The following is a 72089-nucleotide window of genomic DNA, read 5'->3' as shown; positions in this document are numbered from 1 at the left end:
AGATCGACACTTAGCAAGTTCGACAACCCAATGTGCTAAGTGTCGGCAGTATCCGCTGCGTCCCTTGCCTCCATTTGAGCAGCCTCGGCATCAGCCCGATACACGGTAATGGACTTGTCCGCCATGACTTTCGATGACTCAATCTCCGCTTTGGCCTCAGCAAGCCTTGTTTCAAGCTCCTCGATCTTCTTGGCCTGAGCCGAACCTTTTTGCTTGATGCTTCAAAGTTGAATATCGGCCGATGATAATTTGGCCAAGATGGTTTCTTTTTCTGTAGCCAAGCGGTCGATAGTCTCCTTCCACCAGTCACATTCGGCCTTGATTTGATCAATTTCTTCCCGAAGTAACCCGATCTTTTCAACCTTTTGTTGTAGCTGAGATAACGAAGGGTTAGCTTCCACAGTTGGATCAAACCCATACTCTAACAGAACGAGGCTCGCTTGCTTATCTAGTTTGGCCTCTTCTTCATGAGCTTAACCAAATCTGCTTGGAGGTCCTTTATAACCTCGTCCTTTTGGCTACAAAGAAGCCGCATAGCATCTCTCTCCCCCGAGACCTTCTGAAGCTCGACCTCACACTGGCTGAGGTCGGCTCGAAACTTGCTAATGGCCTACAGAGTAGGGAGAAAACACAAGTCAGGTTTAGAAAAGAACGAAGAAACCAAGCACAGTAAAATCATTACCCGAGAAATGAAATGTTGGGCCTCTTCTTGGAGAAGAGAAGCGTCACTAATATCAGAGGCATCATCAACTCCAGTAAAGCAATCCCGAAAATGGTCCCCTACACTAGAGCCTCCGCCCATATCAGGGGTCTTCAATTCTCGAGCTTTCTTTAACGCCTCCTCAAAAAAGGTCGTAAGAGAAGGCAAATGACCCACTATCATGGTCCTGAGCGAATCGCTCGGGACACTCTGATCGAGACTCGAGGTATCGGAACCAGCCCCGACCAGCATAACCATCATCGGCTCAGAAGGTCTGGCGACCTCGATAGCTTTCACAAATCGGATCACCAAAGCCGAAGCATCTTCTTCTTCTTCTCTCAGTCGTTGGACCGAGTCCATCGAAAGAGAGATTGCCTTCCTCCTCACCCTTCGAGTTTTGGGCATGGGGTCCTCTGACCGAGAGACATCTTTTCTCTTTTTATCTTTCCTCGGTTTCGGGATCGGGGACTTGGTTCCTTTCTCACCACCCGAAGGCCTCAAAATGGAATCCTTGGTTACACCTGCATGAAAGGAAGTCAGTATCGAATGGAGCATAAAAAACATTTCGAAAAACATGAGAAGTGACCCTTACCGTGATTCTTCGCCTCCCATCTACCTTTTGCCAAATCACGCCAAGCGCGTTCGGCATAAGAGAAAGTCAAGGCTAACTTCCGAACCCAATCCTCGAGGTTGGGTACCGCTTGTGGCATCCAAGGGGAAGTTGTATATCATAGGGATATATCAGATAGAATCAGAGAAAGATACGTAAAGCAACGCCTTATGAAAATCACTTAGGGTTGAAATTTCATTCCTCGGGGAACGACATCTTCTCTTCCGGGATAAGGTCACGGGTCCTCACCCGAATATAATGGCCTATCCAACCCTGATCCTTGTCTTTATCGATGCTCTACATTAAAGCTTTCGATGCCCGATGATGGAGCCTGATTAGTCCTCGAAAGATTTGAGGCCGATACAATCGTATGAGGTGATTTAGGGTAAAATCCAGCCCCCGGGCCTTGTCGGAGAAGAAGCGAAGTAACATTACTATGCGCCATAAAGAAGAATGAATTTGACCGAGGGAGACCTGATATCTTTTGCAAAAGTCAATGATCGATGGATCGACGGGACCCAATGTGAAGGGGTAAGCATAAACACTTAAAAACCCCTCCACATGAGTGATGATGCTCTCTTCGGAAGAGGGAATTTGCAATACAACCTCGGGACCCCAGTTGCGGTCTTTGCTCACAGCCTCGAGATGGTCCTCTGTTATCGAGCACTTGTACATCGACACATGCTCACATCGACCCGGAACCGACGAAGGATTTTCAACCTTAAAATCGATCTTTAGAGTACACGGGCCAGGAACATACTCGTGGGGAGGCGACTCCACTGAGGGAGACCTAATATCTTTTGCAAATTATACCCCCTCCATCCTTCAGTTCCTCGGCAGCACCTCGAGGTGCATTTAGCGTAGCAAGGCCGTCTCATAGTCACCACTTGTTTTTCGTTTCAAGCTTCCAAAACAAGCAGAAAAACACATTGTCGGTTCAGCAGCTTGAAGTTCATCTCAATAAAATTTCAGGTCAATCACATGACTCATCATGTTAGTCGAGTAATCGAAGAATTTTATGCCCCCTGCGCCCTCTCTTTCAATTGAGCTGATCACCTCCCTTCGCTAGTTAGAGTTGTGCTCTTCCTGAGCAGCTTGCGTGTGCTGTTGGCGGAGCTACTTCTTCTTACTGGATGCCCGGTGACCACCAAAGCACCAAGACTGATGGGTACAGAATCCGGTGGTACTTTTTATTGATCACAAATCGCTTGTTATCGCACTATACGGGCTCGTCCCTCTTTCCTTTCGAGGAGGGACTTCGCTTCACTCTCCTTGAAGAAAGCAAGCTTGCGATTACGTAGATGGCCCAGGTGACTCACAACCTCCCTCTCGCCCAAATAAATGAAATGGGATGAATCAAATTAATAAGCTTTTTGATTGATTCAGGGCGCAACGAAGCCAAATTAAATCAAGGCAAGAGGGCTCTTCGGGGGTGCCCTCAGCGTCGAGGAACATGTACTCGGGTGTATGTGCGACTCATTTAGATACGCCGATCTTTATATGTTTTGGCCACGTCCCTTTCCGCTCCGAAGAAGAAGGTTTGGATCTTTCAATCTTATGTCTTGAGGTATGTGACCTATGTTCTCCATCTCAACATCAATTCGCATTTGATGGCTATTTTACTTGAACATTTTCATTAACGCCTTCCGCTTGTAGACAGACAGAAAACAGAAAGAGAGCCCGAGGTGCTGACCCGCAGCGAGGTAGGCTCAGGGCACCCAAAAGAGGTGAACCTGAGAAGAGCAGTAAGAGTAAGCGTTCAAGTACTGGTGCTATGACCAACAAGGTGGAAGGTTGCTTGTGCAGGAGTAACTTGAGAAATGAAAATCTTTTGAATCAAAGTAGCGACAAGCCGAGTATTACGACCTTAAAACCAATATCTTGGGGAAAGGCCTCTACTCTACAAACTAAGTCTTTCTGACGAGGCACTAGCTTTCTTTTTTGAATCAATGATCACTAGATTGACAGGACCCAACGTGAAGGGGTAAGCATAAACACTTTAAATCCCCTCCACATGAGTGATAATGCTCACTTCGGAAGAGGGAATTTGCAATACAACCTCGGGACACCAGTTGCAATCTTTCCTCACAGCTTCGAGATGGTCCTCTATTATCGAGCACTTGTACATCGACACATGCTCACATCGACCCGGAACCGACGAAGGATTTTCAACCTTAAAATCGATCTTTAGAGTACACGGGTCAGGAACATACTCGTGGGGAGGCGGCTCCACCGGCGCCTTATCGCCAGACGACCGTGAAGAGGAAGCCTTCTCCTTCTGAGGTACGGTTTTTGAAATTTTTGCCATTGACATAAGAAAAGGAAAAACAAAGGAAGATGAAAGGCTGATGGTACCAAACGCCGGTGAAGGTGGCTCTACGAGTGGAGAAATAGAGGCCGAAAGAGTAAGAAAATTTAGAAGATTGAAGATGTAAAAGTGGCAAACGATAAATGGAGGAGTTATTTATAGGTTTATACAGTGGCGGTTTAGTATCAGCGGTGACCGACCACCATCTGACACACATTAAATACCTTGAAAGACTAAATCGATGGGACAACTATCACGTACTTCATGATCGAGCCCGATAAAAACGTCAGCTTATAACCCGATCGAGCCGATGAAAATCATATCGCTTCTCACTATATTCTTCCTGAGAAACGAGGGGACTATCTGTATACGGTCGAAATAGATTTTGGCCCTCGTACGTTTGATCAAGTTCAAATGGTAAGCGACCGAAGTAAGACTTTGAGATGAGTTTCGAAGATAGTACAAACAAGCTTCGAGCTCCAAGACCGACTGAGGAGTCGGCTCGGTATCATTGTCGAGCCTATGACCAAATCAAACTGCAAGGCGACGTAAAGATAGTCGGTGACGCGCAGGCCGATTAACACTCACCCCGAATGTCGAACTCGAACCAAGGCCGAGGGCTCGACCCAATACCTAGCTCGAGTTAGTATCGAGTTCGCAGACAGAACCGTTGCAACCGCACTAGGGAAGAGAATCTTGGCAGGAATCGAGGAAGAGACAATTCATAAAGTAAGATCCCCCTAATATAAAAGGAGGAATCCTTGTAAGCACAGCAGGTTGGCACATTGTAAGAAAAGATTACTTCTTTTATTGACGAATAAATTTCTTGAGCTTGTTTTACTCAGCATACTCACTCTTCTTATTCAATAATTCATATTCCGTTTTTATAGCCAAGAATCTAAACATTTCCACTTTTACGTACGATTTATGTCAAGCTATATCACATATCCTTAGAACTACTAATAAATTCAACTATACCCGATTTTTCGAGTAAACAAACTACAAAATTAACCAAACTCAGTATTTTAACATAAGAAATACACACACACATATTCAAAGGTATTATCAGTTGACCCCGTAAAATTTAAATTATGAATTTGCCTCTAAGTTATGGTGTATGTAGATCTGAGCCTTGTATATTCCCAATTCACTATAGGATCTAAACCTGGAATAATGGTTGAATAAACGTTTTTATTAGGTTTAAAATTTTATGATCTTAATAAATAGGAATTTTTACATTCCTATACACTATTTGAAACTTTATTACCCTCCCTACTCAAGTTTCAATTTAATTACATCCTATATATAAATTTACCAATTATATTCACTTTAGGAATTAAATAAGTATCCATTTATATTAGGAATCAATTATTTTCCATCCTTATTCTCTCTCCCTCCCGCTCTCTCTCTCCGTCTCTCTCTCTCTCTCCTGCGCTCTCTCTCTCTCTCTCTACGTCTCTCTCTATCTCTCAATCCCTAAATACTTTAGGAATTAAATAAATATCCCTTTATATTAGGAATCAATTATTTTCCATCCTTATTCTCTCTCCCTTCTGCACTCTCTCTCTCTCTCCTGCGCGGTCGCTCTCTCTCTACGTCTCTCTCTATCTCTCAATCCCTAATTCCAGTAATATAGAGCAAAGGAAAAGAGAGCAACAATTTCACAATTGACAACCATTAAAAATCTTTGAAGCTTTGAATTCGAATTTGGGTTTTCAAAAACCATTATTTGTTTAGATTGAGTATTGTTGCAAACAATTGGGAATATTTCTTGAAGTTTATATCTCAATTTTGAGGGTGTTTTGGTAAAGATTAGACTTGATTTTGGCTGAATTTCAGAAGAAGAAGAAGAAGAAGACGACATGATATACATTATACTTACGAAATTGTAGTAAAGTTGTAGGTAAATTATATTCTGTTGTTTATATATATATTTTTTTATATTATATGAAAGTTGAACAATATTGTATAAAAATTATATTTAAGTTGTATGATATTGTAGTTGTATATAACTAGGTAGAAATAATGTATGAAAGTTGTAAATAAGTTGTAGATAAGTTGTATGATATATAATTAGTTGTATGAAATTTATTTTTACTATGTATAAATCAAATACAAAATATACAAAAGACATATTGTATAAAATTTGTATTTAAGTGGTATGATATTGTAGTTGTATATAACTAGGTAGAAATAATATGTGAAAGTTATAGATAAGTTGTATAATATATAATTAGTTGTATGAAAAAGGTTCACATTGATATTAGAAAAACAAATTTGAGTTAAACTAAAATAAATTTCCTAACTTTGAGTTGTTCGACTATTGACTTTACATTACCTACCCTAAGCTCAGTCATGGGATTTGATCGTTTGGTTTCCAGTTTCGTCCTTGTTTCAATGTGAACCTTTTTCTCTGCCTCAAAAGACCAAGGAGCAGGTCTATCAACATCAGAACTTTTGCTAAAATTCCAAACGGTTTTCACAGGTAAAGAATACTACTACAGTAAATGGAATAAGTTCAGAGCAATTGACCAAAGACCGAAACCTCCTGTGGTTATTCTTTGATTTTTTCCCCATGTTTGTGAGGTCATCTTCTTCTATAATAAACAAATATTTGTTCACTTTTTCTAATATTAATTTGTAACAAGAAAATAACTTTGAATAGTTTATTGAGTAGACACATCTGTTCATGGATCCCAAGGGTTCAAAGCAGCCGCAGGAGGGATTCCGTACCAATATTCCGGAGAGAAGAAAGAGAAGAGGAGAAAAAAAGAAAAATGATGTAATTAAATCTCTTGATTGAAGGCACTAATAATGGATTGGGAGCCTTTTAAGGTGGAATGTATATAATTTGTAGATACAACTTATTTAGGTCGGGTAATTAACTAAACATGGACATTTTTAGTAATAAAGTTTTAAATAGTGTATAGGAACGAAACCCCCCTAATAAATAGCTATACGAATTGATTAATCTCAAATATTTGAAAAGCCCATTTGAAAAGTTTGAGATTCAAAAAGCGTGAAGCCCAAAAGAATAAAAAGGTCCATTTCTGAAAAACTGAAGAATGAAGGCCTGGTTTGAAGAGTTTTCAAGAAGGCTAACATTTAAGACGCAACCACTTCATTAAAAACTCCCTTGGATTACACAAAAGATATAAGGATCTTTATACAAATAGTCAGATGGATTCACTGCTTACTTTTTCGATTCGGTATATAGAGGTAGCAAAATAGTTAGAAGAAAATAATTATCCACTCATATTATCCATTAAAAATGTGTTGGATAATAAATATTTTAAAAAACGGGTCGAATATGGGTAAGAACTATATTATCCACTTAGAAAATGGATAACCAATGGATAATTAATGAATTTAACTTTTATATTTGTAAAGCCTCAAAATAGAGGTTTCTCAAGTTTGGGAGACTAGGAATTCTCCCAAAAGTGATCATATTCAAGAAGTCATGGATAATATGAATATTCATATTATCCGCCGGATAACCCGTTTCTTATCCGTATTAAATATGGATCGGGTCGAATAATTTATCCGTTTTTTGAATTATCCGTTTTTAACCCGCTCATATCCAAGAATACTGATTTTTTTTATAAAATGCCACACATGAGATTGAGACCTACATCCTAAAGCAAATTTGAGTCAAATTTGTCATAACAATAGAACCTTCTCTTATATAAAAGAGATTCTATATGTATGAATATGTTACCTATACGTACAACATAATTTTTCGACAAAGGAGATTTAGTATTACTCTTTAAATCATGTGGTTCTGCCCTGCTTGTGAACAAGGACCGAGGTAGAGTATTACCTATGTGTTCGACGAATTCGATAGCTTTAGTTCTAATTATGCATATCCATTAAATATACATAAATATTTAATTATAAACTCAATAATTAAAATGAAATGTGAGTTTAATGCTTGTGGATGATTGACGGTTTGTTTCACATGCATAGAGAGCAAGAAATAATGCCATGTGAGACAGCTACAGTTGAAGAGGAAATTACATATGAAACAGAACAGAGAAAGAAAGAGATATGAAATTTGCAATTCCCCCATTTGCTATCTAGACAGCCTCATTCCTTTTCTGCTTTTGCTGGCAGCTAACATTGCTTTCTGCTGATTTGACCGCTAATTAAATAATTTTCCACTATCATTCATGTCATTTTCTTCATTAACTCCAAATAATAATGGGTTTCTATTAATTATAAACACATTATAAATTTCCCAATTTTAGCTGGGGTATGAAAAACAAATACTATAATATCCACAACACGGATTATTTAGTTAATGCTACATTGAGTTGCCTTTTTGGAAGAAGCTATGTCCACGGACTCATTAACGAGTATATGTATCCATAATCCTTGCAGTGTTAAATTATGTTGCGCAGACTTTTTAAAATATTGTCGCACTCGTATTGGATCCTTCAAAAATACATTATTTTTGAAAGATCTGGCACGCACCCGCCTACATTTTAGGAGAGTGCGAGCAACATATGTGTTAAGTACTCCTATTTGGTATGGTTATATCTTGTTTTTGGTCGCTTTTTATGTTCTATTTATGTTACATTCTTTTCATTTTAGTTTATTTAAAAAAACCTAACACATTTTTTATATTTTAAAATAGTATGTATTGTCATAGCAACAGAAATGTCACGGCTTATTAAAACACAAGTTTTAAAAGTCTTTCTTTTAAAAAAAAATTATGTATACACTCAAACATGGCCACATTAAATGAAACGGTTTCGTATAAATCAAATGAAAGTGGGAATTTGACGGTAGATTACTTGAGTCTTCCCCGTTTATATCACATTCGTCCCATTCCTGCATGTATATCTAGCATTTTCGGTCTTTACTAGCAGCCCGTCCATTTTTCAAAAGTATTTAACTAATATATATATACAGTACCATTGATCATTTTTACCTGTTATAGTAGCAAGTATTTATTATATTTTCAAAATTATACTCTCACATTTTAAGAAGACTTATATGTAGATATCTTTTTTGAGTGACAGATAGTATAAAAAATTAGTTAAACTGACGGTATATATTAGCAATAGTTTTCTTCTTTTCTTGTCGACCCTAGCTCCTTCAATCCTTTCTGCTCCAAGTAGGCCTGGCAAGTGGGCCGGTCCAGGCCCGGGACCGGCCCAGGATCGCGGGCCAGATGGGCCAAACGGCTAAACGGGCTAGGACCGTTTGGTCCGGTTTTAGTGGGCCTGGTCCGGTCTCGTGGGCCGGTCCTCTGATTTGGCCCGCCAGGCCCGGGACCGCTTGGCCCGCCAGGGCCCGGGACCGGTCCGGTCCCCTTCGCGGGCCTAGCGGGCCCAACGACTATTTTTTTTTTTTTGGAAAACGTTTGACTTTAAAAAATAGCCGTTGGGCTGTAAAAAATAGTCGTTGGGCTGTAAAAAATAGCCGTTGGCTATTTATGAAATAGCCATTTAACCCCTCAACTTTGTTTTAATCCCAAACTTTTTATAATTACACTTTTTCCCTATTTTCAACTATAAATACCCCATCATTATTTCATTTTTTCTTACAAAATCATCAATCTCTCTCTAATTTACTTCTACTATTGCTTACTTTATTGTTACAATTTGTGAAACAATTGTGAAGTTGGTGAATTGAAATCTTCAACGATAATCAATTTCCAACAAGTTGTTCGTCAATTCGGTAAACTCGTTCCAACTCTTAAGTTTTAATATTATAATTTTGGTTGTTTTATTTACTTTGCTTGATTAATTAAGATGGCTTATTCCTTAAAAAATATGTTTAGTAAAAATAAGGGAAAATCGAAGAGTGGTGAATCTAGTGGCCAATATGTTCCTCCTCCACTTCCCCCGGCTCCACGACCCAAACATGTTACCCGTCCTACACCTCCTATTCTTGATAGCGATAATAGTTTATTACAATTTACCGAGAGTCAATTTTTCCATAATATAGCACCCGGTGAACAATTAAACCATGAATATATGAATGCTCTTTATGGTAATCCAACTATTGATGAAAATGATGATGAAGAAATAGATTTTGATGAAACGCAACCGGATGATGATACACCCACTAGTCCTGCTCCTGAAGTTAACCCAACTAATAATAATCTAGATGATCCCCCATCTGACCCTCCTATTAGTGCCCCTACTTTTTCTAGACAACCTCCTAAACGGGCAGAAACATCTCTTGTTTGACAATGTTTTACTCAACTAAGAGAAAAAAATAAGGCTAAGTGTAAAACTTGTGGCAAAGAGTTAGTTTTTCAATATGTTGGAAGTCAGGGGGGTACGGGAAGTTTGGCTAGACACATATTGCTACACCCTCAAGATAAAGCTAGATATTTTTGTATGAAAACTTTGGCTGAGGGGACAAGTGCACCTAGTCAGGCTGACCTTAGTACCGGGTCAAATCAATTTCAACCGGAAATTAACACTGTTACCGGTGGTATTTTATATTATGATCCAAAAAAAGATCGGGAAGAATTGGCAAAAATGGTCACTGTTATGTGCTTACCCTATAGTTTTCCTTCTAACCCCCACTTTGTGCATTATATTAGAAATATTTTTAATCCTACTTATAAAGGTTTTCCTCGCACAACCGTAAAGAGTGATATTTATAAATATAAACATGAATATGAACAATATTTGCGCTATTTATTTACTCATATAAATTGTCGTCTTGCTATTACAACTGATATTGGTAGAAGTGGTAATGACTGTGATTACCTTACTGTTACCAGTCATTGGATTGATGAGCATTGGATAATGCAAAAGCGCATTATTGCTTATAGAATAATTAATTCACGTCACACAGGGCAGTTTATTTCTAGCACGATTGCGGATATTTGTAGATATTTTTGCATTAGTGATAAAATAATATCAGTTTCAATGGATAATGCTACTAGTAACACAAATGTTGTAGCCTTGCTTACCACGATACTAAGTCCTGTATTTAGTAATATTTTTCATGTTAGATGTATTTGTCATATTTACCATTTAATTGTGGGTGATGGCATGCGAATTTTAAATGTTGAAATTGAAAAAGTTAAAATGGCTCTTAATTGGCTTTTTTATTCAAATCGTAGAAGTAGACTTAGAGAATATTTTAAAAGATGCGATGAATTTGGCCTAAGAGAAAGAAAGGTTCCTAAACCTTGTCCAACTAGATGGAATTACATGTATGAAAGTTTAGTTATTGCATATGAATATAGAAACCCCATAAACTCAACGTTTAATGCTCATGTAAGTGATGATGATGAGCACCTTACAAATGCGGATTGGGCTAATGTTAAAATGCTTGTAGATTTTTTAGAAAAATTCCATATTGCTACAAATGAATTTTCTGGGCAATATTATCCTACTATTTCTAATTGTTTAGTTTATATTGCAGAACTTGCAAATTTATTTGATCATTTTTCAGATGGGGGAAATTTATCAACTTGCTATTGATTCCATGAGAAAAAAGTTTAAAAAATATTTTTTCCCTATTCCCCCTATTTATGGTATTGCTGCATTGTTAAATCCTACTATGAAATTAGGAGGTCCTCAATTTTGGTATGAAACTGTTTATAATGGTTTAGCACTTGAAGATGAGGAGTTGTCTAAACTTCCGAACGCAATAGCCTCAATTAAAATAAATGTTCAAACTATTTATAATGCTTATCAAGTTGCATTAGATCATGCTAGACCAAATGTTCCAACTCCTTCTTCTTCTAGTTCTCAATCATCTAAAAGAACTGCGGGAGTAAGAGCACTTAGTGCTTGGGCAGGGTTCAGGGGTTCTCAAGGTTCTAGTACTAGTGATTTTTCACAACTAAATGAGCTTGAAGTTTATTTGTCACAGGGAATTGAGGAAGTGAATCCCGACGGCTCCTTTAATATTTTGGAATGGTGGAAGGACAAAGAAAAACACTTTCCAATTCTTTCAAGGATGGCCCTAGATATTTTAACTATCCAAGCTTCAACAGTGGCATCAGAGAGCGCTTTCAGTCAAGCAAGACTTCAACTCGGTGATTATAGAGCGTCTATGAGGGAGAGCTTGGAAAAATCAGTACTTTTCAGAGATTGGATCCGTTCGGAAAGAAGAAATTTTGGACTTGCTGAATCACAACCAGAGGTAGACGAAGCTTATGAAGAAATGCTAGCTGAACTTGCGGAGGATGATGCTTCGCCTGGAAGCGGTGATGAGCAAGCTTCATTTCCGCCACCACCAACGGAAATTCCTCCGAACCTTGAAGGATTTATGAAATTTGTAAGAGATACCATGTAAATTAATATGTAACTTGTATTTTGGCACATCTTGATTAGTTTCTTTTTCTTCTCAATGGTGGTATTAGCACCTTGTTGTGCTCATTCCATAGGGGGAGGAAGACTAAGAAAGATATTGCCATGATTTTTAATGCTATAATAAAAATATAACGCATTGATTTGAATATCTCTTTACAATATTTTTGTTCTTTTATATCTTAAACTATACATATAGTATAATATAGTATATATACATAGTATACTAGATATATTTTCGATATACTATATATACATCTTAAGATATACTAAGTATACTAGATATATACAGTAGATATATATGTTTATATAGTATATCTTAAGATGTATATATAGTATATTAAGATCTACTATACTATATATACATATTAAGATATACTATATATACATCTTAAAATATACTATATATACATAGTATACTAGATATACTAGATATATATAATAGATATACATGTATATATAGTATATCTTAAGATGTACATATAGTATAATATAGTATAGTATACACACATATATATATAAGCTTATATTTATACTATACTATATATACATCTCATAAGATATATAAACTATATTCGATATACTATATATACATCTTAAGATATACTATATATACTATACTATATATACATCTTAAGATATACTATATATACTATACTACATATACATCTTAAGATATACTATATATACTATACTACATATACATCTTAAGATATACTATATATACATAGTATACTAGATATATATAGTAGATATATATATATATATAGCTTATATATCTTAAGATGTATATATATATATTAAGATCTACTATACTATACTATATATATATAGTATATCTTAAGATGTATATATAGTATATTTTAAGATATATACTATGTGTATATATATATATATATATATATATATATTAAGATGTATATATAGTATATAAATCGAATATAGCTTATATATCTTTATTACTATTTTTTCTCTAACTTCTATAAAAAAAAGTTTCTGTTGGGCCCGTTTAGGCCCGGAACCGGACCGGGACCGGCCCACTAAACCCAGGCCCGTTAGTTCATGGTCCCGGTCCCGGGCCGGTTACAGCAATAAACCCGCGAGGCCCAGGACCGTTTAGGACCGGCCCACCTAGAACCGGCCCACTTAGGACCGGGCCCGCGAAGCCCACTTAGGACCGGGCCCGACCCACTTACCACCCCTAACTCCAAGACATTCCAATAACTGAGCATTTACTAAGGATTAAGGGGTCCATTAACTATGAATGTGTTTTTTATAGGACATGCCGCAGTTATGTCTTAAAATTGCAAGTAAAACTATATTTTACATCTACTATTTATAAAAGTACTATGCTTTTCAGGAGTGTTTAGATATAATAGAAATTTTTACGGCAATAGAAGATATAGATAATTTTTCGTACCTTTTTATTATTATATTTATTTTGGTCTGAGATCGATAAATTTGAAAGAAAAAACATGATCAGCAAGAGTTTACATAGCCGACCCCAACTTGTATAGGATTGATGGATAGTTGTTATTGATAAAACTTAACATTATTTCATGTTTTATTATAAATATATATCGAGTTTTACCTTATTGAGAATTTAATCACGCCCAACTATGCCTTATAAAAAGAACTAAGCGGTCGTTGCAAATATAATTCGGTTTACAAGTCCGGAGTCGAATCCTACAAAGAACTAAGGCTAATTAGCTACAACTATTCAATATTGCTAAGAAACACAAGTCCAAACAATTTTCTAATTATAGAGATTATAATATTTATTTCTAACTAATTAACTAACAACTATTATAAAGCAGTAAAATTATCAACTAACAAGGATGAAATTTGAGACGAGACTAAGGAAGTCTAGAGTTATGATTTCCCCAATTGTCAGAATCTTTTCCGCTATGTGTTTTTTATAAATTTGCCTAAGTCTTCTCTATCGATCATGAGCACTCTAACTGTCGTAACTCTCTCCCGAGTAATTACCACAATTTACTAGACATATTCTCCCGAATTACGCTAGTTGGCATTACGTACGGCTCACTCGGATCGCACCAAGGTTTCGTTATCCCTAATCCCACCTTTAATCCCTTCGTATTGATCCCTCATATACGTTAGGAGTGATGTTGTTCAACAACTACCTAAATATGCACTCTTTCCGGAGTAATACACACTAAATAGGCACAGTAGATTGAGAGCTCTTCAACCAACCACAATAATAACATAGTTTAACAAATAGAGAAAATACTATGGCAAATATATATTAACATAACAGGAAAATCATCCTCCTATAGGTTCCATCAAAACTCTAAATAACAAATTAGCTATTCATAATAGTATGCAAAACTACAATACTAGAATTCATAACCAATAATAAAAATAGGAAGAAGGAAGTGAAAAACTCGTAGAAGAATTCTCCGCTTTGCTCCTAGTGTGTTCTTGTCTCCTTAGGTCAAAATTCGATCTAATATCGATCTCCTTTTCTAAAAATAGTGTTTAATGACTATTTATATGTGTAGAAAAAAAATTTAAATAAAATGACCAAGTCCGAAACTAAATAGAAGATAAAATAAACCTGAAATCCGTAACACACGCGAACACCTCGCTAAGGCCTCGCGGCGCCTGCTCTAACGCGAGCCTTTTTGGCTCGCTTGGCGTGATGCTTCGTACTTCAATTCATTTTGTTGCCTAACATTTGCTTCAGCTTTCATTCTTGTTTCTTGTCTTATTTTGTAATTTGACTTTTGTCTTCTTTTGTAATGTTACACTTTACTCATTATATATCCAACAATTAATTGATCATAACTCTATTCTTGTAGTGTATAAAATAAACATAAAATTTTTATTTTGTTCTCAATTTTATTTTCAACGTACCTACACATAAAATAAGCTCAATTAATCACAAATATAATATAGTTTAGCATTAAAACCTTAAAATATAAAGTAAATAATGCACTAAAAATATATAATTATAACCAAACATCAGAATTATTTAGCACCATTGTACTATGACCCAAATTAGGATGTATAATACATCCTAATTTATTAGCTGGTTATCTTGGTATGCTATGGCCCTCTCTTATACTTTGGACTTGTTCTTAGTTAATAACATTACCTACCTAGAAATCCAAAATTAAAACTAACGGCTGCTAGAAAAGTTGATATCAGAAAAAAAAACCTTTAATTATATGCATTTCGTACATGTCATTAACCATTATACATATACTATGGGCTCGTTTGGTATGAGGGATAAATGTTAATTAATTCTGAGATTAAATTTAAGATGAATTTATCCCACGTTTAGTTGGGATAAAATCGCGTCACAAGTAATCCCGGGATTAGTTATTTCGGGATTATAGTATTATTTTTATCCTTATGAGAGAGTGAAATATTAATTCCGGGATAATTAATCATGTGATAACTTATTTTCCAACCAAACGACCCTTAAGGGGGTTAGTTCCCGGTATGAGAATACTAAGGGGTCGTTTGGTACACGGACTAAATTATTTCCGAATTATAATTCCAAGACTAATTTATACTACATGAGAGATGTGATAAAATAATACCACATTTACTAGGATAAGGTGAGATAAGATATGATATTCTAGATTAAGGATTAAATTTATACCTTGTTTGGTTGGAGATATAAATTTATCCCACGATAAATTTATACCGCCAACCAAACAGAGTTTAAATTTAATCCTACATCTTATCTCGCCTTATATCTCATACCAAACGACCCCTAGAGGTATAAATTTTGGGACTACATTAATCCCATATTTGCTTGTTGATATTAGGTAAAATTGGTATGAACTTTATAGGAAATCTTGATATTATGGGATAAAATTCTGAAACTATATCCCAGAATATCTTTATTCCGATCCAAACGACCCGTACATATAATACAACTAGGCGTTACCTCAATAGGTATGAAGTTCTCTTTGGTTTGGAATATACCCGTTTAACGGGCCGGGTTGACCCGTTTTCGGACTGGCCCAGACCGATTGTAACCCGGACCGGTAGTTAGGGGGCCGGCTGGGCTGGGTTTGGGGGGTTGGTCCGTTTTAAAAAAAATTCGGTTAACCGGACCGGTCAAACCCGGTCAACCAAAAATACTGTTGAACCGATTCAACGACTATAAATCTGATTTTTTTTTAAAGTGATATGACCGTTGGCAACAGTCAGTTTCAATTTGGCCGTTGCCCAACGGGTTGATTGCAAAAATAGCCCTTTTTTGGGCAATTATTTTTTAAAAAATAATACTTTTAGTAATTACTAATTTAACCTTTTGAAAAACTATAAATACACCTCCCTTTTTTTCATTTCTTCACTTATCTCTCATTTCTCAAACTCATGTTCTCAATTATCATTCTCTTATTCTTCACCTAAAGTGCAATCAACTATTTGGCTCTTTTTTTTTTAAATTTAATTTATCGTATTATTTATTATTTGAAGTTTGAACAATTTAACTTCAAACTTTGAACAATTGACATTTATTCGTGGTAACATTGGAGTTGCGAAAGCAAAAAGAGCCTCGCATAAAGGAATTTTTACCGTTGGGATGGTTGCATGAGAATGAAAAGCAATTTCCTGTTCTTTCCGTTATGGCTCGGGACGTGCTGAATGTGCCAATTTCAACTGTTGTATCAGAGAGTGCATTTAGTCAAGCAAGATAACAACTTGGAGAGACCTGTCACTCATTGGGAAGCAATACTTTGGAAGTTTTAGTATGTTTCAGAGATTGGATTAGATCGGAACGAAGAAATCAGGGACGTGAAGATGTTGATAGACCAGAAGACGAGGAATTTGTAGATATATTAACACATGGTAACCCATCTGAATTTAACACTCCAGAAGATGGCCAAGAAATTCATATTGATTATGAAGAACTTACTACGGCAATGTAAAACCTTTGAATTTACTCTTTTTTCATTAATTTACTTGTTGTTAAATGTAAACTTCAATTTGTAAGTTTGAAATAAAAAAATCACTTGCAAATTATAAGTGTAATTTTTTTTCCATTTTCATTGTATTCTATTATCTTAAATTCTTAATGAAATATTCAAAATTTCAAATATAAAGATTTTAAAGCCTTTGCCTCCTTTTATTCAAACACTCTTTTTATAAGATTATTTTTTTGTTTTATTTTTTTACTTTATATTAATATAAATTACGATAGTTATACAAAATACAAAAAAAAATATATATTAACCCGGTCCAGCCCGACCCCTTGGACCCGTAACTGTTCCGATTCATTTTTTACCCGGATGGACTCGGACCCGTTAAGCCCGATATAAAAAACCCGATAACCGACCCGGATTGAAAATCGGCCTGTTACCTTTTTTCTCAACCTGGACCGATCCGGCCCACCCGTCAAACACCTTTAGTTTGGAACGAAACTAAAGCAAAGAACATTAACCATTTACGGTTTCGTTTGAGTCTTATTTTTATTTATATAAATAAGTATTTCTTTTAGGGGCCTCCAACATTGAAATTGACCAAAATTTGAGACCCCATTAGGTTGCAACTTGGAGACAAGAGGTGACCACACTTTAAGTTTTAGTCCTTTTGCTTTCTACCTGCCATCCCTATCTCTTGTACACAAGGGGTGTACTCAGAAAATTTTGTAAATGTTGTAAATATTTGAAAAAGTGAACACAAATAAATAAATTATTGTAACAACAATCAATGTCATTTTTTATATTTATACTTAATATTATAATTTTATTTATTATTTATTATTTATACATACAAATTACGAAAATGGTGTCACATGACACCGCTTCAAGCAAGGTGCATACGCACTTGCTTGTACAAGACCTAACTAATATGAATTTAATTTTTATAAATATTTGCACCATCAAATTAAGCTGATATACAATAACATACTTATTTTATAGCAAAAAAAAATATTTCCACAATAATACTATAAAAATAACCTGAAAGATTGGGTGAATGATGTGAAACATCTTGTCCCCATTCCATAAATGGTCTTTTCTTCATTTTAGTCACTTACTTCCAATTAGTTGCCACCAAATATATAATCTTGCCAATTAGTTGCCACCAAATAGCGTGGTGTGTCTATACAAAACAGTTGGCAACTTGGCATGACAGCTAACTGAGAGATTAAGTACATAATTTTTAGATCAATAATAGAAGAAAAAGAATACTTAATTCAGTTTAGAAAGTAGTGAAAATTATGCACAAAATTGATACAGATACTCGAAACGAAACAGGAAAGTATTCACAAGTAAACACAAAAGTACTGTCCAATACTTTTATTGTAATTTAATCCAAGTGGATACAATAATGACAAAAGTTGAGTCCAAATTCTCAACTGCTTTAAGGGTTAATAATTGTGATGAAATCAAAGCAGTCACAAGTCCATCTCCAACAGCCACACCCACCGCTAGTTCACCAACAGTCTTACATACATAGTAACTAACACACGTGAACCATAGGTGTACTATAGTATAAAAAAGCCAGTCCGATCGATGCGATGACCAATTACCCTAATACAATAGTTGATTCCACGACTCGAACTTCATCTATATTATTGATTCAAAACTCCCTTTCAAGGTGTACTATAATATGAGTAGTAATTCTGACTGTTCTTCGACTTGACTTATATATATATTTAAACTATTTTTGAGTGTATATATATACTCAAACATATACCGAGTTTAACTTCTACATATTGATGGTATAAGAGAATTTTTACACTATCATATCACCTAACAGATAATTATAGGTACGTAACTGGCTTTCTTTCTGGGCAAAATATAAAATTGACCGATCAGCTGAAACTAATTGCATTCGCTAGCCAAAATATATATAATTTTATGTATATAAAAAAAATTATCGATTATTATTTTTGGGAGCGATTAAAAGTATACAATTCTTTTTTTTTCTCATTCGATGTCCGGTATGTACTTTGGGGCTCCGGTTAATCTAGATTTGGTCGCGTAAGACCCATTAACAGGGCACTCTCAACCATGAGTTTGTCCATTCTTAGGGCTCGAGCCGAAGATCTCTGATTAAGGACGGAGATATCCTATGTTATACCACAATCCTTGTTGTTACAAATAACTGTATGTAAGAAGTAAAGTTAGTTATATGTGATATTAAGTCGACGTGTATATATATATATATTTCGTATAAGGATTTAAGTTATACACATTAAATACTATTATCGCAATTTAATCAGCTATAGCAGATTATTATTCCTTCTGCCTCAATTTATTTGGTATTTTTTGTTTATCGAGAGTTAATTTGACTAATTTTTGAAGCTAAATTAGATTACGTTAATCAATATTTTAAAGTTAAAATTTAAATATTCAAGAATTATACTAAAAGTATAATTCTTTTCATATCAATTTACAAGAAAATGTTAAATTAGTCTCTGATTCTTGAATCTAAGTTATCTTCACATGCACACTAAGCAACAAAAATTCCCATTCCCTCTGTTGCCCATTTCTCTTCCCTTTATAATAATATATATTACTAAAACACATACATTAATAACATTCTTTCTTCCTTTCCTCTTTTCTTTTCTTTTCTTCTATCTCTGTTGTTCTCTGTTACATAACTTCCCTTTTCTCCAATGAATCTTCTCTTCTCTTCTTCTTCTTCTTCTTCTTTAATATGCCTTCTTTTACTACATTTTTCTGTAGTTTCATTAGCAGGTTTAAAGAACCACCAAAATCAACATAAAAAGCCAAATCTTTTGGCTAATTTAACTTCATGTTCTCTGTTTATGGGTTCATGGGTTTATGATGAAACTTATCCATTATACCAATCTTCTTCTTGTCCAATTATTGACTCACAATTCAATTGCCAAAATTTTGGTCGACCTGATACTGATTATCTTAAGTATAGATGGAAACCTGCCAATTGTGATATTCCCAGGTACCTGCAATTCTGTTTTCTTAAATAAACTTTCATTCTTTGCTTGTTTTGTATGTTAGATTTTAGTTACACGGCGAAACTAGTAATTTAGAAAGGGCGTTTAATATATGTTATACCTTTAAAATTTAATATTTTACCTATATATATACAATGTAATTTTTCGATGAAAGATGATCAATGGATCACGTAGCTTCTTCCCTGTTATATACATTGTATAATCATTATTTATACTGTCGGTACAATTTGACATGTTTTATCTGTTTTTTATCATTATTTATACTGTCGGTACAATTTGAAGTTTTTTAAATAAAGTTTCTATCTTTGAACGCTTTTTATCTTAGATTTAAGCTATATAGAAAGACAGTATAACCATTTTTATAATGTCAGTGTAATTTGACATGTCTTATCTGTTTACTTAGCATTTTTTTTATGTTATTACTCCGTTCGTTCAAAATTTAAAACTTGATAAATTCAACTTTTAGTTCTTACCGCCTGTGTCGGAATATTTTCTATGTCAGAATATTCTCCAATCGCCTATGTACTTGACTTGTGTAAATACTTTCATCTTTATTTTTGGTTGTTGAACAGTAGGGTAAATTTTGCTATTTTGATAGGTTTAATGGGTTGGACTTTATGAGGAAAATGAGAGGAAAGACAGTGATGTATGTGGGGGATTCTTTAGGAAGGAACCAATGGCAGTCTTTGATTTGTATGATTTCAGCTGCGGTTCCACGTGCTCGAACACAGATGATCACGGGTGATCCTATCTCTACTTTCAAATTCCTGGTTAGCCTTTTTTCTTCTTTTTAATCTTTGTATAATTAATAACGTAGAGGTGACAAACTTGTCCAACTTGATCAAACCTCTCTTCATTTTTTATATTTAAAAAAAAAATGATAATTAATGTATTTTTGTTAAATTATGAGCTTAGGTTCTTTTAAATTTATATATTTTTCAATCTCCAAATTTTATTTTATATTTTTGGGTTTGAGTTGCATTTTGACCTATCCGGTTGTAATATTTTGACATGTTGATAATAAGTCATTTCGGGTTTAACTCGTTGGATCAATTCAACAAACGCACCCGTTCAAACGTGGGAAAATTTGACAGATTGCTAAAACATAGAGTTAATTTTGCCGCCTTTAATTAGTGGTGTTTGTTAACAAAGTAATTGTGTGTTTTACTTTTGTACACTAATTTGGAGTTAAAATTTGTGGTTTTGGGTAAATGACAGGATTATGGAGTGAGTGTATCATTTTACAGAACACCATATTTGGTAGATATAGACTCAGTACAAGGGAAGAATGTGCTGAGGTTAGATGATATAAGTAAGAATTCCAATGCTTGGAAAGGTGTAGATGTCTTGTCTTTCAACACTGGCCATTGGTGGACTCACAAAGGCTCTCTCCAAGGGTAATATACTGCCCCACATTCACTTTTGGCATTCATTTTTAGCCTTTTTCTTTTTCTTTTTCTTTAGAATCTTAATTGAGGTATAACCTTGACATGAAGTTAAGGGGGAAATGATCAAATGATCATCATATGTAGGCCGGACGGATCTAGTGCAATGATTACGGGCTCAAACTCAATTTTTGACTAGAATTGTATTAAAATTTTCATTAAGTGTATGAGAATATTTAGCTCAATACCGAATTTGTTGCTCCAATTATTTTTATATATTTGAGATTGGTGTAAAAACTCATAAACTCAGGGCCTGTTTGGCCATAAATGTTTTTTCACTCTTTTCAAAAACTTTTCTCTTTTTTTTCGGAATCAGTGTTCGGCTATGAAAATTTTAAATTTCACTACAAGTTAAATTTGGGAATTTTTCAGAAATAAAAAAAACTCTAAAAAGTTATTTTCAAAATTCAGTTCAAATCACCCACAAAATTTCAAAAACAGCTCCAAATTGTATTCATGTCTAAACATAACTTTAATTTTCAAATATCATTTTCACTTAATTTTTTTTTCATATTTTTTTGAAATTTCACAATTCTTATGTCCAAACGCTCGTTTAAAATCTTGAATTTGCGTCTGTATGCAGGTGGGATTACATGGATGCAGGAGGGACATTGTATCAAGATATGAACAGGCTAGTGGCATTAGAGAGAGGTCTAAGGACATGGGCAAGATGGATTGATGCCAACATTGACAAAACTAGAACCAGACTCTTCTTTCAGGGCATTTCACCTACACACTACAAGTATGTCATCCTCTCTCTCTACTTGTGGTGCAAAATTGTTATATGGATTTTCAATTATAAATTTTCACTAGTTTTGTCACTTTGCTTAAGCCCTTCTCGATCTAATATTAAATAATGTTGGACTCCTACAAGCTTAAATACTGGAGCAACATGAGTAATAAGAATTGGTATAACTGATCTTAACTTGCTCCGGATTGAAGTATAACATTAGTTGTTTAGAAATGTGTATTTTTAGTCGTCTAATATTTTGTATATATGTATATTATATACATATTATATACATATTATATCCCTAGCTTCATTGACCATCATAGCTTCTTAGGTAGCACTCCAAGTTGGACAAAGCCTAGCTTCTTAGGTAGCACTTCTTAGGTATGTAATAATTAATAATTTGGATAAGATTTTGAAGTAGGAAATACAATAAATTGTTTGAAGTTGAACAAAATATTGTGAAAGTTAGAATTTGCTTTAAAATTCTGAAAACTTGATTGGAAAACAAAATTTTCTTCAATTGTTTTTGGAAAAAACTAGTTTTTCAACAAAAGACCAACAAATTGCAAAAACTAATGATGTTAAACTGTCATAATAATTGAAAGTTCAATGATGATGCATGTATTTTATTAATAATTGTAAATTTCACATGATATTGTCTCCTGATGATTGATAGTTTAATAAATTTGTGTATTACATTGTTGATCTTTGTCCGCGAAAAGCACTTAATCCAACACATTGCAAAATTAACTTTCCAAAAACTATTTTCAGATGAAAATGTTTTTCCACTTAATAACTAATTATAATTAAATCCAAACCGTTTTCGTAGCTTGGGTTCTTATTTTGCATAAATATAAAAAAAAACCCTATTATAATATCAATATTTATTCCACATTAGTATGGGTAACTATATATAGTACTTGTACAATAGAGGACAAGATGAATAGATGTTGAGACAAGAGGAGCTATAAAGTCAGTTGTCAACACCGTTTTGTTTGTTGGACTATAATAATAATAATACTAAAGACAATAGAGTCCTTGGATCTTTTTATAAATAGTCAGTCAAATTTATTATTTATTTTTTTAATTAATATATATATAAATTATATTAATTATATATAATTATAAATATATTATATATAGATTATATATCATCCAAATGTTTTTGGTTTAATCGATTGTTTGAGCGACTATTTCGGTTAATTCTTCTGGAAAGCAAAAGACAGTTGATGGACTTGTTTTGTTTCTTGTCTCGTTGGTGGAATATTGGCATATGATTAAGTAGTTTTCGCTACATGTGAGATCTCCAAAAGTCAATGGCATGATAGACTTATGCACTATTAAAATAATACTCCTACTATTTACATGTGAAGTTGCGGATTTAGAACAAATAAATAGATATATGTCACTCTTTAATAAATTAAACTTGTCATCACAATCTTATATGGTATCAAAGTTAGCAAAAATGCTTGTAATTTAAATGATAATTCAGCGTCTTAAACAACTTTTTTCTTATATTAAATGTGTCTTTGATTTATGAGAAAGAACCAAACCAGCACGTGTTACAAATAAATAAACAATAGTGTCTATCTTCACAATTTGAAACTTTAGTTGAAGCATTTAATGCAATCTTATAACGAAACAACAGAGTGGTATAGTAAACGCGTGGTATAGTAAACGCATGCTAAGTTGGGTTCGACAAAGAGCCGGACCAAATAAGATTTATTATATATAGCATCATCTCGCATTTTGACAAAAAGATGTTTCTAGGACGACAACTTGAACATTGCACCAAAGCTTCCCTTTGGTTAACACAATAGTATACTATGATATAAGAATTCGTTCGTTGAGATAGTTTTACACAATACATTGAACGATATGATATGATATGATATATTAACACTTTATCAATTATGGTAGCCCAAATGAATGGACCACCGGTGCAACAGCGGCGACATCGAGAAGTTGTTACGGCGAGACCGTGCCGATGACCGGCACGGCGTATCCGGGTACGTACCCAGATCAAATGAAGGTGTTGCAGTCAGTAATGAGGGACATGAACAACCCTCCTTTTCTTTTGGACATAACTTTTCTATCAGCAATGAGAAAAGATGCACACCCTTCTATCTATAGTGGTGCTCTCACCTCTGAACAAAGAGCAAATCCTGATCATTCTGCTGATTGTAGTCATTGGTGTCTTGCTGGTTTGCCTGATACTTGGAACCAACTTTTTTACACTGCCCTTTTCTTTTAGCATTTGGTATATTTGTTCTTTTCTGGGTTATCTCATAAAATTGGAACGATACAGAAAAGATTAGCATGACTCCTGCACAAGAATGACACGCACAAATAATCAAGAATGGTGGTATATTTGCTCTTTTTTCTTTTTTCTCGTTGTTTGATATGTTTTGCTCACAATTGATGCAATTCATTTTAGGACACCTTTACAAAGATCAAACATGTACTTGAGTAAATTTTCATTTCCTGTTGGTGTAAATGCTTAACAAATATATCTTGTTCATTTTGTAATTATTTATTTATTGTGGTTCATTTTTTACTGAACTTGGGTCCTCTGTGTCAAAATAACAGATTTCATGTGATCCACTTCAAAGTCTAATTTGATTTATATCCATTCAATTGGTAAGCCAATCTATCCATTGTGATTTTGACCATTGCTTCCATTTGCATTCTTTTGTGGAATTGTTCCCTCCTTGACAAGTGGTCCAAGAAAAATACGCGGTCATTCTAGAAGTGCGTAATTGTCATGGGTCAAATAGAGCCGGATCCATAATTTAAACTTAATAGATTTAAGACTTTGAGTTCTTTGACCACAAATTCCAAAAATCTTATTTTTTCTTAAACTCCGTACTCAGTCAAACATATTCACATAAATTAAAACGGAGAGACCCGGAGATTTCACATATATATATATTTATGGTATAAGCGAAAAATATTGAATTTACATGAACTCAAATTCAAAAGCGTAAGCCCTGAGCAGCCAATGAGAAATGAATAATGAACTGCTAGTTTTGTTATCGGAGAAAAGTCGTGATCTCGTCTTGCTCATCTCACGTCATTTTAAAGTGTGTGAGAAGTTGCGGGTGTGAAGGGGTTTGGGGTGGGGTTGGGGAATCACAAACCAAAGGATATGGGAAATAGGAAGAGTGACTAAAACCAAACTTTATAAAGTATGATAAGTAAGGTGTAAGATTAAATTTTTACCATGTTTGTTTGACGGTATAAATTAGTCCAAGGATTATAATACCAAGGATTATAATATCAGGATTATAATCTTGGGATAATTTAATCCGTGTATCAAATAGGCTGCTTATCGGGCAGATTGAGCTGTTATTTGCTCTTAACGGTTTGACTTATCGGTTATCGATTTTTAAATGTATTAATCCGCTAGCCACCCGATAAGATATCGGGCGGATTGGTATCGGTTTAGCTCTTATCGGGCGGTTTATCAGATTGTTTGCTGACTGCTGTGACTCAAAATAAAATTTCTATGCTCAGCAGACTACATTCCAGTCTATAGAATAAGGCACCTAAGAAGAGAGCTAAATAGAAGAAATATAGAGCTACATTCCAGCTTATTTCCCAGTAGAATCATCTCTGGGGATGAGCCTATTAACAACTTATAACTATCAGAAGAAATAGAAGAGAACACTGGGTATAACACATGACATCAAAATTATCTAATAGTAACAAACTGGAATAGTAAATTATAACTAAATGTCTAATAGTAAATTAGTAATAGATAGAGTACTAGAAGTGGAAGAAGAATTTTTGATTATATATATATATATATATATATATATATATATATATATATATATATATTCTTAACGGGTTAACGGATTATCCGTTAAGAAAATTGAATAATCCGCCCCCAAACCGATAAGCCGTTAATAAAAAAATTTCAATCCGTTCCCCGTCAGTTAAACCGTTAAATCGATACCAATAAGCCATTAAGCTTCGATTTCGGTTCGGTTTTGAACGCATCTTGTACCAAACGACCCCAGAGTTCATAAAGACATAATCTGATCCTTATAAACATGCCATCCAATTATTGCACCATTATATATATATTGCAAATAGGTCTAGAAAAAAGAGAAAAGATTAAATTACACATAAGATAAAGTTACACATAGGCAGCAACAAGAAAGCACCTAGATCCCATAGGTTGCACATTAGTAGTGCTCAAGATCTTTAAAACCTCCATATGATCTTGATCCTTATTCTAGTCTTATATTTACCCCAATATAATTCTCTCTTTTATGCAGTAGGACATCTAAAAGACATGCTGCTCTTCTCCTATAATAATGATAATAACAATAATAATACTTCAAACATGTAGTAGTTATGAAGACAATAGACTAATTAGTGCTAGCTCCTTATTGTGAGCTCTGCAGAAGCACCCACTCCTACCATCCTTGGCACATTATCGATGATCGTTGTGTCCAAATTCCCATTACCAACATCGGGTAGATGATCGTCATAAGCCGAGTTATGTACACCGATAGCAGCCCTACCGGAAGGATCAAGGTTGTTCGACCAAGAAGCGTCCCACTCAATAGCTTTAGCCGTGCTGCAAGCTATACTCGGTCCTCCAGGAACAGTTAGCCTTGCTGAATTCTGCAAATCCAACAATAGCAGGGACATGGTTTTAGTTTTTGAGCTTAAGAAATCTATGATTTAAACCTCAGCCATAAACAAAATCTATAGATTTTAATCTCTCACTAATATTACCTGTGGAAAGAACCTCTCAAAAATCATCCTGTAATAGTATGCTTCCTTTGTAGTTGGAGTGTTGTGAGGGAAGATATGTGAAGCATTAAGCATCATCCTATCAGTCACCTGAGAGCAAAGAGTTGTTTCTGAGATCTAACAACTACGACGCCTCAATTCCAACCAAGTTGGAATTGGTTATATTAATCCTCAACCATGTTGTTCCATTTAACCTCATCTCAGTCCAATCATATGCATAATAAAAGTAGAAAATACTGGAAGTTCAATCTATTTTTTACCAGCGAATAAATTCTTGACACGACTAAAAACTCCTTAAAAACATAGTACCTAAGGTAAACATACTAACATGACTAAAATTAGTTGATAGTAAAACAAACAAAAATTGGACGATAACGCTGTATTAGTTCTGGATTTATTAAGGAAGCTCACATGTTGTTCAGCATGTGCTTTGAGCCCATCAATCCAACTATAGCCTACACCATCGCTGAATTGTTCTTTCTGCCGGTACAAAATATGCTGCAGAGAACATAACAGAACAAACATATTAGTTTTGATCCATAATTATTGGCAAATCAGTAGGAAAAATATGAGTTTGTGGACCTTTGGGAGATAGGGGTGCTCCTCATCATCAAAAGCCTTCCTAAGAACCCACTTCTCGATCCTACCTTGATCGTGTTTAATCTGAAACGGATGAAAAACAGGTTTTAGAGAACGCGCATATTCAGTTATGCTTCTTGTCTCATTGACAATTGGAGCTCAGTTTTCTTACCATCTTCCATTCAGGATCGATACTCATAGCAACATTGATGAACTCTTTATCCAGAAATGGTACTCTAGCTTCTAAGCCCCATGCTGATGTTGCCTTATTTGCTCTCAAACAGTCGTATTGGTGAAGCGCTTTTATCTGCATGCGAATGGAAAAAACATGATTAACATTTCTTAACTCATTCCATATCTCGAATTATAGCAATTTATTCCAACCCGAGACAAACAATGACAAGGAGAATCAGACTTGCCGATGTGTTTTATTACCTTGTGACATGTCTCCGTGTGGAATTCTTCCTTGTTGGGAGCCTTGTGGAAGTACAAGTAGCCACCAAACAGTTCATCTGAGCCTTCCCCTGATATGACCATCTTCACTCCAAGTGATTTAATCTTACGCGACATAAGGAACATAGGGGTGCTTGCTCTGATCGTTGTTACATCATACGTCTCGATATGGTAAATAACATCTTCAATAGCATCAATTCCGTCCTGCCAAAACATGCACACATGTTGCTTTCTAGTAGGAAAACAGAAGAGCCTCACATGAATAAATTGAAGTAGCATCGCGATTTACAAACCTGAACTGTGAAGGTGAACTCGTGGTGAACGGTTCCCAAATAGTCAGCAACTTCTCTTGCAGCCTTGAGATCTGGTGAGCCCTGTTAGTCACAAAGGAACAGAAATTGGTATTACAAAAGTCTCAAGACCAAAGGCACAGTCCAGTATCTAGCTTCAGTAGGCTCAGAATGAGTGTTATATTATATGTATACATCTTAAATCTTTTTGGATTTGCATATATGGTTCGAGCCAAAAGCAATGAGTTAAGTTAAACCCACAGAACCGGCCCTAAATTTTCTCTACTCAAGATTGATTGACTGACCTCGAGACCAACACAGAAGGAATGAAGCTGCGCTCCCCATTGCTTAGCAGCTTTTGTTCCAGCCAAGTAGCGAGCAGTGACAGAAGCAACTAAAGACGAATCAAGTCCCCCGGAGAGCAGAACACCAAAGGGTACATCGGTCATCAACCGTTTAATAACAGCCTGCGAAATTAACAACCACTCCTTATAGCCAAGATCGTTTGTACAGACAAATTTTTAGAGTGCTAAGTCCAAAGTCGAGAGGGAAACATCCTAGATTCATTTCTCACATTTTCGAAGGCACGCCTCAGAACTAAGGGGTCATAAGGATTTGATGGAACAGCCTCAGAGAACCATTGAGGATTGTACCATCTCCTAAACCCGCCATTCTTGCTCGAGTACAAGTGCCCGGGAGGGAAAACTTCAAAATGTTCACAATCATCATTTAAGCCCTTTAGCTCAGATGAAATCCACACAGAGCCTGAGATACCAAATAACATATATCAAGATTCTACAATAGCAAATTGGAATGGCTTCAGTTTTAATTTCTACTTGGAAAATTGTATAGAAAATCTTACCATCAAGTCCCCAACCAATATAGAGGGGAGTAATTCCAATCGCATCACGAGCAGCAAGAAAGCTGTTATCGCGCGTATCCAACAATACAAAAGAGAACACCCCATCCAACATGTCCACAAAATTTTCTCCATATTCTTCATACTGATCAATACATATCGATAGTGAGACATTGTATAAATTCTTCTAATATACAATACCATATTTTCTAGAGTTTGTCACTATGAGCCTGTTCGTTTAACTGATTAAAAGTAGTCGATAAGCATCAAGTGCTAAAATGACTTTACGAATAAATAGTTACGTGTTTGGATAGAAATGTTGAAATTGATAATAAGTGCTTATAAGCTAATTTGACCAGCTTATAAGTTTACCCAAACACCCAAAATTCCTTATATAATTCACTCAGTGGCGGAGCTACAAGTCTAGCCACGGGTTCGGCAGAACCCAATAGCTTCGGCTCGGGCCGTGTATTTATGTTAAGAAATCTACTTAATATGTGTAAATAATCTATCCGAACCCAGTAACTTATCTTATCCTACATTCCAGAACCCATATACTCAAATTTCTAGCTCCGCCCTTGAATTCAATAGCCTAAGTTGGTTGATGAGTAAAGTAAACTAACTCACAAGATGTGCAATAACATCACAATCACTTCCGGTTCTGAACTTGTGATTAGGCATAAGATTACGAAGTTTCTCATGATTGTAAATTTCTCCATTGACCTGCAACATTTGGCACACAATCAATAATCAAATATACAAATCTTCAGTCATAATTAAAGTAATCTAAACACGCATTCGTCCACAAAAAAAAAGGGTAAATTAGAGGCACTCACTGTAACAACAATCGTCTTATCTTGATTAAACAGAGGCTGATCACCAGAAGTAGGATCGATAATTGCTAAACGTTGATGTGCTAAGTAAAAATCACCATGTTGATATATCCCACTCCAATCTGGTCCACGATGCTTCAACCTATGTAATCAAATAGTTACCAAAATTAAAACTTGTTTAATAAATGTCATGTTTATATTTGTTTCAATTGCAAAAGGCTATTGTACTGTCGGTTTGACATTTAAAAGCGGATCCATAATTTAATCTTGATCGGTTTGACATTTAAAGATTTTAAAACTGCACTCATTGTAGTTTTAAAATTAAAGTTTCATATCCAGTAATTATTGAAATTTTAGTGATTTTTCACAAATATAACTATTCTAGGTTCGGATGACCTCCGTACCTAAGGTTTGCATCCGCCACTGGTCACCAGGTTCAATGAGTTCAACAAAACTGGCATTTTTGACACGGAAAAAATCACTAAAATATACTTCTTTATTTTATTTTATGCGTCATACTTTCCTTTTTAGTCTGTGCAAAAAAAAATATCATATTTCCTTATTTAGAAATAGTTTAATTTTAAAATTTTTACTTTACGCCTAACGAGGTTATTAACAGCCATACATATATCGATGACTTGTTTTCGACTATTTTCAAAAGCCTTTCTTTTTTTTTCTTGAACTTCATGCCGAGTCAAACATCATGACATAAATTGGGACGGAAAAAATAACAAATATTAAAATAATTTTAAAACTCTATAACATGTGTATAAAGTAGTTGTGATACAGAAATAAAGTGTATTATGGCTTTTGCCATCAACATCATGAACATATCATGGTGATGGTTGGTCCAAGAAATTTTAATAATGAATCCATAGAATTAGGTCCCACCCAGGTTAGGAATAGTGTATCCATCATAATGTCTTAATCTTGTTTTAAACGTGTTCAAGTATCCAAACAATCGCTGCAACTCACAAGTCTTAATCTTGTTTTAACTTTCAAGTAGCCAAACTCAGGTCAGTTACATCAACATAAACTCAATTAGTTTAGCTTATTATTCATAAAAAAAATTAGAGTAATGGAAGAACATTAAAACAAATGCAACATAATGATAAATTTGCTATAAATTCTGAATTTATATCTCTCGTGCCAGTTCCGTGTTTCAGGTATATGATCAACATAAGAATTAAGACGTACTCTATTACTTTAGCCTAAAGGGCGGCCTGGAACACAAGGCATTCCGTATTCACACAGGATTCGGAAAAAGGTCGCACCTCAAGGGATGTAATGTAGATAGCAGTGGCGAAGCCAGAGAATTCAATAAATGTGTTCAAAATTTTGAACACTCTTTGCCACTAGACTATGCAAGGGTGTTTAAAGTTTATTTATTGAATCACTAACAAGTAGTAATATTTTACACCATCCAGAGTATAATTTTTCGGCGAAGGGTGTTTAATTGATCACCCTTACCACCAGTGGCAGAGCCACCTTATAGGAAGGGGTGTCACTTCGCGGAAAAAATACACAATGTGTAACTAGGTAAAAAAAATAAATTATATGTATATATACTATGTATTGACTCCCCTTAATTTTCTGGTATGTTTACTTTTATATATTTTGACACCCCTTAACGAAAATTCTAGCTCCGCCACAGAACAACAGAGCACATAACTTCCCTTGATAGACAACTAATTACCTAAATGCAAGCATTAGTGGTTGCTTCCACTATAAGGTAAAATAGTACTTGTTATTGATTAAAAATAGACTTTGAACACACTTGCATAGCCTACTGGCAAAGGGAAGAACACCCTTATTGAATTTCTTAGCTTCGCCATTGGCTGCTTCTATGGTGAACCGTGAGCTATAGATCATGTAAAGACAACTTTACCGTTGCTCCGACTCTACCCCTTCACTCTATTACTTTAGCCTATTATTCATAAAGGAACTAGAGCAATGCAAGAACATTAAATGAAGAAAGCAAAAGCAGACAAATATTAATTGAAAAACAAAAAAGGTGAAATTAAAGTTGAATAATATGATGGAGTAATAAAATAAAAGAGAAAAGAAAGGGGAATTGCCTGCGAGAGAGCTCAAGAACTCGAACCCTTTTGGCTTGAGAATCATCTGGACAACCCAACAAAGCCAAGATCCCACACATGATTGATCACTACTTTTTTATTTTTCACCTTTTTATACTTAATATAGACACTCTATTTTTTTATTCTTTTCTTTCCCAAACAAGATATAGTAGTAGTAAAAACTATATCCAATATAGATGACTTTAATTGGATAAAGCTCTACTAATAGAAGTAGTAAAGTAGATAACAAAAAGAAAGAGAAAGAGGGAGAGAAATATGGGAAGATAGTTAAAGATTTGCAGGATTTTTGGAGAGAAGAACACGTAAAGAAGGCAAAATGATAATACACAAAAGATGATCGTGGGATTGTGTAAATGAACCAAAATGACCACCGAATTTATAGGCGTTTTTATGCCGTGGACGAACAAGCTAAACTACGTCATTTCTCACGGCGACGTTTTCTTTGCTTATTTTCTTTCCCTTTCATCCTGTTTTGGATTTATCTAAGTGATTTATTAAGTTATATATACTTATATTTAAAGGTTTATTATTATACTATCGGTGCATTTTAACCGGTTATAGGGTTAGCTAATATTAACATGTTGCCTTAGCAAGGCCTAGGTGTTGGACCGAGGATTGCCTCAATAATCAATTTAACTGGATAAATACTTTTTACATCATCATTATATAAAATTTAAACTCGAATATGCATCAATAGTATTAAGATTATTTTTAATTATCGGTAAATTTATCTGTAATAGCAGGATAAATATATTATTTTTAACAGAATACTAATTAATACTTATCAAGAGACTTTTTATAATTATTACCTAATAATAGGGTATTTTATTGTATAAATCTATTTCTTTTGTGTTCATTTAATAATACTAGTTCCTAATATATGCTATTTTTTGGGTTTTACAAGAATTTATTAATAGAACGGAATCGATCATAGCATCTTTGATTACTCCGATTATGGTATATTCTAGGATCACCTTTACAATGACATATGGTGTTATTCAAGTTTTTTCAATATTGATAAGCTACGGTGATTGAGATTTACATTATCTGTTTCAATTTACAAAGAAAAAGATTGAATTTAAGTTATATGCTTTATAATATAAAAATTCTTTCTACAAAAGATACGCTTAGGTTTATAACATATTAGTTGGAGTTTTTAACTTTTTTATCATAGCAATTTACCTACAAAAAACACGCTTAGGTTTATCCAGTTTTAGATTTATAGGAGCTGAGTCAGCAAGACTTTGTTTTTCTAGCGTTGTTATACTTGTTACTGAAGTCAAATTTCCTACGCTTGTTCTACGTGTTTACGACTATGACTTTTGGTACCTCCAAACAAGCCATAAATTGTATTGGTTCTTTTTTCGTAAAATTCGGAGGAGAAGAATTTAAAGTCTAACTTCCTCGTAATGTTTGAGAAGGATGGATGTATGTATAGTCTTTTAATCTTTTATTAAAGGTTGCCAAAATAATAAAATGATGATGAAATTATAAACAACAATCGTTCCGTTCCTTTTTATGTGACATATTTTGGAATATGAGAGTTAAACCGACTATTTTTTGGTGTGAATTCAAACATAAAAATTACTATATAATTAGTAATTCAAATTTTCCAAAAATATTTACAAAAAGTATTTTCAAAGAAAACCTTCTTTGACTCTACAAATATATGTTAAATACAACAACAACAATAACAACAAAAACAACAGCAATAACAACAAATACTCAGTATAATTCCACATAGTGGGGTCTGCTTAATGTATACGCAGACCTTACTCCTATCTTGTGGAGATAGAAAGATTGTTTCCAGTAGACCCTCAGCTTAGGAAAACATAAGCACCACATTAATAAAAAGATAACAAGAAGGGACAACACCGAGAAGCCATGTAAAAGCAACATAATAACAAGAAGATAGTAAGATAACCGAAAATGCAAGAAACAACAAGTAGTCATAGAAACCTAATACCAACAAAATGCGAGAGTGCGTATTAAAACTATCGGTATGAACAATCTAGACTATCTAACCTGCTACCCTAATCCTTGTCCTTCACACTTTTCTATCAAGGGTCATATTCTTGATCAACTATAGATGCATCATATCTTGCCTAATCACCTCTCCCCAATTCTTTTTCGGCCTAACTCTCTATCTCCTTTGGCCTTCCCTGTCAAACCTTTACACCTCATTACGGTCACATAAAGTGTGATAGAGGAAGTACATCCTATGAATTCTAAATTTTGTTTACTTATAAGAATAACAATGACGAATATATGGACAAAGTAAACTTATGGAAATAAGCTATAATGACATAACTTTGTGCGTGTATAATATTAGATTGATAGTGAAACTAATTAATTCGCTATATTTTAATTTGAAGACCTTTTAAATCAACTACTTGTTTGACCAAAAACGTAACTTTCGGTTAACCCAATAAATTTATATAATGATGACTTAAATCTAGTTAAAGATAATAACTCTAGATGTAAATCTTAAAGACGTGCGGAAGGTGGGGACAGATCCCGTAAATGATTGATGACAACAAGTGCAAAATATTCTTAAAGTATGAGCAATAATGGAAGTGTAACTAACAATAAATAGCAATAAATGACATTCAGGTAAATAAGAAAAATGATTCACCCAATAATGGATGGATTGGACGAATATTTCTCTTGACAATGATGAGTAACAGAAAGACACAAGATTTGTTTGAACAATCCTCGGATCTGATGGAAAGATGTGGAATAAAATGAGCAAGAATCTGTGTCAAAAGGTAATCTTCGTATTTTTATATGTGGGAGAGAATCTTCTACTGAAAAGTGTTCTTATCAAAATAAATATTACATGCCCCTATCATCATCTCTTCTCTCTATATATCTGGGACATTTTTCTAAGAAACCATAGTAGTACAAGTACAGAGAATATCCACCATAATATTCCCCTTTAATATCATAACCTGACAAACTAGCCGTTGCAGCTCCTGTCATCAATATTCAGCCTCGACCTCGACCCTTGTTGACATCTCGATTACGGCTCTCGTCGACATCTCGACTACGGCTCATGGCTGACACCTCGGCCAATGACTTCGCTGCTTCCTGGTCCACCTCGACCGACTCTTTCCTTAATGCCATATTATGATAAATATCCTTAGGGTAGATTTTGACCTATACAGTTAGTCCCTCCGTTTATTAAGGCTAATACCAGGTAGCCTTGATGAGAGAACTTTGTTCATCGTGGTTGGAAAAATTGGACGAGCAAGTCTAGTAGTGGTGTTTCGGATGAGGTGACGATATGACCTTTCGTGAGCCGCAACCTTTGGGGTCGCATCGTTTCAGAATGATGTCATGACATCATGAGTCATCATGGCACATTTTCCCGATGCTTTGCATCGTTTCCCATGCCTCTACGTTTCGATACATGCGATGGGTAATGATGGCCTGATTTCTTAGTCCTGGCAATTGAACCTTTATAAATAAGGATGCGAGACTATTCGTTTGTGTTTTGCATACTCTTAATATCGAATCCCTGTGTCTTCTTCTCTATTCTTCACATTGAATCTCTGTCTTCTCTTTGCTTTGTTGTTGCGTATCCACTCCCATGATTCTGGTAATTCCAGGTGCTTCTAACCCTTCCGTACTTAAAACATCTTCTCTCGAAAGTATGGTTAACATACCTTCTGGTTTCAGCGCGGCATCTGACCCTATCTCATTGCCGGTGCATATGCTTCCTCATGATGATAGCGTTTTCGTTGCCATTAAAGATGAGAATTTCCTTATGGTGGAGGAAATAATCCCTCGTAGTGAAAAAGTTAGGTCCGACTTTTCGAAGATGCCAGAGGACGACCCTGAGGTCCCGGAATCAATGATGAAAGAGACCGATCTTGCTAAGTTTCAAGCGAGGTTCAAGATTCCTGCCCATATCGATCTGATCCCAGCGGAGCGCGATGTGGTACAAGTACACCACCCTAGGTATTGCGTGTTCTACGCGTATCCTTTCTATGTTGGCTATTCCTTTCCTCTTCTCGCACTGGCAGAGGAATTTTGTTACTTTTACTGCGGTTGCCCGGTCCAACTTTCTCCATACATCTACAAGCTAGTCCACATGTTAACAAAATTCGCGGAATTAGCAGGGTCGAGGTCACACTTCGCCACCTGATGCATCTTTTCGCCCCTAGTTTCTATAGGGAGACGATGCTGCATCTTCGCCACCGAGGAAGTAAATGCCTGGTGGTGAAGATGGATGATAAGGCAAATCGCCAGTTCTGGCTCAACTACTTCTTCGGCAAAACCGAGGATGCGGTGGCCAACCCAAGCGGATCCCCTGAGACTTGGAATTACGCCCGTAAGTATCTCTTTTTTTCTTTAGGCGAGCGTTTGGTTTGCTTGTTTTAGTCGTGGTCTGACATTCCGTCCCTTCTTCGTGTAGCAGAGAGTACGCCCCCTCCTTTGTTCGGGGACATTCATGACTGGGTCAGTCGAATTCTGCCTTACACAGTGGGGGTTCGTGAATGTTCAGCCTTTCTCAAGAAGTTCGGGCCTACGCCTTCCGCGATCGGTGAATTCACCTATACACCTTTTTATCTATATTGTTTTGACCTCATAGTCGCTTACTCGTTATAGCTTTATGTAGGAAGTGACAATCTTTTATTCTTTCCTTTTTCAGCCCGAGGACCCTCGAATAGACCGAAGATCCCCCCTCCTGCATTTCGTAAGAGGAAGGCTGCTTCTTCTTCAGGGTCTATTTCCGTTATGGCCGCGACCAGGCGCGCCCGATTGTCCGCTTTTTTGTGATCGATTTACTGCTCTCAAGACCGAGAAGGCACAATTATTGGCTCAGTCGTCCTCTTCCTGAACTTCTATTTTTCTTGATATTCCGCGAGATTTGTACTAGGAATGGATTCACGTCGAGGCCCAGCAGGATATATTTAGGGATCTGATGGGGGAGGGAGCTATATCAGAATCCGACATCGAGGATGCTCGTGCTTAGGAACGTAAAGCTCGGTTTGCTTGTGGCTACGATCACTCTACAATGGAGGCCGGTGATGATGAGGAGGCTGCGGGCGTGGATCGGATAGACCAGGATGCCTGGTACGAGGATGATTATCTCGTTGGCGATGGCGATGGCGATGGCGATGGTGATGGAGAAATGGTAGATGGAGATGGCCTAGACGATCAAGCTGGTGGTACTGCTGGGCCAGGCCGCGATTAGTTGCTTTTCCTTTTTTTTTTGTTTAGTCGCAGACTTGTGTGTATTTTTTATAGACGTGTATTCGAACCTTTGTAAAAAATATTCTAAGTATGAAATGTTAGTTCTTTTATTCGTACCTGATTCTCTTTTCTTCTGTTCAGGTTTGTATGCTCTTTTGATATTGTTGCTTAGTTGCCTTAGTCATAATAACTTTGTTCGAGTAGGTCGAACTAGGTGGAAACAAAGCCTAGGTTTGATTATGGTCGAGGGCCAGTAGGTGTTGGTTCGAATGAGGTCGAATACATCGCATGTTTGTTTATGGACGAGGGTCGATTAGGTGTTCATTCGAACGTGGTCAAATATAACCTTCATTTACTTAATGCCGTGGGCCAAGTAGGAGTTAATTCGAACGAGGTCGAATGTAACCTTTATTTAGTTAAGGCCGTGGGCCAAGTAGGTGTTAATTCGAACAAGGTCGAATTTAACCTTCATTTAGTTAAGGCCGTAGGCCGAGTATGTGTTAATTAGAACGAGGTCGAATGTAACCCGTGCTTGGGGAGAGCAGAAATAAACTCCATGTATTTATGCTTTGTTCATATACTTGGAGAGATTTACATATTTTCCGGGCGCTGGCTGGCAGTTCAGTCCCAGTCCTGGTCTATCTAGTCCCTTCATTGGTCGAACTGGAAAAGTAGTGAGAGATCGAGCAATGAACTGGCCTTCCAGTGCCTTTGTCTGTGTGCACTTCAATCCTGAAGTATCCCCGTTGTCACCTCGTTAAAAACCTCCTTGAGAAAACCGAATTGGTACAATACTCGAGTGAGGGAAAAAGAGTGCGATTTTGGGGACATCGTCCTTTAAAAGTTGAAGTACTTGAGGTATGTAATATTCCAGTTGTTTGGTAGGCGTTTTCCTTCCATTGTTTCCAGTGTGAATGACCCTTTCTTTGCTGCTGCCATGATTTTGTAGGGCCGTCCCAGTTTGTTCCTAGTTTTCCTTCTCGCGGGTCTTTGCTTGTGTTTTAGCTTTAAGCACGTAGTCCCCGACTTTAAGTGGCCTAATTTTTGCCTTTTTGTTATTATAGCGTTCTTTTTGTTGCTTTTGGGAGAACATTCTCATGTAGGCCATATCTCTTCGTTCCTCGGCTTCGTCAAGTTCCTACATTTTATTGTCATCGTTCTGGGATCCGCTTTCGCGGGAGTACCTTAAGCTGGGCTCCCTGACCTCGACCGGTATTACTACATCAGTCCCATAGACTAATGTGTATGACGTTTCTCCTGTGTTCATCTTTGAAGTTGTTCGGTAGGCCCAGAGTACTTCTGGTAATATTTCTGGCCACTGTCCTTTAGTGTTTTCGAGTTTCTTCTTCATTATGTTCAATATCGACGACCTTCTTTCCTGCAAATTGGGGTCCGTTGTCGCAACCGATTTCTTTGGGGAGACTGAAATGGCATATGATATTTTTCCATATGAAGGCGATAAATTCTTGTTCATGTATTTGGGCGAATGCTCCTGCTTCCACCCATTTAAAGAAATAGTGAGTTAAAACCAAGAGAAAACGTATGTTACCTCGTCCTGCCGGGAGGGGGACCACGATGTCCATTCCCCATTTGATGAACGACCAAGGGGAGGTTACTGAGTGTAGGTGTTCGCCTGCTTGGTGGATCATTTGGGCGTATTCTGGCATTGCTCGCATTATTTCATGAAGTCCGCGGCCTCCTTTTTCATGGTGGGCCAGTAATACCCTGCCGTATGAGGCATCTGACTAGAGCTCGATTGCCGGAGTAAGATCCAAAGTGTCCTTCGCGTACTTCTTCAAGGACGCGTCGCGTATGATTTGAGCCTAATCATTTCGCTAGAGGGCTGCCATATTGTGGATGATGTTGTATCTGGCTACTTGCATTCGCAACTTTTTGGCCTTTTTTTTTATCGTTGGGGAGTATGTCATCCTGCAAATATGTAATAATACGGTTGCGCCAGTCCTAAGTCAAGTTTATGGTTCTTACCTCGATTTCATATATCGATGAGTTGGGGAGGTGGACCATATTTCTTTCTCCGGTTATAATGTTTTTGGTGGCTGTGGCTAACTTGGCTAGGCCATCTGCCTTGGTGTTCTCTGCTCGGGGGATCTGGTCGAGTTGACATTCGTCGAACTCGGGCAGTAGCTTGCAGATTTCGGTCTGGTACTTTGGTAACCTTTGCTCCTTGATTTGGAAAGTTACTGTGACTTGGTTTACTACGAGTTGAGAATCGCAACAAAATCTTAGTCGCTTCACCCCGTATTTGAGTGCTAGTCTCAGTCCCGTAATTACGGCCTCTTACTTGGCCTCATTGTTAGTCATGTCCCGACATCTTATGGACTGGCGAATCACTTCGCCTATCGGGACTTCGAGCACGAGTCCCAGCTCGGATCCTGACGCGTTAGATGCACCATCGGTGTACAGGACCCAAAGGTCTTGTATTTGGGGAGAAGTGCAGACGACTTCTTTTTCGACTTCGGGCATTATTTTTGCGCTGAAGTCGGCGATGAAGTCTGCGAGGACCTATGACTTTATCGCCGTTCGCGACTGATATGTAATATCATGCTCTCTCAGTTCAATGGCCCATTTGGCCAACCTGCCCGATAACTCGGGTTTGTGTAAAATGCTTCTTTAAGGGAAATTTGTGACGACCAAGATGGTGTGGCATTGTAAGTACGGTCTAAGCTTTCGTGAAGCTATGACCAAGGCCAGAGCCAGTTTTTCGAGATGGGGGTATCTTGTCTCGGCGTCGACTAGTGTTTTGCTAATGTAATAGATGGGAGATTGCGTACCTTTATTTTCTTGGACCAGGACTACGCTCACAGCTACTTCGGACACAGCGAGATAGATAAAGATAGGTTGTCCTGATTCCGATTTTGAGAGTAAAGGTGGCGAGGACAGGTACACCTTTAACTCCTTCAGGGCTTGGACGCACTCAGGGGTCCATTGGAGGTCGTTCTCCTTTTTGTGTACGCCATATAACTTATGGAACCTATCGGAGGATCGTGAGATAAACCTCGAAAGGGCGGCGATACGGCCAATCAACCTCTGGACCTGCCTTTTGGTGGTCAAGTGCTCTGGTATCCCTTCGATGGCCTTGATTTGGGTGGGATTGACTTTGATACCTAGTTGCGACACTAGGAAACACAAGAATTTCCCTGAGGCCATGCCGAATGCACATTTTTGGGGGTTCAGTTAAATGTCGTATTGCTTGAGAATGCCGAAGACTTCTCTCAAGTGGTCGATGTGATCTTCTTTCCTTTTGGATTTGACTAGCATGTCGTCGATGTAGGCTTCTATCAGTTTTTCGAGTTGTTCTTTGAACATCTTCGTCACCAACCTTTGGTAAGTTGCTCCCGCATTTTTCAGTCCGAAAGGCATGACCCTGTAGCAGTACGTCCCCTGGTGGGTGATGAAGGTGATATTCTCCTTGTCCTCTTCTCCATTAGGATCTGATTATAGCTCGAGTAGGCATATAATAATCTTAGCAACTCGTGCCCGACTGTTGCATCGATGAGTTGGTCGATATGAGGTAATGGAAATGAATCCTTAGGGTAGTCTTTGTTCAGCTCAGTGAAATCTATGCACATCCGCCACTTGCCGTTCTTCTTTTTCACCATGACTACGTTGGCGACCCATTGGGGGTACTTCGACTCTCTGACAGAGCCATTTTCCAACAATGTTTCCACTTCTTCGCGCACTGCGTCATTGATTGTAGAGTTAAATTTACGTCGAACCTGCCTCACCGGGGGTAGAGTGGATCGATGTTCAATTTGTGCGTGGCGATCTCCTTTGGGATACCCGTCATATCTGCATGGCTAAAAGCAAACAAGTCCGCGTTAGCAGTTAAAAAATCACGAAACTAACCCGGCTCCTGAAGTTTACAACCGATGTAAGCTTTCTTGCTATGGTCATTACTGTCTAATTGAACTGGGTCGAGGTCCTCTATGGTCGATCCTGCGGCCTCAACCATATCGGGATCTCTGATGATGTCCTCGTTGTCATCGCTCATCGACCTCGACCCTGTTGATGGCTATGCCTTTTTTTCTTTATCCTTTGTTTGTTCGGTGGACGTACAATCTAGGGATGTGTGTTTCTCCCCTCGTATACTGAATATCCCCCATGGAGTTGGCAATTTGATGATATGATACAAGCTGGATGGGATAGCTCTCATGGTGTGTATCCAGGGTCGTCCTATGATGGCGTTGTATGTCGTGTCCTGGTCCATGATGTGGAATGTGGTCTCCAAAGTGACGCCACCCGCCAGGACAGGGAGTGTGATCTCGCCAAATGTTCGCTCAACTGCATTGTTAAAGCCTGTAAGTGTGATGCAGCGTGGCACTATATTGTCCTCGAGTTTCATTTGTGCGAGTACTCTGGGATAGATAATACACGTGCCGCTCCCAACATCTACCATAATCCATCTTACGTCGGTATCTGAAATTCATAAAGTAATAAGGAGGGCATCATAGTGAGGGAAAGCCAAACCGTTAGTATCTGACTTATCGAAGATGATACATTTTTCGAGTTCATCATACCGTTCGTAGGTGATCGACCGTTTGAGCTTGTAGGTTTTTCTGAACTTCACACTGTTGATGGAAGCGTCATCCCCGCTTCCGATGATCATGTGAATGGTGCGGGATGGCGAGGGCAGTTTCAGCAGCCCTTGATGTTGTTCACATCCCCTGGCAAAGTTGGTCCTTCCCCGATCGCTCAACAATTCTTTGAGGTGTCTTTATCGTAGCATTTTTACGACCTCTTGTCTTAGGACTATGCAATCTTCGGTTTTGTGTACTCACTCTTGATGGAACTCGCAGAGGGCGTCTGATTTTCTGGTTTTCGAACCCGACCTCATCTTTTGTGGCCACTTTACCTTTGGCCCGAGCTTCTCCAATGCGTAGACGATCTCTGTAGGTGACAAGCAAAATTTGTGAGCGGATAGTAAATGGGGCATACTTCTCTCTTTCTGGTGAGTCCCTATTCTTTATATTGGTGGGCCTTCTTCATGGAGAGATGAGGACGCAGCGGTAGTTCTGACATATGGGAGATGTCGTTCTCGGTTTGGTCGTGAGGCCACAGGATCTATTCTGATATCATTTCTCCGATCTTTTCTGGATTCTGCTTGTACTGAGGTCAGTCGATGAGTCGGCCCATTGAGGTCATCTTCGCCTGCTCGAACTTCGGCACAATATGCATTATGTATTTCGTCCCACGTTGCTGGGGGATATTTCATAAGCCGACTTAATAATTTTCTTGTCGCCCTTGAACCATTTCTGCTCAACCCGTTTTGAAAAGCAGCTACTACCATTCCTTCCAATACATTGGGCAAAGTCTTTCTTACTCGGTTAAAACAAGCGAGGAAGTCCCTCAGCCCCTCTCCCGGAGATTGTTTGATAGAAAAGATGTCCTTTACTCTTACCTCGGATTTCTTGGCCCCGGCGTGGGCAGTCATGAACTTATCGACCATTTCCTCAAAGGTTTCGATGGAGCGTGCAGGCAGTTGCGAATACCAGGTTAATGTACCCCCATGAGGGTTTCGCCGAATTTCTTTAGCATAATGGAGGATACTTGTTCCTTGGTGAGGTCAATACCTTTCACGGTGGTGATGTAATGGGTCATGATCCTCGGGTCAGTTGTGCCATCGTATATTTTCAGATAGAGCAGCATTTTAAAGTTCTTTGGTATGGCATGTGGGGCAGCGCTATCACTGTACGGCTATTCGATGAAACGACCGACATCTCTCTTCGGCAATAGCTTAGGAGCCCCCTGTATTTTATCGACCCTTTCTTGGTGTTCTCTCATTTGGTCCCGAAGTGCCTTGTTCTCGTTTTTCATTTCCTCCATCCTTTTCAGAATGGTTGTGAGGGCGGCGTTGCCTGCATTGTTAACAACATTGTGAGTAATACCTATCGTCGTGGGTGGATGATCATGTTGCTCGTCCACTGGTGGTGTAGCACAAGTTCTCGCGTTTACTGCGGCCGCATCCTAAACGGGCTTGTGGAGGATGCTGGTCAGTGTATCTGTTAGCCTAACCTCGAGGAGCTTCTTTATCGCTGGTGGTGCCTCCTCTCCCACGGATGTGGAGGCTGTCTTACTAAGAGATTTTGTGATGCTGCAATGGGGAGGGGGTGATACACCTCGCCTAGGATAGGCATTGGGCGTTGTGTCATCGTCCACTGCTTCAGAGCTTTCGTGGATGATGTTCATGAGGTTGGTTGGGAGGTCGCTCATTATTCTCGTTCTTTCTTTTCTGTTACATGTCATATCAGATCTATGCATGGAGAGAGGAAAATATTCTTGTTTTTTTTACGTTATTAACCAGTGTTGATTGTAGATCTAGAAGGAACTAAAAGATTTAGCTAAAAACTCCCACAGACGGCGCCAAATTATTTGACCAAAAAGCGTAACTTTCAGTTAACCCAATAAATTTATATAATTATGGGTTAAATCTAGTTAAGCATAATAACTCTAGATGTAAGTCTTAAAGACGTGCGGAAGGTGGGGACAGATCCCGTAAATGATTGATGACAACAAGTGCAATATATTCTTAAAGTATGAGCATGGAGGTGTAACCGACAATAAATAGAAATAAATGACATTCAAGTAAATAAGGAGAATGATTCACCCAATAATGGATGGATTGGACGAATATTTCTCCTAACAATGATGAGTGACAAAAAGACCCAAGATTTGTTTGAACAATCCTTAGATATGGTGGAAAGATATGAAATAATATGAGCAAGAATCTTTGTCAAAAGGTAATCTTCGTATTTTTATATGTGGGAGAGAATCTTCTACTGAAAAGTGTTCTTATCAAAATGAATATTACATGCCCCTATCATTATCTCTTCTCTCTATATATCTGGGATATTTTCCTAAAAAACTCTAGTAGTACAAGTGCAGAAAATATCCACTATAATATTCCCTTTTAATATCATACCCTGACAAACTAGCCGTTGCAGCTCCTGTCATCAATATTCAGCCTCGACCTTAACCCTTGCTGACATCTCGATTACGGCTCTCGTCGGCTCTCGTTGACATCTCGACTACGGCTCATGGCTGACACCTCGGCCAATGACTTCGCTGCTCCCTGATACACCTCGACCGACTCTTTCCTAAATTGGATATTATGCTAAATATCCTTAGGGCAGATTTTGCCTTGTACACGGCTAATACTTATAAAATTATTATCTTTCTTCCTCTTGGGTGGCATAAAAACATGTTTCATAACATGAAAGATAAAAACATTACTATGCACCATATATAAGAGCTTTTCAGATGTTTCACAACATGAAAGATTAACTTCATAGGGAGATTGATACAAGTTATAATTTACAAACACTAATGCAAAGATGTTTTTGTATTATTAGTGTATTCATCGTATTTCATATTTACGGTTATAGCACCACAAGAATATCACAAATTCGTGACGCAATACTAATGACGGACAGATTCAAACAAAATTGTGACATATTTTTGGAAATTTGTGACTGTTCCACGACGGTCGCCGTAGATATTATTTTTCTTGTATTGTCACCCATTAATTTTATTTCTTAGAAATTTGTTTGTAATTATACACTGTTAATATATGAAACTTAAATTAAAGAAAAAAAACCTTAGCTTTTACATGGTTGGTTGATGAATTCATACATCTATATTTTCGTAGCTTGGGAGAATCTATTATTTTTCGTGAAATAAACCACACTGACCAAGGTGGAATACAGGGTTCGGCAAATAGTAATTCCGTACTAATTAAGAAGGAATTAAAGGGCTTGTTGCTTAGTGGATGTACTTATAACACCATGCCAATAGATAACAAGAGATGAACTAGTTCTTGTTCTATGCAGAGGAAACTAGTTTATTATTACTCCATTTTGATTTGACATGTAAATATGAATTCTATACCAACACTTGCTTTGGTGGAATGGTAATTAGTCTTTTACCCTTATTAGGTCTGAGTTTGAGTCTTGTATATATATATATATGGAGTTACATCGAGAAGTTGTTACGGCGAGACCGTGCCGATGACCGGCACGGCGTATCCGGGTACGTACCCAGATCAAATGAAGGTGTTGCAGTCAGTAATGAGGGACATGAACAACCCTCCTTTTCTTTTGGACATAACTTTTCTATCAGCAATGAGAAAAGATGCACACCCTTCTATCTATAGTGGTGCTCTCACCTCTGAACAAAGAGCAAATCCTGATCATTCTGCTGATTGTAGTCATTGGTGTCTTGCTGGTTTGCCTGATACTTGGAACCAACTTTTTTACACTGCCCTTTTCTTTTAGCATTTGGTATATTTGTTCTTTTCGGGGGCATCTCATAAAATTGGAACGATACAGAAAAGATTAGCATGATTCCTGCACAAAAATGACACACACAAATAATCAAGAATGGTGGTATATTTGCTCTTTTTTCTTTTTTCTCGTTGCTTGATATGTTTTGCTCACAATTGATGCAATTCATTTTAGGACACCTTTACAAAGATCAAACATGTACTTGAGTAAAGTTTCATTTCCTGTGGGTGTAAATGCTTAACAAATATATCTTGTTCATTTTGTAATTATTTATTTATTGTGGTTCATTTTTTACTGAACTTGGGTCCTCTTGTGTCAAAATAACAGATTTCATGTGATCCACTTCAAAGTCTAATTTGATTTATATCCATTCAATTGGTAAAGCCAATCTATCCATTGTGATTTTGACCATTGCTTCCATTTGCAAGCATTCTTTTGTTGAATTGTTCCCTCCTTGACAAGTGGTCCAAGAAAAATAAGCGGTCTATCTAGAAGTGCATAATTGTCATGGGCCAAATAGAGCCGGATCCATAATTTAAACTTAATAGATTTAAGATTTTGAGTTCTTTGAAATCAAAGGTTCAGAACTTCATATTTGCAAAACTTATTACTCCTTCGGTTTCCATTTTATGTGAGCCTATTTCTTTTTTGGTCCGTTCCAAAAGGAATGACCCCTTTCTAAATTTGGAAACAATTTAGCTTAAAATTTTAATTTTACCCTTAATGAGAAGCTTTTATAACCACACAAATACTCTCGACCCCTTTCTCACATGTTTAGGACCACAAATTCCAAAAATCTTATTTTTTCTTAAACTCCGTACTCAGTCAAACATATTCACATAAATTAAAACGGAGAGACCCGGAGATTTCACATATATATATATTTATGGTATAAGCGAAAAATATTGAATTTACATGAACTCAAATTCAAAAGCGTAAGCCCTGAGCAGCCAATGAGAAATGAATAATGAACTGCTAGTTTTGTTATCGGAGAAAAGTCTGTGATCTCGTCTTGCTCATCTCACGTCATTTTAAAGTGTGTGAGAAGTTGCGGGTATGTAGGGGTTTGGGGGTCACTAACCAAAGGATATGGACAGAAGGTGGAAATAGGAAGAGTGACTAAAACCAAACTTTATAAGGTAGGATAAAATGTGGTACGCGGGATAAGGTGTGAGATTAAATTTATATCATATCTGAATGACGGTATAAATTAGTATATGGATTATAATATCAGGATTATAATCTCGAAATATTTTAGTTTGTGTACTAAACGACCCCAAAACCCATAAAGATATAATTTGATCCTTATAAACATGCCATCCAATTATTGCACCATTATATATATATTGCAAATAGGTCTAAAAAAAGGAGAAAAGATTAAATTACACATATGATAAAGGTACACATAGGCAGCAACAGAAAGCACCTAGAGCCCATACACTACTAGAAATTCGGTAAAAATCGATCAAAGTTGGTCGGTAATGGCCAATAACTGACCAAAACGCGATCATTTACGTGTGGAAGGTATTTTAGGGGTCGGAAAGGAATACCGACCAAAGTTGGTCGAAAATTGGTCAATTAAATTCAAAAAAAAATATTGCAAAAAATCCGACCAAAGTTGGTTGGTATTTTAATTATGTAATTAAAAGATTTACCATCTCGGAATCAAACCGGGGTCTGTACTGTGGCAGGATACACCACTAGACCATTGGTGCATTTTATTTTAAGACTGTCTTTTATTTGATTTATACTCTTTAATTGTATTTTCGCACGAAAATAACTGACCAAAGTTGCTCGGTTTTATTAAAATGTAAAATTACAGACCAAAGTTGGTCGGTTTTTGTAAATGACCGGCTGAATAAATTGGTCGGTTTTTTAATATTAAATTTTATTTATTTTAATTGAAAAACCGACCAAAGTTGGTCGGTTTCTTGAAAAATAAATTTCGCGGGACTCAAAAATAGTTTCCCACATTTTTGCGCCAAAGAAAACCGACCAAAGTTGGTCGGTTTCGTAAAAAAAATTAAAAAATAAAATATTTTGAAAAATCGATCAACTTTGGTCAGTCGACCTTGATCGATTTTTGCCGAATTTCTAGTAGTGATATGTTTCACATTAGTAGTGCTCACGATCTTTAAAACCTCCATATGATCTTGATCCTTATTCTAGTCTTATATTTACTCCAATATAATTCTCTCTTTTGTGCAGCAGGACATCTAAAGAGACATGCTGCTCTTCTCTTATAATAATAATAATAACAATACTTCAAACATGTAGTAGTTATGAAGACAATAGACTAATTAGTCCTAGCTCCTTATTGTGAGCTCTGCAGAAGCACCCACTCCTACCATCCTTGGCACATTATCGATGATCGTTGTGTCCAAATTCCCATTACCAACATCGGGTAGATGATCGTCATAAGCCGAGTTATGTACACCGATAGCAACGGTCACGATCCAAAATTCATTGTAGGTCGTGATGACGCCTAACGTCACCGTCAGATAAATCAATAGTGATTTATCCATTTAATTACTCATTTTATTACTTTCAAAATCATAATTTTTAATAAGGAAGGAGATTTACATTTCTAAATCTACGGGGACGTACAACATTTGTAGTTTATAAAAGAATTGAAAGGCGTTAATGATATATGAAACTATAAGCATCAACCAGTAAAACACTAAAATCCGGTGCCACAAGTGCATGAGCATTTTTTGAGAAGTACAATAATAATACAACATCTACCTAGAATGTAAATAAGATAGGATAAACTAAATAGTACGATGGAGACTCGGTGGACTGTGATGTGTAGCCTGGAATGCAGCTCACATAAAGTTTTCTCAACAGGCTGTGCGCCTACGCGCCAAGATAATTACCAAATGAACCTATCAAAACCTGCACATTTAGTGCAGAAGTGCAGCATGCGTACGTAAATCAACGCGTACCGAATAAGTATCTAGCCTAACCCCGGAGAAGTAGTGACGAGGGGTCGACATCGACACTTACTAGATGTCCAATGAAGTAATATGATAAATCATAAGCAGATATGAAACACACAACAATAATGGGGTAAATCTGTAAGTCACATAATCTTCCAAATATTTCTTTTAAGGTATGAATTTCTCAATATTGTATTCTACCTTAACAACTCCGAAAATATCAAGTGCCAATATTAAATAAATAAGGAATACCATATAAAATGCCGGGCATCAGTGGAAAGATTATCTCGTGAATATTGAGACTACTAGCGATATAACGCATGATTCTGCCGAGGTCGTTCGGCCCGATCCAGAATAATATGTACACTGCCGAGAGTCGAGCGGCACGAACCATAGATGTATCTATTATAATGCCGAAGCGTTCGACCCGCTCCACAAGAAAGGAAGGAAGTTATCGAATTACGAGACATGTGCTTACAATACAGTACATGAGCACAAATGGAATATAATCTTTATCGTTTCTCAAATGACTAGCCAACAACCTCAAGGTGATAAGGCTCGGCTTAGTATACATACATTTATGTCTAAATCAACTTCAATTATAAGTTCAATTAATTAAGCCACCAGAATGAGTTCAAATAATTCAATTATTACATAATAAGGTCCTAAGTCTACCCGGACATAAACATGCTTTAGCTACATACAGACTCTCGTCACCTCGTGCGTATGTAGCACCCACAACTAGTAGCATATAACAATAAATATCACCTAGGGGTAGTTCCCCTCTCACAAAATTAGACAGGAGACTTACCTCGCTCCGAAGTTCCATAACCGGCTCCAACGCCTCTCTAACACCTCAACTCAAAATCAAACGATATGTAACTAGTCAAACAATGCGCAACTCAATCAAATATACTACAATGCTTATAATTAATCAATTCATAACAAATCCCCAATTCCGCTCTAAAAGTCAATAAAGGCAACCCTCGGACCCATATACCCGGATTTTAAAAAATTTCGAAGATAAACTTTACCCATAACACCACGAACTCAAATATATAATTTTATTCCAAATTCCATGTCCAATTTCGTGGTCAAAATTCAAAAATATAAATTTCTAGGTTTTCTACTAATATCCCACAATTTCTATTAGTTTTCATGCTTAAATCCATACATAATCCATGTATTTTGCTCACAATGTGTAGAAATCACTTACCTCAGGATTGATGATGGAAATGGCGCTCCAAAAATCGCTCCAAAGTCGGCTCTCATAGAATAAATGAGGTGAAAATGGGCCAAACCCTCGTCTTTAAAAAAAACCACACTGCCCAGCTCGACCTTCGCACCTGCGGCCCAACTGTCGCACCCGTGACTCCGCACCTGCGTACAACTCCATCACATGTGCAGTTCCCTTTAAGGCTAAGTAAATCCGCATCTGCAGAAAATAATCACGCTCCTGCGCGACTGCTTCTGCGGTCCACCTCACGCTCATGCGCTCCCGCACGTACAAAGATCGTCCGCTTCAGCGACCCTAGCTGTCCAGCTCGCATTCCGCTTCTGCAGATCATTTGTCAAAATATTCTCGCATTTGCGGCCATCCCAACGCAGTCCAAATGCTGCTTCTGCGGGCTCGCACTTGCGGCCCTTTGCACGCAGGTGCGATTTCACCCGATCTCAACTACTTCAACACTTCACCCAAGCCCAAACTCGATCCGTTTTCAATCCGATCCATACCTGGGCCCCCTGTCCAAACATACCAGTATATCCCAAAATACGACACGGACTTAGTCGAGGCCTCAAATCACACCAAACAACATCGAAACTACGAATCGACGATCGAAATCTTTTTTTAAACTTTCAAACTTCAACGAACACATCCGGACCATACCAAAACACTCTGGAATGATGTCAAACTTTGCGTACAAGTCACAAATCATGATACGAACCTATTCCAAGGCTCGAAACCTCAAATGGACATCGATAACACCAAAGTCTATTTCAAATATAATTTAGGGTATTCTTAAACTTTCAAAATATTAACTTTCCATAATAAGCCACTGAAATGCTCCCGGGTGACCTGATACTCAACCCGAACATACGCTAAAGTCCGAAATCATCATACAAACCTATTGGAACCTTCAAATCCTGATTTCGAGATCGTTTACTCAAAAGTCAACTCTGAAATTCTCGAAATTCAATTCCGACCACACGTACAAGCCATAATACTTGAGGTTAAGCTACTCAAGGCCTCAAACTGCCTAACGACATGCTAGAGCTCAAAATAATTGGTTGGGTCGTTACATTCTCCCACATTTAAACATACGTTCGTCCTCAAACATGCTAAGGACTGCTTCGGAGTTGTCCAAAATCACTGTTTAATACCTCGTTCACCTACCCGTGCCACCACAACCCAGTCGAACACATTAGCTCAAGTCAGACTGAAGATACTCCTTTTTATTTAGTTAATAAGCCTTAGAACCAAATTTTAACCTCCGAATTTCACTACAAGACTTGATTCTAACATACGAACACTGTATCGATCACTACGCACTGTACCAAAACATGATCGTGCACCCATTCTGACATCACACAACGCATAAATCATTTGACCAAGGAAACCTCCCCCAAGCACAACAACCATAATTTCACTAACCCGGCCCAAAACCTATAATATACCTCATAACACATATAAGCCTTGTTCCAACTCTCACACTACTACCACGACAGAAGAGATGTGTAGGAACTCATAATCACCTGCTGAATCAACAAACCATGGAGTTTCCCCCTTGATAAGGATCCTTACCTCATTCTGACTAAATAGCGATATTTGCTCTTTAATGTATCTTATATAAATCTGATTGCACTATTTTCAGGTCCAATAATCTCGTCTCACTCAGTATAAACTGCTGAGGTAATGAGTCACCTCAAACACTGAACAAGATCTTATGCAGCACCATCAAAGCGCCATCAAGCTACCCTATCTTGATTAAAGAGAGGCTGATCACCAGAAGCAAGGTCGATAATTGCTAAACGCTAATGTGCTAAGTAAAAATCCCCATGTTGATATATCCCACTCCAATCTGGTCCACGATGCTTCAACCTATGTAATCAAATAGTGACCAAAATTCAAATAGTCATATTTATATTTGTTTCAATTGCAAAAGGCTATTGTACTGTCACATACAAAGGTGGATCCATGATTTAATCTTGATCGGTTTGACATTTAAAGATTTTAAAACTGCACTCATTGTAGTTTTAAAACTAAGGTTTCATATCTAGTAATTATTGGAATTTTAGTGGCTTTTCACAAATATATGTATGGTAGGTTCGGATGACCTTGGTACATTAGGGTTGCATCCGCCACTGGTCACATGTTACAGTACTCAGAGGCGAATGGAGCACCGTTCTTTTTGGAGATGGAGGCTTTGGTGGTTCTTGACTGTTTTTCATGTAAGATTGTTTTCCCTTCTCACTAAACAGATAAGTGAGATAGCCTTGCTTAAGTAGATATTCAATTTCCCCTTGTAAGAGCTTGCAATCTGATGTTCTATGGCCATGATCATTGTGAAACTCGCACGAGAATTTTGGGTTCCTTTTGTTTGGATATGATCTCATCTCTTTTTGCCATCGTATCTGATCCTCCATCTCGGGATTCGTTTGGCATTTCTCCGCTTCAAGAATTGTCAAGTCCTGAACGTGGATTTTCCAAGGTGGAATTCACTGGTGGTGGAATTTGTGCAGCGTTGGAAAATTCACTCGCAAAAGCTCGTAGTGCCTCATTCACGTATTGTGCAATCAACTGCTTCAAAGCATCTTGCTGATGGTTTGTTCACCTCCCTGCTGCCTATTAGTACGTGAAGCAGACCTTTCAGGTGAACTTTCTCGTGAATGCTGAGGAGTAATTGCGGGTGTGTGATGTGGTGGAGTTCCATCTTGTTGATTCACCCGATCAATTTCGTTAGCAGTACACACGTTTTGTTTCTAAAAATTGAGATTTGGAAAGTGATTAGATTATTAGTTTTTCGGTAACAGAATCAATTTGTTTCACCTAAAATAGATTTTACGGTCAAAGCTAATTTTAGGGAAAAATTGGGTTATTGATAACCAAAATTACTTCACTTTCTTGATAATTCAAAGAATAAAAAAAATAATGAAAATAATAAATAAGGATAAAAAGCTTATTGTTTATGGCTAATATCTCCCAAAATTGTGGATTGAACACTTGAATTGAATAAAATAAAAGACTGATGGCATATATTGAAAAAGTATTTAGATGCCCATACAAAATGAGTTTGAGTCCTTATATAAAAATATATAATTATAACGGTTTTCCTACTTAATTCTGGCTCGTTAATGGCATTAATTACCTTGATTGTCTGTTATCATATTTAATTGTAACGGTTAGAGTAATAACTAAAGATCCCTGCAATCAAATTTAATGCCTATTCCCCTTCCATATTTATAACAGATTCGTGAATCTTCCCCTTTTATGGTCTTCATCATCTCGTGCCTATTCTTTCTTTTCCAGCTACCAGGACCGGTAGCTCTTCTGATAAAATACCATGGGTGTTTCACCCATGCTTTTTCGTTTTCTTTTATTGACCCAACTGAAAGTGTCACTTGTCACTTCATTGATGACCCACGTGTCATGCCTTTTTTTCACCAATACACAAATATTTTTTTGTATTATTAGTGTAATTATCATATTTGATATTTACGGCAATAATTTCACTACAAGAATGTTAAAAATTTGTGACGGTATACTAATGACGGACAGATTCATAAAAAAATATAACAGATTTTTGTAATTGTATGATGTAATTCATCAATTTGGACGAAATTTGTGACTGTTCCACGACGGTCGCTGTAAATATTTTTCTTGTATTGTCACCCATTAATGTGTATAATAGAAGTTTGCGTATAATTACTTTATAAGTAATCTTATTTTATAAATATTTTTTACATTGTTAATATATGAAAATTAAACAAAAAAAGAACCTTAGCTTTTACATACATGGTTGTTTGATGAATTCATACATCTATATTTTCGTAGCTTGGGAGAATCTATTATTTTTCGTGAAATAAACCATACTGACCAAGGTGGAATAAAGCGTTCGGCAAATAATAATTACTAAGAAGGAATTAAAGGGCTTGTTTCTTAATTAGTGGATGTACTTATGATAGATACCATGCCAATCGATAACAAGAGATGAACTAGCTCTTGTTCTATGTAGAAGAAACTAGTTTATTATTACTCCATTTTGATTTGACATGTAATTGATATGAAACATATATCAAGCCGTATATTAGTAGAGCGGTAAGTATTCGTTATCCTTAATCATAGGTCTTGAGTTTGAATTTGGCTTATGGTATCATATTCTTTTATTCTTAATTACAGATCTCGAGTTTAAATTTTGTATATGGAGTCACCTTTGTTAGAGAGTGATTTACACCCCCACCCCCTCTCCCCCCACCCCCATGTGAGACTTCCCGATACCAGCCGGACCTCAATGCAACTATCGAACACCTATTAAAAAACCAGAAGGAATCATATATAGCGTCTATATTCAAGCGAAAAGCAACAAGAGAGATTCTTTATTATTCAGGTAAACGTTATAGTATAATGTGTTTGATTTTGATATACTCGTAAAATATGAATCCACTAAGCACCAAGATTGTGAATGATGATCTTTTCATGCACAAAAGGTCATGTTTTCCCTTGTAGTCACCTCCCACCTACTCCCTCCCCTAAAATTTTGTCTTTGGCTATTTTCGAAAATTTTATGATATGCGGTGATAGAGAAACCTTATAACAACGGTTGTCATTTGACACCGGGTTCAATACATATTCTGAAGCATTCTGAAATCTATTAATTATATTTTTGATACGTCATCTCGTCTGTAACTCCAAAAGTGTTTCGCATGTTTTGTATGCAAGTTGCCATATCAAATTCTAAAAGCTTATGTTGTTGTAACTCAATTTTTCTCTTGCCTCTTAAATTAATAAGACTACTAAAAACATTACAACTTAATTTTACTCTTGCCCCTTAAAATTAATAAGACTACTAAAAACGTAAATTTTCGACAGACGTCTGTGACGAAGTCTGAAATCCATTGGAAACGTTAACGAGCCATATTCCGACGGATTTTAAGCGAAAATTTCATTTTCTTAGAAGTGAGGAAAAGTGAATCAGGAGATAAATCAAGTATTTCTTTAAAAATTCTTTATGCTATCAGCGGACAAATATAAATTAAACTTTTCATCAAATAGACATAGAGTCTTGCTCCCTTTAATTTACTCCCCTAACACAGACAACAATGAATTTCTGTAAGGAGGTTGATTAAGGGGGAACCAGAAAAGAAATGTTGTACGATTCTGAGATTCCATTGTTGTCATTAATTAGTTTAATTAATAGCCATGTGGATGATTAATTAATATGGAAAAATTTAAGTTGGTTCTTGCCTAAGTTGTAAAGTAATTAGTGACCCTTCCTGTCATAAAGTATGAGAGATTCTTCTATCAATTGCGTCATGTGATAAAGAACATGGATGATTAATTAGTTAGTTACTTGAGTGCTTAAAATTAATTGTGCGACCTAAAAACACAGCGAAACGCCAAAACATTACGTCACTAAAAGGAAATAGAACTGAATAACAAAAATGAGGTGTGATCATATTAGTACTAACGCACCGAATATCATTAGGATTCCGAAGTTAAGTGTGCTTCAGCGAGAGTAGTACTAGGATGGGCAGGGGCGTGTGCAGAACGTTTTGCAGGCGGTATCATATTTAAAGAAGGAAACAAATAGCCTAATTACTTATTACTATTTATTTTCTCCATAGTAAAAAAGAAATTGAGTGTTATCCCGCTAGTTATAAGAAATTTTAGTTTATAGGAGGTCGGGAGTTCAAATCTTGCTCAACCTACTTTTTTTTCTTTCAGACAAGATAATCTTCAAAATTTGCCAAAAGATAGTTACTAAGGCAGGCGCTAAACCACTAGACCAATAACAGAGTTGTGTTAAGCGATGTCACTCCTGTGTTATATATACATATTTGATAAAATTTCGTATTATTTGTATGACAATTGGTAAAATATTATGACGGAGCGGTGTCACTTGACACAACTTCATTATACTAATCTGCTCTTGAGGATGGGTAACCCCTAGGAAGTCATCGAAAACCGTCTCCACTTGTAGAATTAAACTATTTTATTGTTGTTGTTACTGTATATTAGGATCGGGAAAGTGAAAGAGAAAAGAACAGTGTGAATTGAACAAATAATATTGTGAAGGAGACTATCATCGGTACCACAAAACTACACGCCTGGGTGGTAGCCAGGTACACGATATTAATATAATATTAAATGAGAGTTAAATATAATATATGCCACGATAGAAATGATGAATATTTTGTGTTGAAAAATGAATATCTTGGAATAATTTCATAATCAAAATTGATTTTTCTTCATAGACTTCACATCAATTTAGCCAAGCACAACAAGGGAATTTTTTTTTAAAAAAAAAAAAAATCATACAATACAAAATGCTCAAAATGGAAAAGGTGTAAAAGGTTGAAAGATTGTGCTTTAATGAATTTTAGTACGTAATATGCAGCAGTTCCTCTTTCTCCTTCCAAGAAATGCATTCAGACACTTTTATGTAATGTATTTGTTATAAACCTTAAAGTGGAAACTTCTTTTATTTTCTCTTGTTTAATGCTTGTTTCGTTCTAATTAAAAAATAATGAAATAAATAGTAAAATTATCTTTTTAGTCCCTAAAATATTGACAAGTTCTTGTTTTGATCCTTACAATATCTGGTTAAGCACATTCAACCTTCAATTAGCTGAAATGTACACTTTTGCCCATTTGCTTATGAATCTTAACAAATCGAACAAATTATTAATTGTTAAATTAATTATTTACCATGTGTTAAGTTAAATTTATACGGTTACTCTATATTCGAGGGTATTGTAGTTCTAATAGTAATCTAAACAAAACCAATTTCCTATGTAAATTGATCAAAAATAAATATTTTAATTAATTCAAAGTAAAATATACTTAATCAAATATCATAATGACCAAAACAACAACAACAACATACCCAGTATTATCTCACACTGTGGAGTTTGAGTAGGGTAGTGTGTACACAGACCTTACCCTTACCTTGTGACCAAAATAACAATTTATAAATAATTAAGGATTGAAAATGCAATAATTTTTTTTAAAAAAAAGCAAGATAAACAATAAGACCCTGGGATGCGATTTGATTTTAAAAAAAAGTAAAACAACAACAACAACAACAATAACAACCCAGTAAAATGCCACTAATGGGGTCTGGGGAAGGTAGTGTGTACGCAGACTTTACCCCTACCCCGAAGGAGTGGATAGGCTATTTCTGAAAGACCCTCGGCTCAAAAAAGAAGAAGACAAAAGGGCAAATAGGGAGACAATATTAGTACACAACAACAATCATAGGATAAATAGGAACACCATGAAATCCATAAGAAAGATGCAAAGTAAAGGGAGACAATATTATTATCGCCCCAACAGTCATAAGAAAAATAGGAACACCATGAAATCTAGAAGAAAGATGTAAAGCAAAAGCGATAGCTAGTAAATAGGACCTGCACTGAAAAGCGAAATAGTAAGCCACAACATTCCTACTAGTTATCTTAGACAAAAACCCTACATGGCTAGTCCCACCATGTTACGAAGTAAGGTACGACTCAACTACCTCCTAACCTACAACCCTAATACTCGACCTCCACATCTTCCTATCAAGTGTCATGTCCTCGGAAATCTGGAGCCTCGCCATATCCTGCCTGATCACTTCTCCCAATACTTCTTAGTCGTTTTCTAATTTAACATGGAATGTGTAATCTTTAACTTCTTTTATTGTTTCTTTGTCTCTCTTGGTAACCAATTACCAAGGAGACACTAATAAGAAAATAAGCACATGAGTTCCACATTTCCACGAATCTTTTTTTCTTTTTATGATATAGTCATACATTTCTATAACAACATCCCTATATGTCACGACTCAAAATTAGTCAGTCGTGATGGCGCCTAACGTGGTACTAGGCAAGCCGACACTTTAAAAATACCTCCAACACGTTTAAATGAAAAATAAATAACACAGGTTTAAAGCATCAAAACTCTCAAAACTAATATGGAAATTCCCAACATCTGGGTATCACTGAGTACATGAGCGTCTATACAACACACGTCTAGAAATACTGTCTATGAAAGACTAAAACTAAATACATAAAGCTAAAAGATAGGGAAAGAGAGACAAGGTTTGCGAACGCCAGGAAACTACCTTGGAATCTCCAAACGATCAAGCTGTGCAAAGAAATCAACACCCACCATGTCCGTAAATACCTGGATCTGCACACGAAGTGTAGGGTCTAGCGTGAGTACAACCAACTCAGTAAGTAACAAAACTAAATAATGAACTGAAAGTAGTGACGAGCTTCACAAATATAGTTCAATTACAGAAATTACAACATAGAAAGATAAGCATGCTCTCAAATTCGACAATTAAGGCAAGAACAATTAATTCATGTCAAGTTCAATTGAAACAAGATATAATATCTCTATGATATATGCCAGCTGAAGTACACCAGTAATGAAATCAAGTGCAAAATCTCAGAGCAGTAGTCACTCAGTCCTCTCATGTACTCCAATCTCACAGTCATTCATTCCTCATAGTCTCTAATTCTTCTCAATCGCTCGGCACTCGACACTCGTACTCAGTAGGTACCTGCGCTCACTGGGGGTGTGTATAGACTCCGGATGGGCTCCTTCAGCCCAAGCACTATAACAAGCCAATCATGGCATAAACTAATAAGACATGATTCGGCGTGCAACCCGATCCCATAAATATCCTCACAATCAGGCCTCGGCCTTACTCAGTCATTAACCTCTCCGGTCTCTCGGGCTCTCAGTAATCATGAAGCCAAACACCAATGATATAATGTATCAATAATGAACAATAAAGACTGAGATGTAATATGCAAGTAAAACTGTGACTGAGTACAAAACAATAATTTACCAAATAATTCAACAGGTACACGGCCTATGTGGGTCACTACAGTGCCATCACATAGTCTAAATATGATTTCTAACATGATTTCCAGTTCAATTTCTATAACACATGGAGAATATACAGATAACAACAGATTATTCAACTACCCAGTTCCTAGGAATTGATTAAGTCACAATTCCTACGGTGCACGCCCACACGCCCGTAACCTAATGTAGGGTTTCATACCCTCAAGATCATATTTAGAACTGTTACTTACCTCAAGCCGTGAAAATCCCTACTCCAACACACCCTTGCCTCGCGAACCGGCCTCCAAATACCTCGAATCTAGCCACAAACAGTTCGATACAATCAACACGGGCTAAAGGAATCAATTCCATAAAAAAAATACTAAGTTATTAGTTAAAAGTCAAAAGTCAACAAAAAAGCCGCCCCGGGGCCCACGTCTCAAAATTCGATAAAAGTCACAAAATCCGGAAGCCCATCCAACCACGAGTCCAAACATACCAAATTTACCAAAATCCGACACCAAATCGCCACCCAAAACCCCAAATCAAACTCTCCAAATCCCTAGCCTCAAATTACCAAATCCCACCTTAGATACACACAAACTAGGTGAAACATTCAACGGGAAACAAGATTATTGATTGAAGATGAACACAAGTGACTTACCTCAAGAAACGCCTTGAAAATCCTCTCAAATATTGCCTAATCCCGAGCTTGAAATGTTCAAAATTAAGAAAAATCGCGAACCCTTGAATTTAAATGTTCTGCCCAGCCTTTTCGCTTCTACGATTCATTTTGCGGCTACTGCGGCATCGCTTTTGCGGTAACCATCCGCATCTTCGGAAGTCACTAATGCCAACCAACCGCTTCTGTGGTCGCAAATCCCGCTTCTGCGGACCAGCCTCCCCAAGCTCTCTTCCGCTACTGCGATCCTCCACGCGCAGGTGCGAGTCCGCACCTGTGGAATTATTTCTGCACCTGCGATACCCCCAAGGACATATAAAATCTCGCTTATCCACCACTCCAGCCGCACCCGCAGCATCGCACCTGCAGCCAACCCCTCGCAAGTGCGATCACACCAGTGAACTCCCAGCTTCAGGAATGCACTAAGTCCCATTTTCGGCCAATTAACCATCCGAACTCAACCCGAGGTCCCCAGGACCTCAACCAAACATACCAATAAGTCCTAAAACACGATACGAAGTTAGTCGAGCCCTCAAATCACCTCACACAATATCAAAAATACGAATTGCATCCCAATTCAAGCCTATTGAAACTAAGGAAATTCCAACTTCTACAAACGACGTTGAAACCTATCAAATCACGTCCGATTGACCCGAAATTTGCACACAAGTCACAGTTGACACCACAGACCTACTCCAACTCCCGGAACTCCAATCCAAGCCTGGTAAGCACAAAGTTCACTCTCGGTTAACCTTCCAAATTTCCAAATTTTGCCATTTCAAGCATAATTCAACTACGAACCTCCAAATCACTATCAGGACACGCTCCTAAGTCCAAAATCACCCAACGGAGCTAACAAAACTGCCAAAACTCTATTTCTGAGTTGTTTACTCAAAAGTCAATATACAGTTAAACCTTTTCAACTTAAGCTTCCAAGTTTGAGACTAAGTATCTCAATTCATTTCGAAATCTCTTCGGACCTAAACCGACTACCCCGGCTAGTCACATAATAGCTATAAAGCACAAAATGAGTAGTAAATGTGGATCTCGAAACGACCGGCTGGGTCGTTACACTATATAACATGCATCCACTATAAAAACTAAGTTTTCCTCATAACCGATTTTTAAGTTATATTTTATCTCTTTATAATAATCTTTTATACTAATATCTATGAACGTGCGTTGCACGCTAATAATGATACGTGATGATTTAAATATTTATTTATATGAAAGAACAATAAAATTTAATTAATGAGAGAAATTTTATGTATAATAATACAACAATCATCTAAATACCAAAAAATATTATTACATAAGCATAATACATGAATTTAAAATAAAAGAACATTATTAAAACTTACACAAATGATCAATTTTGTCATGTTAGTTAGATAATTATGTATTATAGTTTAAAAGTATTTAATGTGATGGTATCTTAACGAACATTTATTTGTGGACAATATTATTTTGTGTATGTTTTCTCCTAATGCTTTGTGTAATGACTCGGCTGGTCGTTTTGAGAGTATTAGACCTGAACCCCTATTTATTACCCCATTTATTTCATTATGTGGTTAAGTGACTTGCCGGGATATTTGACTTTTGGTTTCGGAGTGAAATGCGACACATAGTCCCTAAAATAAAAGTTTAAGTCATAGGAGTTGACTGTAGTTCAAATTGTGTGAAGACAACTCCGAAATGGAGTTTAGATAGTTCTAATAGCTCAGTATGATGATTTTTCTCTTAGGAGCGTATCCGGATATTGATTTGGAGGTCCATAGGTCATTTTAGCGTTACTTGGCGAAAGTTCGAAAATTGGACGATTTTTGAAAAGTTTGACCGATAGTGGACTTTTTGATATTGGAGTTGGATTCCAATTCTGGAAGTTGGAGTAGGTCTGTAATGTCAATTGTGACTTGTGTGCAAAATTTGAGGTCAATCGGACTTGATTTGATAGGTTTCGGCGTCGAATGTAGAAGTTAAAAGTTCTAAAGTTCATTAGGCTTGAATCGATATGTAATTCATGTTTTTAGCATTGTTTGATGTGATTTGAAGGCTTGACTAAATTCGTATAATATTTTAAGACTTGTTGGTATATTCAGACGGGGTTCCGAGGGACCCCGCGTATGATTCAGATTGAATCTGGAATAATATTGGACATGTGGGAAAGCTGAAGTATTGTTGTGTCTGGTGCAATCGCACCTGCGCGCTTTGGGCAGCAGGTGAGGCACCGCAGAAGTGGACATCAAGCTGCAGAAGCGGTTTGTGGCCTGCCCAGTTGGGACCGCAGATACGATCAAAGTTCCACAGAAGCGGACTTCCACATGTGATTGGGGAAGCGCAGAAGCGGAAAGGCCTGGTGATCGCAGAAGCAGACTTAGTTCGCAGGAGCGCGTGCGCAGAAACGCTCCTATGTCGCAGGAGCGGAAGCGCATATGCGCATTTTGGTCCACAGAAGCGGAAGTTGCTGGACTAAGTGAGAACCATACCTGCGATGGGAATTCCGCAGGTGCGGAGCCGCATATGCGGCTATGGGTTCGCATGTGTGACTTCACTGGGCAGAAAAGGTCTAATTTCGAGGGTTTGATCTCACTTTGATTTTTGGACCTAGAGAGCTCGATTTGTGGTGAGTTTTCGAGATATTTGCAAAGAAATCATTGGGCTAAGAAATTCTCACTCGGTTTGGCTATATTACACGAATCTATTGTTGTTTTCATCATTTAATTAGTGTTTTTAGCCGGTAATTTGAGGAAACATTGGGAACACTTATTAGGCTAAAATTTGTGAATTTTAAGGCGGTTTGAGGTCGGACTTGAGTAATTCTTATATGGTTGGATTGAATATCGAATGGGTGTTCGGATTTTATAATTTTGGTTGGGTTCCGAGACGTGGGCCCGGGTCGAATATTTGGAGCATTTTTTTAATTCTTTGCTAAAATCATAGTTTCATTATTTAAATTAGTTTCTTATAGTTATATTTATAGTATGTAATTATTTTGGCTAGATTCGAGCTGATCGGAGTTAGAAAATTGAGGGAAAGACCTTTTTATTGATTTATTGAGCGAGATTTGAGGTAAGTGCCTTGTCTAACCTTGTGTTGGAAAAATTCACTTTAGGATTTGGTACTGTTATGATAAATTACAATATGTGAAGGTCGTGTACGCGAGGCGACGAGTGCGTACTCGGGCTAAATGTTAAAAATCCATTTTTTTCTAAATAGTTCCTTTTATTCCCTTAATTGAGCTACTCTAGCACGTGTAGTCATCATGTTTAGCCAAATGTCACATGTCTACGTGTCTTATCTCTTTCTTGCAATTTGTGTAACATGCTTAGTTGAATTACCCTCTTTCTTTGATTTCATACTCATTCTTTAACTGTAGGATTCCTGGATGTAATTTCATTGTTCCATTTTTTTGTGTTGCTTTCATGATTTTTGTTGAGATAAATGATTGGTTGTGGAGCGAGGTTTCTTCTATGGGAAGTGTTATTGTGGAACGAGGTTTCTTCCATGTAGAGTGTTATTGTGGCCCGAGGTTTCTGCCGTGCAGAGTATTATTGTGGCACGAGGTTTCTGACGTGCGGAGTGTTATTGTGGCACGAGGTTTTTGTCGTGCGGAGTGTTATTGTGGCACGAGGTTTCTACCGTGCATTTATCATTGTTTGCACGAGGTTTTTGCTGTGCCGTTGTGAGATATTTACATTTGGGACTACGAGGTGGTACCTCAGGAGCGCCCCAGTTATTTACCTCTATTTGTTGTATCGTTATTGTTGTTGTTATTTCTTAACTTGTAAGATTCTTGTTTCCTTACATGTTGTAGTTGTCTTCTTGAATTCCGGGTTGTTATCTTCTGTGAATTCTTATTGTTACACCTCTTTATCATCTGATTACATTATTATATCTCGTGCCTTGCTTTTCCTATTATTCCAGTAGGGTCCTAACCTGACCTCGTCACTACTCTACCGAGGTTAGGCTTGACACTTACTGGTTACCGCTGTGGTGTACTCATATTACTCTTATGCATATATTTTCGTGCAGATCCAGGTTCCTACCAGACCAGATATCAGTGAGCTATCCCATGTGTGGAGACTTCAAGGTATATCTACAAGCGTCCGCAGACCTCGGAGTCCTCCTCTATACTTATTATGTTGTCTTCCTTATTCTCTTTAGACTCTGATATACAAAGATATGTAGCATTTATCTTTAGAGCTTGTGACTTATTTCTACCGGATTTTGGAAGTTGTAACTATTTTGAATCGCATTTTTTATTTATTTCAGATGATGAGGTTTGAGTTTCAGCTTTACATTCAGTTATTCTGTGTAATTGTTAGGCTTACCTAGTCTTAGAGACTAGGTACCGCCACGACATCCTACAGAGGGAAATTGGGGTTGTGACAAGTTGGTATTAGAGCTCTAGGTTCATATGTGTTATGAGTCACAAGCAGGTTTAGTAGAGTCTGGCGGATTGGTACAGAGACGTCTGTACTTATCTTCGTGAGGCTATGTGACTGTTAGGAAAAGCTTCACTTTTCGGATTCTAATTTTTTGTATTTCTATTCTCTCACAGATGGTGAGGAAACATACAAATAGATCAGATGACCAGACATCCACGCCCCCTACTAGAGCCGCGAGAGACCGGGCCCGGGGTAGAGGCCGATGACATTCATGTGGTGCAACCAGAGCACCCACACGAGCTGCTACGGAGGCACCACCAGTAGCTCCAGTTGGAGGACATGCACCTGAGATGCCTATTACTGCACCAACCTTCCAGGAGACTCTCGCCCAATTTCTAAGCCTGTTCAGCACCTTGGCTTAGGCAGGATTGATACCACATGCTCCTGCCAAATCTCAAGCAGGGGGAGGAGCACAGACTCCCACCGCCCATATCACAGAGCAGTGGGTCCAGGTTGACCAGGTTCTAGAGGTCATACCAATGCAGCCGATATTTCCAGTTCAGCCCAAGGTTAGGTCAACTATTTCTGAGGAGGAGCAACTCAGGCTCGAGAGGTACAAGAAGTACCACCCTCGTACTCTTAGTAGCTTGGAGTCAGAGGATGCCTAGGGTTTTCTTGAGGAGTGCCACTATATCCTCCATACTATGGGTGTTGCAGAATCTAGTGGGGTTTCCTTCACTACGTTCCATCTTAGATGAGCGACCTATTAGTGGTGGCGGGCATACGAGTTGGGTAGTCCGGTCGAGACAGCTTCACTCACTTGGACTCAGTTCTCAGATATGTTCTTAAGGGAGTATGTCCCCCAGAGTGTCCGAGATGCATGGCGCACAAAGTTTGAGCAGTTGCACCAGAGGTCTATAACCGTATCATAGTATGAGGTCTGGTTCAGTGATTTGGCCTGGCATGCATCAACCTTGGTTGCTACTGTTCGGGAGCGGGTTCGTCAATTTATTGAGGGGCTCGACCCTAGTATCAGATTTAGCATGGCCCGAGAGTTAGAGATGGACAACACATACCAGCAGATGGTGGGGATCGCTAGGAGATTGGAGGGTATGTTGACTTGGGAGAGTGAGGAGAGTGAGGCCAAGAGGTGCTCGTGCCCCAGCTACAGCTCATCAAGGTAGGGGCTATGTGGGCCGCCTTGGTTATTCAACACTTCTAGCTGCCTGCGGTACTCCGTCAACTCCTAGGACCAGACTCCCTATTATGCACTGCCATTGTCTAGTGTACCTCCTGCATAGGGTGCTTTTAGCGGTCTATCCAGCCGATCAGGCCCAAGTCAGTCATAACAGCCACGTCCTCCAAGAGCTTATTTTGAGTGTGGTGACACTCGTCATATGGTGAGGGATTGCCCCAGACTCAGGAGGGGTGTACCTTTACAGACCCCTCAGGTACCGCGTGCTCCACCAGGTCCTCAGGTTATGGTTACAGCACCAACTACCACTCCACCTGCACAGCCAGCTCGAGATAGAGGTTGGATAGGTAGAGGTCGCTGTAGAGGGGGAGGTCAGGCTATATATTATGCCTTTCCTACTAGGACAAAGGCAGTTGCATCTGACTCTGTCATAACAGGTATTGTTCCGGTCTATCATAGAGATGCATCGGTCTTATTTGACCGAGGCTCCACTTATTCTTATGCGTCATTTTATTTTGCTACGTATTTGGGTGTATCCCATGATTCTTTGAGTTCTCCTATCTATGTGTCTATACCCATTGGAAATGCTATTGTTGTTGACCGTGTGTATTGATCGTGTTTGGTTATTATTAGTGGTTTGAGTCTAGAGCTGATTTATTACTGTTAAGTATGGTGGATTTCGATGTTATTTTGGGCATGGACTGGTTGTCGCCCTATCACGCTATCCTTGATTGTCACACCAAGACGGTGACATTGGTTATGCTAGGTCTATGGCAGTTAGAGTGGAGAAGTACTTTATATTATATTCCTAGCAGGGTTATTTTATTTCTTAAGGCTCAGCGGATGGTTGATAAGGGGTGTGACGCGTATCTGGCATATGTGAGAGATGTTTGTGTTGATACTCCTACCGTTGAGTCAGTTCCGGTAGTGAGGGATTATCGAGACATATTTTCGGCAGATCTTCCAGGCATGCCGCCCGACAGAGATATCGAATTTGGTATCGATTTGTTACCGGCCACTCAACCCATTTATGTTCCACCTTATCGTATGGCCCCAGCAGAGTTGAAAGCGTTAAAGGAACAGTTGTAAGAGTTGCTCGATAAGTGCTTAATTCGGCTCAGTGTGTCGCCTTGGGATGCTCCTATCTTGTTTGTAAAGAATAAGAACGGTTCTATGCGGATATGTATTGATTATCGCCATTTGAACAAGGTTATAGTGAAGAACAAGTATCCATTGCCACGTATTGATGACCTGTTTGATCCACTTCAGGGTGCCAGAGTTTTCTCCAAGATCGACTTGCGTTCAATCTAACATCAGTTGAAGATTCGGGAGCCAAATATCCCGAAGACTGCTTTCAGGACTCGGTATGGTCATTACGAGTTCCTTGTGATGTCTTTTAAGCTGACCAATTCCCCAACAACATTCATGCACTTGATGAACATTGTATTCCAGCCCTATCTTGACTCTTTCATTATTATGTTTATTGACGACATTCTGGTGTATTCCTAGAGTCGGGAGGATCATGAACAATACCTGAGGACTGTGCTTCAGACCTTGAGAGAAAAGAGGCTATACGCAAAATTTTCTAAGTGTGAATTCTGTCTAGATTCAGTGGCATTTTTGGGTCATGTAGTATAGAGTGGGGGGATCAAGGTAGATCCAAAGAAGATTGAAGCAACGCAAAGTTGGCCCAGACCGTCCTCAGCTACGGAGATCCAGAGTTTTCTTGTCTTGGTAGGGTATTACTGTCGATTTGTAGAGGGTTTCTCGTCTATTGCAGCACATATGACCAGATTAACCCAGAAAGGCGCTCCGTTCAGGTGAATTGAGAAGTTTGAGGAGAGCTTTCAACAACTCAAGACTGATTTGACTACAACCCCAATGTTAGTGTTGCCTACTAGTTCGTGGTCCTATACGATGTATTGTGATGCGTCACACATTGGTCTCGACGCGGTGTTGATGAACGATAGTAGGGTGATTGCCTACGCGTCTAGATATATGAAGGTGCTTGAGAAGAACTATCTTGTCCACGACCTCGAGTTAGCATTTATTGTTCATGCCTTGAATATCTGGCGGAACTATTTGAATGGTGTCCCTTGTGAGGTCTACACCGATCACCGAAGTCTACGACATCTGTTTAAACAGAAAGATCTCAACTTGCGGAAGCGGAGATGGTTGGAGGTGCTTAAGGATTATAACATCACCATTCTCTATCATCTAGGGAAGTCCAATGTGGTGGTCAATGCCTTGAGTTGCAAGGCGGAGATTTTGGGCAGTTTAGTATATCTACTAGTAGCAGAGAGGCATTTATCATTGGATGTTCAAGCCTTGGCCAACCAGTTTGTCAAATTGGATGTCTTCGAGCCGAACAGAGTTTTGGCTTGTGAGGTTTCTCAGTCTTGTCTTTATGATCGTATCAAAGAGCGTCAATATGTTGACCCTTATCTGTTTGTCCTTAAGGACACAGTTTAACACGGTAATGCCAAAGAGGTCACTATTGGAGATGACGATGTATTACGGATGCAGGGCAGGCTATGTGTGCCCAATGTATATGGTTTGCGTGAGTTGATTCTCTAAGAGTCTCACAATTTGCGATACTCCATTAACCCAGGTGCCGCGAAGATGTATGAGGACCTGAGGCAACATTATTGGTGGAGGAGGATGAAGAAGGACATAGTGGAGTATGTAGCTCGGTGCCTAAATTGTCAACATGTGAAGTATGAGCATCAACGGCCAGGAGGATTGCTTCAGAAGCTAGAGATTTCAGAGTGGAAATAGGAGCAAATCACTATGGATTTCGTTGTTGGGCTCCCACGGACTCAAAGGAAGTTCGATGTAGTTTGGGTGATTGTGGATAGATTGACCAACGCTCATTTCATTCATGTGGTTACTACTTACTCTTCAGAGCAGTTGGCTCAGGTTTACATTTGCAAGATTTTCAGGCTTCATGGCATGCTGGTATCTATCATCTCTGACCGGGGTACACAGTTTATATCGCAGTTCTGGAGAGCCGTACAACATGAGTTGGGTACTCGGGTGGAGTTGAGTACATCATTTCACCCTCAGATGGACGGACAGTTCGAGCGCATTATTCAGATATTGGAGGATATTCTTCGCACTTGTGTGATGAATTTTGGGGGTTCTTGGGATCAGTTCTTGCCATTTGTGGAGTTTTCCTACAACAACAATTATCAGTCGAGCATTTAGATGACCCCGTATGAGGCTTTGTATGGTAGGCAGTGCCAGTGTCTAGTGGGTTGGTTCGAGCCGGGCGAGGATAGGGTATTGGATACAGACTTGGTTCAGGATGCTTTGGAAAAGGTTAAATTGATTCAGGATCGACTTTGTACAACCCAATCCAGACCGAAGAGTTATGTGGATCGGAAGGCTCGCGACACTGCATTCATGGTTGGGGAGCGGATCTTGCTCGGGGTTTCACCATGAAGGGTGGTATGAGGTTCGGGAGGAAGAGCAAGTTGAGCCCTATGTATATCGGGCCTTTTGAGATTCTTGAGAGGGTTGGAGAGGTGGCTTACAGACTTGCACTACCACCTAGTTTCTCTGTAGTTCATCCAGTGTTCCATGTTTCTACGCTCTGGAACTATCACATCGATCCGTCTCATGTGCTAGACTTCAGCTCAGTCCAGTTGGACAAGGATATATCTTATGTCGAGGAGCCGGTGGCAATTTTGGATATGCAGGTTCGAAAGATAGGTCAAAGAGCATCGCTTCAGTGAAGGGGTCATCCGATCGAGGAGGCGACTTAGGAGACCGAGCATGATATGCGCAACCATTATCCTCATATTTTCACCACTTCATATATGTCTCTATACTCGTTCGAGGACGATCGCTTGTTCTAAAAGGGGGAGGATGTAATGACATGTCTGGTCATTTTGAAAGTATTAACCCTGAACCCCTATTTATTTCTCACTCTATTTCATTATGTGGTTACGTGACTTGTCGGGAGGTTATTGGTTTTTGATTTCGGAGTGAAATGTGACACATAGTCCCTAAAATGGAAATTTAAGTCGTAGGAGTTGACCGTAGTTCGAATTATGTGAAGACAACTCAGAAATGAAGTTTTGACGGATTCAATAGCTCCATATGGTGATTTCTATCTTAGGAGCGTGTCCGGATGTTGATTTGGAGGTCTGTAGGTCATTTCGGCGTTACTTGGCGAAATCTGGAAAATTGGATGATTTTTGGAAAGTTTGACCGAGAGTGGACTTTTTGATATGGGGTCGGATTCTAATTCCGGAAGTTGGAGTAGGTTCGTAATTCCAATTGTGACTTGTGTGCAAAATTTGAGGTCAATCGTACTCGATTTGATAGGTTTCAGCGTCGAATGTAGAAGTTAGAAGTTCTAAAGTTCATTAGGCTTGAATCAATATGTAATTCATGTTTTAAGCATTGTTTGATGTGATTTGAAGGCTAGACTTAGTTCGTATGATATTTTAAGACTTGTTGGTATATTCGTACGTGGTCTCGGGGCCTTCAGTGTGATTCATATTGAATCCGAAATAATATTGAACTTGTGGGAAAGCTGAAGCATTGCTGTGTCTGGTGCAATCGCACCTACGCGCTTTGGGCCGAGGTGTGGCACCACAGAAGCAACCATCGAGCCGCAGAAGCAGTTTGTGGCCTGCTTAGTTGGTACTGCAGATGCGGTCAGAGCTCCGCAGAAGCGGACTAGCACATGCGATTGGAGAAGCGTAGAAGCGGAAAGGTCTGGTGATCGCAGTAGCGGACTTAGTCCGCTGGAGCGTGTGCGCTGAAGCGCTCCTATGTCGCCGGAGCGGAAGCGCAGATGCGCATTTTGGTCTGCAGAAGAGGAAGTTGCTGGGCTAAGTGAGAACCGCACCTGCGATGGGAATTCCGCAGGTGCGGAGCCGCATATGCGGCTGTGGGTTCGCATGTGTGACTTCACTGGCAGAAAAGGCCTAATTTTGAGGGTTTGATCTCACTTTGATTTTTGGACATAGAGAGCTCGATTTGTGAAAATCATTTGAGAGATTTGCAAGGAAATCATTGGGGTTAGAAATTCTTTCTCGGTTTTGGCTATATTACAAGAATCTATTGTTGTTTTCATTATTTAATTAGTATTTTTAGTTGGAAATTTGAGGAAAAATTGGGAAAGCTTCTTAGGCTAAAATTTTGGGATTTGAAAGGCAATTTGAGGTCGGACTTGATTAATTATTGTATGGTTGAACTTGATATTTCAATTCTTTGCTAAGGTCGTAGTTTCATTATTTAAATTAGTTTCTTATAGTTATATTTATAGTATGTAATTATTTTGGCTAGATTGGAGCCGATCGGTGTTGGAAAATCGAGGGAAAGGCCTTCTTGTTGACTGATTGAGCGAGATTTGAGGTAAGTGACTTGTCTAACCTTGTGTGAGGGAAATTCCCCTTAGGATTTGTTACTGTTATGGTAAATTTCAATATATGAAGGCCGTGTACGTGAGGTGACGAGTGCGTACTCGGGCTAAATAGTAAAAATCCGGTTTTTGCTAAATAGTTATTTTTATTCCCTTAATTTAGCTCCTCTAGCACGTGTAGTCATCATGTTTAGCCTAATGTCACATGTCTGTGTGTCTTATATCTTACTTGAAATTTGTGCAACATGCTCAGTTGAATTACCTGCTTTCTTTGATTTCGTATTCATTCTTTAACTGTAGGATTCCAGCCTGTAATTTTATTATTCCATTGTTATTTGTTGCTTTCGTGCTTTTTTGTTGAGATAACTGATTGGTTGTGGCATGAGGTTTCTTCCGTGCAGAGTGTTATTGTGGCACGACGTTTCTTCAGTGTGGAGTGTTATTGTGGCACGAGGTTTCTTTCGTGCGGAGTGTTATTGTGGCATGGGGTTTCTGCCGTGTGGAGTGTTATTGTGGCACGAGGTTTCTACCGTGAGGTTATCATTATTTGCATGAGGTTTCTACTGTTCCGTTATGAGATATTTACTTTTGGAACTACGAGGCGGTACCTCGGGAGTGCCCCTATTGTTTACCTTTATTTGTTGTATCGTTGTTATTGTTGTTGTTGTTGTTTTTGTTTCTAAACTTGTAAGATTCTTGTTTCCTCATGTGTTGTAGTTGTCTTCTTGAATTTCGGGTTGTTATATTCTGTGAATTTCTATTGTTACACCTCTCTGTCATCTGATTACATTATTATATCTCCTGCCTTGCTTTTCCTATTATTCCGAATAGGGCCTTGACCTGACCTCGTCACTATTCTACCGAGGTTAGGCTTGGCATTTACTAGATACTATTATGGTGTACTCATACTATTCTTCTGCACATCATTTTGTGCAGATCCAGGTTCTTCCTACCTGACCAGATATCGGTGAGCTAGCATGTGTGTGGAGACTTCAAGGTATATTTGCCAGCGTCCGCAGACCTCGGAGCCCCCCTCTATCCTTATTATGTTGTCTTCTTTATTCTCTTTAGACTCTGATATATAAAGATATTTAGCATTTCTCTTTATAGCTTGTGACTTATTTCTATCGGGTTTTGGGAGTTGTAACTATTTTGAATCGTTGTTTTTTTGTTATTTTAGATGATGAGGTTTAAGTTTCAGATTTACATTCAGTTACTCCACATAATTTGTTAGGCTTACCTACTCTTAGAGACTAGGTGTCGTCACGACATCCTACAGAGAAAAATTGGGGTCGTGACACTTTGGTTGCTTTACCTTAACCAAAACTCTTGCTGTCGATCTTGATATCCCTCTTGAAAGTGCAACATACAGTTGTTCGTGCAAGAAAACATATTGCGGTATATATAATCCAACATTAGGATGTTTGTCATTGTGCTTTATTTATTATATTTGCAAAACATAAAAATAATAAAAAATATTTTGACACAAATTTAAAAGGATATTCCTTAGTTTCGATAGACGAAAGTTGAATTCAGGATAAGAATATACTTAGAAGCATATTGACTTGTATCATAATTTTTGCATGTATGACTATATTGTCAAAACTTCTATATACCATATGTGTGTTATTAGATAAGTTATTCGGCGTATCTAATTTTTTCAGTAGCATAATAGGCATAGTTTTCTTCAAAATCAATCTATATACAATGGAAGATCAATTTTAACTTAATCTATTATATATACGGTGACACTAATATACGTAAGAAATAATAAACTTGAAACAAACATGTATGGTAGAAGGCCATTTGGTATTAAAGTATTTAAGTATTCTTTTTGATACTAATTATTGGTATTATTTTCTGCTGAGTCAAAAATAGAAAAGCATTTTGTTTTTACAATAAAATTTTGCAATCAACCTTTTATTTAGTTGATCAATATATTCATTTCTGCTAGCTAAGATATCTTTTTAATTCTATCATGCAACTATCACAAAGTCTAAGGATAGAAATATTTCTCTTATTAAATGTATTACTATTACCATTGGGATTGATTAC

At 37.6% G+C, this 72089-nt stretch overlaps 2 protein-coding genes and 2 non-coding genes across 4 annotated transcripts; 3 read left to right on the top strand and 1 right to left on the bottom strand.

Annotated features, from left to right (window-relative positions):
* Nucleotides 1-19348: 19348 nt before the first annotated feature.
* On the top strand, nt 19349-24537 carry LOC107816377 (protein PMR5-like). Its single transcript, XM_075234027.1, has 5 exons — nt 19349-19817; nt 20432-20603; nt 21052-21230; nt 21862-22020; nt 23932-24537. The coding sequence occupies exons 1-5, from the start codon at nt 19513-19515 to the stop codon at nt 24263-24265; spliced, it is 1149 nt and encodes a 382-aa protein (XP_075090128.1). The 5' UTR covers nt 19349-19512; the 3' UTR covers nt 24266-24537.
* LOC142172326 (U6 spliceosomal RNA) lies at nt 24280-24384 on the top strand. The gene has a single exon (XR_012701689.1). It is a non-coding gene; the product is annotated as a U6 spliceosomal RNA (small nuclear RNA).
* Nucleotides 24538-26115: 1578 nt separating the features above from the next.
* Nucleotides 26116-32342, bottom strand: LOC107830560 (asparagine synthetase [glutamine-hydrolyzing]). Its single transcript, XM_016658168.2, has 13 exons — nt 31874-32342; nt 29799-29937; nt 29590-29685; nt 28966-29107; nt 28678-28868; nt 28409-28570; nt 28107-28187; nt 27796-28017; nt 27533-27667; nt 27364-27444; nt 27193-27279; nt 26764-26871; nt 26116-26649 (listed from the first exon to the last, which is right to left on the bottom strand). The coding sequence occupies exons 1-13, from the start codon at nt 31951-31953 to the stop codon at nt 26401-26403; spliced, it is 1773 nt and encodes a 590-aa protein (XP_016513654.2). The 5' UTR covers nt 31954-32342; the 3' UTR covers nt 26116-26400.
* Nucleotides 32343-45401: 13059 nt separating this feature from the next.
* On the top strand, nt 45402-45506 carry LOC142172327 (U6 spliceosomal RNA). The gene has a single exon (XR_012701690.1). It is a non-coding gene; the product is annotated as a U6 spliceosomal RNA (small nuclear RNA).
* The last annotated feature ends 26583 nt before the right edge of the window (nt 45507-72089 follow it).

This window comes from Nicotiana tabacum, chromosome 17, assembly GCF_000715075.1.
Source record: "Nicotiana tabacum cultivar K326 chromosome 17, ASM71507v2, whole genome shotgun sequence".
Taxonomy (NCBI): Eukaryota; Viridiplantae; Streptophyta; class Magnoliopsida; order Solanales; family Solanaceae; genus Nicotiana; species Nicotiana tabacum.
Note: the sequence above shows the minus strand (reverse complement) of the source record. Positions and strands in the feature narration are given on the sequence as shown.

Excerpts from the sequence above, each read along its gene's own strand:
- LOC107816377 (XM_075234027.1), top strand. The coding sequence starts at position 19,513 with ATGAATCTTCTCTTCTCTTCTTCTTCTTCTTCTTCTTTAATATGCCTT. Across the intron at positions 19,818-20,431 it reads GCCAATTGTGATATTCCCAG|GTTTAATGGGTTGGACTTTA; the intron begins GTACCTGCAATT and ends CTATTTTGATAG. Across the intron at positions 20,604-21,051 it reads TCTCTACTTTCAAATTCCTG|GATTATGGAGTGAGTGTATC; the intron begins GTTAGCCTTTTT and ends GGTAAATGACAG.
- LOC107830560 (XM_016658168.2), bottom strand. The coding sequence starts at position 31,953 with ATGTGTGGGATCTTGGCTTTGTTGGGTTGTCCAGATGATTCTCAAGCC. Across the intron at positions 26,872-27,192 it reads AAGCACATGCTGAACAACAT|GTGACTGATAGGATGATGCT; the intron begins GTGAGCTTCCTT and ends CTTTGCTCTCAG. Across the intron at positions 26,650-26,763 it reads TTGAGAGGTTCTTTCCACAG|AATTCAGCAAGGCTAACTGT; the intron begins GTAATATTAGTG and ends TTGGATTTGCAG.